Consider the following 70,040-nt stretch of genomic DNA (forward strand, 5'->3'; position numbering starts at 1 on the left):
AAAATGTTGGAAATAATAGTTTGCTTTGATTTAGGTCTAAGCTGGCACCCAGAAATGAGCTGTTGAAAAATGTAGGGAACAAGCAGATCAAGGAAGATTGCACACACACACAAACTGTTATTGGTAATGTTAAATTGAATGTATATGTGTGTACACACATACCAAGTCCTTTTGTAAGAATCTGTGAGGCCACGTCCTTGGCTCACATGGAATGTAACATCTCCAATAGGTATACTTTTTCCACTTTGGGTAGGAACAGGAATATATAGTCTTATGTGTCTTAAGGACTCTCCTGACTATAAGAAATTAGGGTGGATGGGTTAGGTAAGGCTCTGAAGGAGATGGGGGTGTCCAACCTTTTGGCATCTCTGAGCCACACATTGAACACACAAACACTAACAAAAACTGATGAGCAAAAAAAAGGTTTTAAGTAAGTTTATGATTTTGCTTTGGGCTGCGTTCATGGTCATCCTGGGCTGCATGCAGCCTGCAGGCTGTGGGTTGGACAATCTTGGTAACTAGCTGATTGGTTATGTGGTAAAAGTGATTCTCACCTACAACAAACTAAATGTATAGTGATATAATTAATAAAAAAGTATATTGGGAGTCCTGGCTGGTGTGGCTCAGTGGATTGAGCGCCAGCCTGTGAACTGAAAGGTCGCAGGTTCGATTCCCAGTCAGGGCACAAGCTTGTGTTGTTGGCCAGGTCCCCAGTTGGAGGTGTGTGAGAGGCAACTGATTGATGTATCTCTCATACACTGATGTTTCTCTCCCTCCCTTCTTCTCTCTCTAAAAGAAAATAAATAAAATCTTTTTTTTTTTAAAGTAGATGGTGAAACAATTGTCTTTACCCAAAAAATATGCAGAGACACTGACATACACTGGATCCCCACTTTGTGACTATAAATTGGTTGTCCTGTAGTTTACAAATTTAGCCTAATGGAATAAAATACTAAGCATTTTTAAAATACGGTTTTACTTCTAAAGTATGATGATATAGCAGAGCTCTTTTATAAGATGCTAAATGTCTTTAGGAGTCATGGAGGAATCAATTGATATTCTATTTAGATCTTGGAACATAATCTGGGGCTTCAGTAACCTAACTTCATATCTAATGCATGCCACCTCTCAGTTACAAACTCCAGGTTCCCCGTTTAGTCTTTCCTATGGCCTCTGATCTAATTTACCACTATCTCTTCCTTCTCTCTCTCCTTCTCTCACTGACTTATGAATGAACATATGAACATTTTCCATGAGGTTAGTATTTTTGAAGCAAATATATTATTTATAAATGAACCAGGTGGCCCTAGAAGTGGTTGGGGAACCAGTTGTCCTGTACGGAGCACACAGTTGGCCCAAGTACAAGATAAATAGCATTTCTTGGTAAACCTGAACAAAGCAGAGCTTAGATTCCAAAGATCCATTGTAGGGAGCTGCTGCTGTAACTTCAGGTATACAGGACATACATACACAGCAACTAGTTAAAGAGAGTGGTTGTTGTCCTAGACCTTGCACAATGCGCCAGTCTCGGGCTACCAGCAAGCATTCTTTTCTTCTCTCATCCTGCATTTCTGTTTCTTCCCATGCCCTCAAATAAAGCAACGAGACCTAATATTTGTCTCATGGTTATTTACTGTTCTTTAGAATCAACACCACTGAGCAGTCACTGAGAACCGGACGCCCCATTCTGAGACACTGAAGTCTTAGTGGGGCCGCACGTTAATAATGCCAGACAGTGGAAATGGGAATTCCTAGAACATGTGTTGCTTCTAGACTTCACCTCTGAATTAGCCAGGAATATTTATTGTTGATAAAAATCATGGTGACTATATTCCAAACTAGAACTTGGGGCCTGGGTATAATGAAGAGTTTTTGTTCTATCCCCCAATAGGAAAGACAGTCTAAATAGACCTTGGATATCAGAATATTGCCATTTCTGGGATATTTTTATGGTTTAAGGAAATGAAGCATGAACTATTTAAAACAGGATTACTCCAGGAAATGTATGTGACAAGTATAAAAAGTGCAGCAGGTGTTAAGCTGCAGAGTTGAGAATAGCTGCCATACTGTGATGCTCTCACTACAGCAGGAGCCGCCGTCTGTTTTACTGAAACCCCCACTCACCTTTCCTCACCCGAGACCTGCATTAGAGAAGTTTTGTGGCTGGCGGTACATGAAGCGGACAGATCTTGGGCGAGTCACCTGCCCGCCTGCCTCCCTCCCCATCTCCCCCCCTCTCCCCGCCCTTGCCTGGTTCTCCTTTTTATATAGGGGGAATAATAAGCAACTGATTATCCTCTGCTTCAAAGGGACACTGTGAGAGTGGGTGAGGCTGTGTGCACCTCACGCCTGGGAGAGAAGCTCTCGGCTCCGAAGTTGCTCTTGGCATTGTAGACCAACTGGCCTCAAACAAAAGCAGCAATGTTCCTCTAGGCGAGGCCCATGCCTGCGAAGTGCCATTCCTGCAGAACTGAAATCCTTTTGGCTTTGTCCCTGAAGTGCAAATGAGTTATTTATTAGTAAGAACACTCTTGCAAAAGGGTAAACTTTAACCAGCCCACAAATTAGGGTGGCTTTAGAGGAAAGGGTAGAGTAACAGTAACTCCCAAGTCACCAGCACTAGTAAAAGGGTTTAAAAAAAAAATAGTGTTAGTATACAGTACTGGTTGTACTTTGACTATTTCTTCAGCTTTTCATAGAAAAAAATTTTCATTCAGTGGATACAAACTGAATTATGGAACATATATTTCAAATGAGGGAACATTCCTTTGGACTAGAAAAACTGATTAGAAATACTTGTCAGTGGCATATTTTGTATATGAAATCACTTATTTTTGTGTCTTCGGTCTTTCAAATTTAGTACCAGAAAGGAAGCCACAAAACTATCTGTTAGAGCCATTATCAGGGGCAGAACTCAGGGGATCAACTGAAATGCTGGACTGATGTCAGGTGATCTCCTGTTTCCTCTTGATACCGGGGCCTCACTAGAACATTCTGTGTAGAGCGTCCCCATCAGGAGACCCCGTGATAGACAGCATCTTGGCAACCATTGCCAAGGGTTAAGCTACAAGATGGATGCCTCCCTCCTCCCCCACAAATTCTCTTCAGTCTTTGGGGAAGAAAGACCCAATTTCAACAGATAGTGAGGAGGCCTTTTTTAAAAAAGAAAAGTTTGATTTATGTGAGTTGAGTAACAGTCAGACTATAAATACTGAAATTCTGGTCAGGAGCCTGTTATCTTGTAACCCCCTCTTCCATCTGATTTTTAAGAACATCCTGTATGCTTATTGGGTAGATAAGATAACTCTCAGAAGTCGAAAAGTCCCCCTTGTCATATAATCTTGCTTTAGGAGATAAAACTGGTCATTTGGCTCTGGTGATGTTTTCACTTTTCTCAACCCAATTACTCTCAGTGAGTTCTGTTAATGTGCATGACACATGCTTCCCCTTCATTAGGCATTTTAGATAAGTGTCAGCATTTAAGGTCATGAGAACTGGATTCCAGTTCCCTCTGAAGAGTATGGTATTCAAAGAAAGTTTAGCTGAAAACGAGGATGGCCTTCTTCGCCCAGGGCTTAGCTTTCACAAGATTTTTGAAGAGTCAGAATGGCACCTGGAGCACAGGTTCTCACACAGGCAGGTTCTCCAGCAAAAGCATTCAATGGGGAAGGACCGGCCCGCGGAGTGCGGAGTCCTGCTTCTCCGTGTCTCTTTCCTACTCATTTTCAGGCCAAGTCCTGGGGAAGGTCCATCAGACTTTCAAAAGAGTCTTTGATTTGCGGTGTGTGTTTGTTTTCTGTTTTCAATACAAAATTCTTAATGGAGAAATCACATCATTTTCTAATTAGTGCGATAAAAGAGAGTAAAGAGCTAATAATTAAATGCGATTGTTAAATGCATTGGAAAGCAAGGTGTTACGGTTTGCCTCTGATACACCCTGGCTGCCCATAGAAGACTGTTTTAAACCAGCAGCTCCCAAAATGTGATCCCCGGACCAACAGCTGGGAACTTTTTCAAAATGTAGTATCTTCTGCCCCACCCCAGACCTACCGAATCAGAAGCCCTGGGGGTAAGATCCCACTGTTTGGGTTTAACAAGGCTTCCAGTTGGTACCAGCACACACTAAAGTTGGAGATCCACTGCTAGTTCAGTTCATGCCAAGGGATCAGCTGGACCAAACCCTCACCCTTTTCATAATATTGGAAAAGGTAACTTGATGTCATTGAGACAGACCCGTTATTGCCACCTGTCTGTTTGGCACAATAGCACCAACAAAATCCTATGGCGGGATCCTTCTTTGCCTTTCCTGGAAATAATTTCCTTCACTCTCGGATGCTTCATCTCAGTGCAGGAATCACCAGAGATAACGCTGACCTTTTTCTCCTTGATGAGCCAGTCCTACTGTCCTTACCTTCTCTGACATACCTGCTTTTTATTCTGCAACTTAGGATAAGAATCCTGCCTGCTGTTGAACTTCTTAAAAATTCAGGCCTTGGTTTTGAGTTTTATTTTGTGTTTCTTCTCATTCTCTTTCTGGGAAAACAAAAAACAAACAAAAAAAACTAGACCCTGAAAATGTCTTTGACAAACAACAGATGTTCATGTTAAGACGAGAGCAAAGAGAACATGCCTGTAACCTCCTTTAACAATCGACATCTCACCCTGGATCATTTGTTTTGGCTAACTTGTACTTCTTCCAACATTGTCTTAATAACAGTAGCTTCTGTTTTTGAGTGCTTATGTTTAAGGAACTGAGGAATCGTCTTGAACATTTACCATGCCCTCAACCATTGAATCCTTACACAATTCCACGAGATACAGATAATATCACGATGCCTGATTACAGAAGAAGTTCAGGTCTAGAGACAGCGAAGCAATGTGCCTCAGATCCCATAGCCTGCCTGCCGCAACACTACAACCTTTTGATTGACACTGATCAATTACATTTTGGCTTCCTCGCTTGCTTCCCAGAATATCCAGCGTCTAGCAGAAGCATGCGGGAACAGTGAATTGACCAAAAATAGATGAAAAGAAGGATATGATGGAAAAAAACACAACGCTCTAGAAGAAAGTCGTGGACCTGGTTTTGAGCTCTGGTTCTCCGCTACCCAGCCAGGCCCTTGGCAAGACACTGAGCCTCCCTGAGTCTCAGTTTCTCAGATTGTTTACCACATCAGTAGCGTCCACTGCTCAGAGGTGTGGGATCAGAAGTGAAACTGCCTAGCAAGAGGACTCACAGTGGCTGTTCCCCCCGGGGGGATGAGAAGTTACTAAGGCCTCAATAGCATAAGCAAGAAGTAGCTCAGCTGCTGAGACACAGGGCCTTTCATTCTCGTTGCTGAGGGAAGTGGCATTTCTCTGGCTGAGGGTGGGATGATGGTGCAACCCAGGTAACTAAGGGGTTGGGAAGAGGGTTGGGAACAACCCAGCCAGCTTGTCTCAGTGCTCCTGGCTGTCTCTCCTCCCCGCCGCGCCAAGCGGCTCGCTTCAGGCACTATCTGTTTATTTATACTTGTCTCATGAAATAGCTGGCAAACACCAGGCCTCTTCCGCACATTTTGATATTTGCAGATCTAGCCAGACAGGGGTCTTGAGCATCAGGAAGGGCACAGACCATGAGCTGCCTCAGAACAGCAAGCCATCATTCTCTTGGCTGCGCAGATCTCACCGAGTAGGGGTGGGGGGAGTAGTGCTTGGTGGCAACGGATAGATAACTAGCGTCCTCGGAAACACTTGGGAACATATGGGAGCTCTGCCTAGGAAATAGAACGATAATAATGTGGATTGGGGAGGGGGCTGGGAGGAGGGGGGTGTGAACGCCCACTCAGCCCTCCCTTAGGCTGTAGTGGATTCCTGTGGAGGAGGGAGGGGTGGTGACGGGAGGCCTGGAAATGACATCCACACCTCCGAGGAGCGACTCCAACTGCCAGGCTAGGGCAGGACTATGGTGGCTCAGTTTTGAGAGTTTTGAGGGAGTGGGACAACTGACGGTGAGAGGAAAGTGAACACGAAACCTGAAGTAGGACGATAAGCTAGTTCTTCTAAGAAGTGGCTCCCCGCTAGGGGCGGTCCTTCTAATTCAACAAGATTTCAAAGCTAGTCCACATGTGCTAGGGCACCACATGTTTCTTCTTTGAGCGTGGCCTATGTTTGTGCACAGGAGAGAAACAGGCAGAGTATCAAGTGTTTGTGTGCTTTGGAGGCTGGGAGGCTGGAAGGGGGCTTCTCATCTCTCCGGAGCCCCTCTCGTCAATGCAGCCAAAGAACGGGTTCACTCTCTGGGGTCTCCCATTTCCCCAGGCTAATTACATGCCTCTTTATGAAAGGAAATAGTTTCTCAGCTGAGCTGGGAAACCCAAGTCCCTGGTGCCCCCCGGTCGTGGGTATCATGGGAGGGATTGGAAAGGATGCAGCTGCTCGAGCTCCTCTCTTCCCTGCCCTTCCCAGTAACGCCCACCCGCGCCGGGGAGAGGGCGTGTCCCCCCTGCCAGCAGAGGCCTGCAGACCGGCCCCTGGGCTTGGCTGTGATGTGGATGCTCGGAGGAAGCCCAAGGAAAGGATGAGATGAGGTGGTGGGTGCAGGCAGAATGTCACAAAGGCCCCCGGGGAAGTTCAGTTGTTTATTCACAGCCCCTCAGCTGCTGCCTGGGAGTGAGAGGGCGTGTGGCTGTCCCCACCCCTGCTGTGTACAGCTGCTGGGGACAGAGCCGGCTGCTTCAAACTTGGCTGGATGGGGGGGCAGGCTGGAGGGAGGATGGGACACAGTAGGGAGGCGGGGGACCTTGGCTAAGGTCCTGGGACAGGGCTCCAAAATCTTCCTCTCCCCATAGGGCCTTCCTCAGTCAGCACAGTCCCTGGGAGGTGGGTTTAAAAAACAGTCCCAAGAGGGACTCTAGGTGAGGAGGACGTGGAGGGAGCATTTACGGGAACAGGAAACAGCTGGACTGTTGCTTCCCTAGAAAATGTACTCATGAAGCAAATTCATGATAATGTGAGGGTTACGGGTACCTTTCCTCTTTCCACTATTGTAGAGAGAGAAAGGATACCCCCCCGCCCCCCCCCACCCCCCACGCACACACACAAGGTTCAGCAATCTCTTAAATACCTACAATGACCTGGGAGCTGGCTAGCTGGGAGGCAATGGGGCCTCTTCTCTGTTTTCTCTGACCCTTGGTCTCAGGGCTACTCCAAGGTTCTGAGTGCTTCCCTCACTCCCAATTCTCCTTTAAAAAAATGCCAAAGTTCCCCTGCCCGGGTGGCTCAGTTAGGTGGAGCATTGTCCTGTGCACCAAAGAGTTGTGGGTTCACTTCCAGCCAGGACACATACCTAAGTTGAGGGTTCGATCCCTGGTTGCGGCATGTACCTACCGGAGACAACTGATTGATGTTTCTCCGTTACAGTGATGTTTTTCTCATTTCTGTTTCTCTCTTCCTCTCTCTCTGGAATCAGTAAACATGTCTTCAGATGAGGATTAAAAAATAATAATTTTTTTAAAGATTCCATTTATTTATTTTTAGAGAGAGGAGAAGGGAGGGAGAAAGAGGGAGAGAGAAACATGGATATGTGAGAGTTACATTGATAAGTTGCCTCTCGCATGCTCCCAACTAGGGACCTGGCCTGCAACCCAGGCATATTCCCTGACTGGGAATCAAACCCATGACCTTACCATTTGCAGGCCAGTCCTCAACCCACTGAGCCACACCAGCCAGGACAAAAAAATAGTAATTTTTTTTTTAAATGCCAAAGTTGCCCTGGTTGATGTGGCTCAGTGGATTAAGTGTTGACCTGTGAATCAAAGAGCTGCTTGTTCAATTCCCAGTCAGGGCACATGCCTGGGTTGTGGGCCAAGTTCCCAGTAGGGGACACGCAAGAGGCAACCACACATTGATGTTTCTCTCCTTCTCTTTCTCCCTCTCTTCCTCTCTCTAAGAAGAAATAAAATCTTTTTTTTAAAAATGCCAAAGTTGAGGAGATTGGGATTGGGAAATCAGGAAGAGAAGGGATAGTTAATTTGAATTTAAGGTCCTTCACTGCCCATTCAGCAGTTTCTACCCTGAGAATTTTTACTCTGCCCCGACGACATTCAGCCTGGGGTTAGATAAAGAGACAGAAAAGAAACAGGGGGCACAGTAGAGACTATAAGTCCCTGAATGACTGGAGACCTATTAAGCCTTTCTTTTTATAATTGAGTTTTTTAATTGAGATCATTATAAATTCACATGCAGTTAAAATAATAATAATAACACAGAGACATACCTTGTATACTTTGCCCAGTTTTCCCCTATAGTAGCATTTTACAAAGCCTGGTACAATAGCACAACCAGGATCTTGACTCTGATTCAACCCCTCAACCTTGTTCAGGTTTCCCAGTTCACTTTGTGTGCATGCTCGTGCACACGTCCATGTGTGTGTGTGTATTTAGGTCTGTACAATGTTGTCACCTGTGTATGTCTGCACTGTCACGATCCCGATTCTGAACAGTTCCAACACTGTGGGGAACAGGGACCCCTCATGCTGCCCTTTACAACCACACCCTCCTTACCCACCCCTCTTCCTTGGCAACCACTCTTCTGTGCTCCGCTTCTAAAGTGTTACTTCAAAATCGCTACGTAGAAGAAATCACATAGCATACCACTCTTTGAGATTGGCTTTTCTCTCAGCATAATAACATCCAAGTTGTTCTGTGCCTTGGTAGTTCTTTCCTTTTTGTTGGTGAGTAGTTATTCATGGTATGTTAGGACCAGAGTTTGTTTGACTTCACCTGTCAAAGGACACTTAGGTTGTTTCCACTTTGGGGCAACTACAAATAAGGCTATAGACATCATGTCCAGGTTTTATGTGAACGTCGGGTGGTCTTTGTATCCAGCGACAGCATTGTGCAGTGACAGCATTGTGCAGAGGGCCCTCAGGCCATGTTCCTTGGTAGTGACTGAGGACATTCTGCTCTGGCACTTCTGTCCAGGTGGAGGTGAGGGGAGAGAATAGGATGATGGTGGACAATGGCGGGCACCTTCAACCACAAACCAAAAATCAAGGCAGAGTCTGAAGAAAGGATTGATCAGCAGACACATGGTCGTCATCGTTAGAATTAAGCATTTAGGCGGATAGGAGAGCAAGACTGTATGTAGAGACAAGAGGTAGGGTTCAACACACGTGTAAAAGGGAATGAGAAAAATTGACAAGTAGCGTTACAGTGTGAAGTGATACATGAGGGAGACAGAGGTATGCCGGGGGCGTTGGAAGCTGGCCTGGTTCAAATCCTGCTTCCACCACTTGTTAGCTGTGTGTTCTGGATAAGACACTTAAATCTCTCTGAGACTCCACTTCCTGATCTGTAAAATGAAGATAAATATCTCTCTTAGAAGAGTCATAAGGAATAAATAATACAATATATGAAGTTCTTCACTTGCAGTAGCCTCAGCCCCTGAAATGTCAGCTTCCTTCCTCCCTTCCCTCTCTGTTGGAGAGGGCCTCATCAGGAGAGGCCTCGGGAGTCTGGTTTAAAGGAAGCCCTTAACTGGCCTAAGAGTAACAGGAGGCATTTGAGCAAAGGTGGCGAGGCCGGACTCAGCAGTGGGCTGGATGAGCTGCAGGCTGCCTCTCTGCCGCACAGGTGTCGCATCGAGGCACAGCAGGACGGGGCCAATGGGGTCAGCCCCTAGGAGTCACCAGTTCCGCTACCACTTGGCTTTTCTACGTTCAAGGTGAGCTTCTCACCTGGCTTGAGGAAAGGCCTGAGATGGACAGTGAGCCCCCCTCTTTGGAATGGTTACTGGGGGTTGCTGGATAAGATGCCTTCCCGCCAAGCACACACAAACTGTCCACAAATTTACCCTTCCCTTCAGATTCCAAACCCCAGGTAGCTAAGGTCCTCGGTGCCTCCAGCGCGCCTTCCGGAAACTGCCTGGCCCCAGCACTGCCCTCCTCCCGGCCTCACCTTTGATTTGACAAAGATGCTGAACCTTTTGATCCCATCAGGGGACTTTCCCCTGCCATAGGCCACTAGAAAAGGAAAGGTAGAACCCTCCTTTCCTTGTTCCCACTCTTGTTTCTTTTGAATAAGAATTACCTCCCTCTTGGGTCTCTCCTCTGGAAAAGAGGGAGATTACAGGCTCTTGACACCCTGTTCCCTGTTCTCACTTACTCATCCTACCTCTGGCACCTCTGGCTGAGGCCAGAGCTGTGACTGGGCAGAGCCCGGGGCCTTTGGAGCCAATAGTTGAGAACACAGCGGGCAACAGGCCACCACCCTCCCAAATGACGTGGACTTCTCATCTTGCCAGTTCTCTCTTCTGTGGCCCTTTGGGTCGCCAAGGACTTGCTTACTCTAGTGTGGGAGTAGCAATAGGGGAAATAAGAGAAGGAAGACAGAGACAGATGTCCCCTTGGGTGCGACCAACAAGAAGGAGCCCTCCCCCACCCATCCCGGGCCCTCATGCCACAATACTGGTCACAAAAAATGTCCTATTCTGCTCCAGACTTTTGTGTCCCTCATCACTTTTTTCACTGGATTTATTGGTATTCCTCTCTGCCAAATATATACCTCCCAAAGTAATCTTTAAAAACATAGTTAGATCATGCCCCTGTTCGGCTTGACTTCTTCTAGGGTCTTCCTGTTGTACAAGAATGAAATTTGCGCAATCTGGTTTCTGCTTACTTGTCCAACCCCATCTTACTGTGGCTTTCTTTCCATACATGGAACTCACTTTTCTTACTAGCTGGTTCTGCCTCAGGGCATTTGCATTTGCTGTTCCCTTCTAGTGCTTTCTGCTCAGACCTTCCTAGAATGAGCTTTTTAATTTTCATGATCCACCTCAAATGTCACCTCCTCAGAGCGTCCTTTCTTCCCTCATTTCCTCTCCAGCCCCTCCCACAAGCCCTCTAATTCATCATCTTGTTTTTCTTCATAGCCTTCTGAAATTAGTTAGTTATGAGCGCAGTGTCTCTAGTAAAATGTGTATGTACTTCAAGATATAGGGACCTTGCCTGTTCCCTCTTGCCAGGGTATTCCCAGCACCTGGAAGGGGCTTGCCCAATATTTGCAGGATGCTAATAAATCCCCGTGAGGTTGCAGTGGGGCAGAAAAATCCCGTAATGAGGGCAGAATGCTGGCCGCAGAGACTAGAAAACCAAGTATATATTGGAGGGGGGAACTAAAAAAATAGAGACAGGAATTTATTTATAAAAAATTGTGTATTTATTCTTACATGTTTAAACTTCATTCACCTTCAAACTACTCTCCATTTGATGCAATACGCCTATAGAGACGTTGTTTTCTGCTGCTCAAAAGTCTTAGAGCTTGTTGATTTTGCTGCCTTTTAGTTCTTCTGCCAGTTTTTGTTTCACTTCTTCCACATTGGCAAAACATTTCCCTTTGAGGACTTTTTTCATTGGGGAAACAAAAAACAAAAGTCTCCCAGGGGCGAGATCGGGTGAATAGAGAGGGCGGGGCATGGGGGTCATGCCATTTTTGGTCAAGAACTGCTGAACACTCAGCCTGGTGTGGGCAGGGGTGCTGGTCAATCACCCCTCATGAAATGGGCAAATGCATTGAAAGAGTCTTAAAAAAAAATTTACTGAAGCTGAACACAGTCCTCACAACACCGCCAGCTGATTCCTAGAACATTTACCGGGTAGGCTGGGAAAAGCCTGTACCACAAGGGGCCCCCTCCAGAAGATAACTCCGGATTTTTTGTGGTCCCCCCTCGTAGGTTTGGACTTCGCCTTAGCCAGATGTTAATTGTGCAGCTCCAGAAAAATGACTTTACCTCTTTACATTTATTCTCCTTAGATGTCAAATAGAAGTCCTTCTGGTTGGCTTCATGAGCTTGTGGGGAGAATGGGAGAGTTATGCAAAAGCACAAAATAGATATAGAATAAGCACTAGTTTAAAAAATAAAACCAGCCCTTATTGGTGTGGCTCAGTGGATTGAGCGCCAGCCCGTGAAACAAAGGGTCACCAGTTCAATTCCCAGTCAGGGCATGTGTCTGGGTTGTGAGCCAGGTCCCCAGTGGAGGGCACATGAGAAGCAACCATACACTGATGTTTCTCTCCCTCTCTTTCTCCCTCCCTTCCCCTCTCTCTAAAAATAAATAAATAAAATCATTAAAAAAAAGTAAATCCACAAAGTTATCCAAAGGTAGTAAAATAGAACCTGGATTCCATTACACACCAATCTCATCTCCGCTCCTTTAATCAACCTTATCGTTCTTTTTATTTAAAGAGGCCAACACACAAGGCAACTCTGTTAGAAGGATACACAGGAAACTGCCACCCGGGCGCCAAATCCAGGCCACCCCTGGTTTTTACATGGCCAGTGAACAACGAGGATCTTCACATTTTTTTAAAAAAGATTTTATTTATTTTTAGACAGAAGGGAAGGGAAGAAAGAGGAGAGAAACATCAATGTGTGTTTGCCTCTCGTGCTCCCCCTACTGGGGACCTGGCCTGCAACCCAGGCATGTGCCCTGACTGGGAATTGAACCGGCAACCCTCTGGTTCGCAGATTGGCACTCAATCCTCTGAGCCACACCAGCCAGGGGGGGATCTTCACATTTTGAAGTGGTTGAAAAAAAATCTAAAGAAGAAGACTATTTCATGACATGTGAACATTGTATGAAAGTTGAATTTCAGGGTCCATCAATAAAGTTTTATTGGAACACTGCTATGCCCATTCATTTGTGTACTGTGTCTGTGCCAGCTTTTGTGCTATTAGGGCAGAGTTGAGCGGGTGTCTCAGAGACTATGTGGCCTCTGAAATCTTTACTATTTAGCTCTTTACAGAAAAAGTGTGCAGATTCCTGGCTGATTCTAAAAAGTGGATGGACTTATGTAAGAGGCTGCTTGGTGGCAAGGAAGGTGTGGCATCTGGGACTGGTCCTTTTCTGCCTCACGCTTTGGGAGGCCCTGTTTCACTCTGGGCCATAGACACAGTGTCAGCCTCCTGGAACCCACAGAGGAACCGAGGGGACCTGCACCCCCATGAAGCCTTTTGGCGAAGGGGCCCCAAAGTGGTGCCCAAAAGAGCCCCCTGCCCAGTTGCAGCTCATCTAAACACCCTTTTCCCTTAGTTTTTTCTAGAAAGGGGAGGGTAGGATGGTTAAAGTGGCTTAACCTCCCCGGGACATCGGCTCTCCAAGACAAAGTCCACCTCCCCAGTGGAGGGGCCCCAGGCACCCTCTCTCCTCTCAGAGGCCACTCCCCGCCCACATCGCAGGCCCCTATAGCAGCTAGCCTGCCAGAGCCCTGGGAGGGAGCTTGCAGAAAAAAACAGGCGAGCTAGCTGCTTCGAGGAAGTGGGACGTCTGATCCTAATGACAGGCCTGTCTCTCTGGGGAGCTTATAATCACCTTGTCAGGCTCCCCCTTCGGGGAGCAGAGATGCCGCCCAACGGAGCCCAGAGATCCCCGGAGGCTGCTGCGTGGCCTTGGCGGTGGGTATGCCTGTGCAGTCTCCGGTTGGGCTGTGGAGGGAAGGTTCAAGAGTCAAAATGCAAATACAAAGCCTGGGTGCTGAGGGTGAACTGGGAGCCGGGAGCAGAAGGGGCCAGGGGCCCAGGCTCTCAGGGGGAGGGCGCAGTGCACAGGTGCGCTGTTTCAGTGCTCCTTTTCCTCTCCTAGTCTTTCCTCCCCTGCCGCTGGGAAGTCTGCAGGCCCACAAGGGCTCTGCTCCCTCTAAGGAAGAAGAGGCCCCGTTTACCAAAGCCTCCTTAGACACCAGACACTGTCCTGTTTTCTGGGTGCTCAGGTCTTGGCACCCACCAGCCTCTCTCCTCTTTGGTCACCTCCCTTAGAAGTAGATGTGGCCCTGGCTGATGTGGCTCAGTTGATTGAGTGCCAGCCTGCGAACCGAAAAGTCGCTGGTTCAGTTCCCAGTCAGGGTACAAGCCTGGGTTGTGGGCCAGGTCCCCAGTGGAGGGCACGTGAGAGGCAACCACACATTGATGTTTCTCTCCCTCTCTTTCTTTCTCCCTCCCTTCCCTTCTCTCTAAAAAGTAAATAAATAAAATTTTTGAAAAAAAGTAGATGTGGTCAGAGAACTAGAGGTTGAGGACTAGAGGTTAAGGCCAGGCTCCAACACTTAGAGACTGTGTGGCCCTATCTAGTCACTTCCTATGTCTCTAAGTTTATATTTTCCTCATTTAATAATACTTGTCTCCCCAGGTCATTGGGAAGACTAAATGGCACACTGTACCTGAAACCACTTTGGAACCATAAGCCCAGGAAGGAATGTTCATGGGAATGAGCTATGATCTTTGTGCCCAAACCATCTCAATAGACAGTGAGCCTACCCATTATATTCACTATGAGACAGGCCCCTGGAGACTGAGTGAGTCTGAGATAACCTAAGTATAGCATGGCCCGCGCAGAATGAGAGGGCTGGAGGCCTCTATCACTAAGACATTTTATAAAATCTAGGAGATGAGCCCTGACTGGTGTGGCTCGGTTGGTTGGGGGTCATCCTGCAAAGCGAAAGGTCTCCAGTTCGATTCTGGCCAGAACACATGCCTGGGTTGTGGGTTTGGTCCCCAGTCAGGGTGTCAGGGTGCATATGAGCAACTGATCCATGTTTTCCCCCTTTTCTTTCTCCCTCTGTTTCCCTTTCTCTGAAAATAAATAAAATATTTTTTAAGAATTTAAAATCTAGAAGATGTGAGGGAAGGAAGACTCTGAGATGTTATCACAAAGGCTCTCACCATGGGCCCCCCTCACCCCTGCGTGTGGTCTGATGTCAGCGTCTCTCTGATAGGGACCAGCTTTCCTGTGTCAGCCCAGCAGTTAGACCGAAGCAGTGGCGCGCCTCCCACGAAAGCCAGTGCGGCACCGCCTCCTGGTTCCTGGCCCTTCTCTGCTGCTCATCTGCCCAGGGCTGGAGGGTGAAGGACAGGTCTTGAATGTGTGGATTTCAGAGGTCAACTACCTCTTCCTTCTTTTATTCTTGGAAGGTGTCAATAAAGTTCTAGTGACCTCCATATGACACCCGGGGAGCTTGGCATAAAGGGAATGGACTTAGGTTCTAATTCATCTCTGCCACTCAGTAGCCAGTAACCTTTGGTAAGTAAGTCTGACACCTTTCCTGACCACTGCTCAGCATGGCAAAGAGCAAATGGGGAGTATCTGTGCAAGTGCTTTGCAAATGATGCTATTTACCTGCAGGCCACAGCTACGTTTATGGGAAGGATACTCAGACATAGACTGGCAGGATGTTGGGACAGAACCAGGTAACGGCTCTGAGCAGGGGTTGGGAGGCAGGCACGGAAGGAAAGGAACCAGGACAGTACTAATTTACAGCTCTGTGTCAGGCTCTCAATTAAGCACTCTCCAGTTCTTACACTACCAAGCGGGACCCTGCGGGATGGGAACTATAATATAACCCCCACTGTATGGAGGGCGATCTAGGCTCAGCAATGTTATTTGCCCCAAGTTTACTGCTGGCAAGGGCAGAGTAGGTCAGCAAGCCCAAGTCTGTCTAACTTCAGTCTGCGACCTTGCACACTACCAAGTCTCTAGAGAGCCTATCCTGAGTGAGGGCACAGGGTTAAGATGGGGGTAGGAGAAGAAGAGTGGACTGAGTAGGGGGAGAGACAAGAAGTATTTCTCAGTGCCTGGTCCACCGAAGGTGCCAGGGCCACCGTCAGCCCTTAACAGCACTTTTTTTACAAATTAGAAAAAGGTAGGTGCAGCCGAGAGCCTTGCCTAGTTGTGTTTGTGAGGTGAATGATACATGCACAACACGGCAGCCCTGGGAGGTACTCTGAAATTAATTGAAGAAAGGAAAAACAAAGTCCAGGACACAGTGGAGCTGAGCAATAAAGAGTAACTAGGGATGGGGAGAAAGAAGAAAAAATGTGGAAAAAGTATGTAAATGGTAAGCATGTTGAAGGCGGCTGTCACTGGCAGGAGGGAAGACAGAGGGAGAACATCGCCTGACTGCTCCAAGTCCAGACCACATGCCTCTATATGTCCACTCCATGCACTGTTTTTTCTTTTTTGTTTTGTTTATTTTTCAGAGAGAGAGAAACATTGATTTGTTGTTACACTTATTTATGTGTTCCCTGGTTGATGCTTGTATGTGCTGCTCTGACCAGGGATCGAACCCTCAATCTTGCCATATCGGAATGATGCTCTAACCAACTGAGCTGCCTGGCCAGGGCTTGCATCCCCCAGTAAGCACACCTGGGTGATTGTTTGCTCACTGCTATTTCGCCTGCTGGAGAGTCGGCTCTGATCAGGGGCAGGGATAGATGTTTTAGCATTCTCTCTCTTCACTTCTCATTGAATGAAAGAGGCGTCTTTTAGCCAACATAACTGGATGATGCTCAGTCACTAACACGTGCAACTGTACATGGTAGTACTGAGAAGGACCCTGAAATTAATTAATTAGAAAAAATAAATCAGGTCCTGGCCAGGTAGCTCAATTTGGTTAGAGCGTCGTCCTGGTATGCCAAGGGTGCGGGTTTGATCTCCGGTCAGACACGAACAAGAATCAGCCAATGAATGCATAAATAAGTGGAACAACAAATTGATGTTTCTCTCTCTCTCTCTCTCTCTCTCTCTTCCCGCCTTCCTCTCTAAAAAATCAAGAAATAGAAATTTTTTTAAATTTTAAGAAGAGGAAAAACAGCTCTTCCCAGAAGCGACCAGAGGTCACCTCTGAAGATGGTTCGCTATTCACTTGACCCAGAAAACCCCACAAAATCATGCAAATCACGAGGTTCAAACCTTCGGGTTCACTTCAAGAACACCTGTGACACTGCCCAGGCCATCAAAGGTATGCATATTCGAAAAGCCACCAAGTATCTGAAAGATGTCACTTTGAAGAAGCAGTGTGTCCCATTCCGTCGATACAACGGTGGAGTTGGTAGGTGTGCCCAGGCCAAACAGTGGGGCTGGACACAGGGTCGGTGGCCCAAAAAGAGTGCTGAGTTTTTGCTCCACATGCTTAAAAACGCAGAGAGTAATGCTGAACTTAAGGGTTTAGATGTAGATTCTCTGGTCATTGAGCACATCCTGGTGAACAAAGCTCCCAAGATGCGACGTAGAACCTACAGAGCTCATGGGCGGATCAACCCATACATGAGCTCTCCCTGCCACATTGAGATGATCCTCACTGAAAAAGAACAAATTGTTCCTAAACCAGAAGAGGAAGTTGCACAGAAGAAAAAGATATCCCAGAAGAAACTGAAGAAACAAAAACTTATGGCTCGGGAGTAAAGTCCGCATAAAATAAATAAAATAAATACTAGTAAAAGTAAAAAAAAAAAAAAAAAATTTTAAGAGGAAAAACAAAATAAAATCTAGTCTATAGATCCTGTGGCTTGTTCCCTCTCCATTTCCTGGCCTGGTAACCCAGCAGGAGGTGGCGGCGGTCTTCACCAAATCCTGTGTTTCTCTGGAGCTCCAGAGTCTGGGGCCGGTGGCCCTGCCCAGATGCCTGGACCCAGCCCTGCCCGGTCTTTCCCGCAGGCCTAGGGATGGATTGTGCAAAAGTGGTGATATCCTGAGGCAAGAGGTTAGTTCACAATCTAATTACTACTTACTCACTTCTTATTATCCTAAGCATTGCATCAGGATCGTGAGAATGGCTTCGTAGCCACTGAAATTCGTATCAACTCCCCTCACCCCACCGCATCCCAGGACACACTCATATGTCCAGGTACCGGAGTAAATCCTGCCCAAAACTCACTCCATCCACAGCCTATTCCCCACAACTCCTGACACATTCAGACCATCCCTTCCAGAATGGGAAAATCTCCCCGGCCTGCAGGATCCCCCACATCGGATCCCAAGATGGGGCCTGCCACAGGTTATCCCACCCAGCCCTTATCCCTGGGCTGTATTGCACTAGACTTGGAGAGCTTGGCGGAGGGAGCACTGTGGAAGGGAGGTTAGAAATTTTACATCTTATCTCAGATGCCCAACGAAGTCCCTCCTCTAGTCTGACTCCCATTCCTTCTTGCTGCAACTCTAGTGTTTTCCCTCTTGTTTGGCCCTCCTTGTCTCTGGTTGAGTAAATAGTGTGAGAACACTTGTTGGTGGGAATAACAGACTCATGCTCCTCTTATTCCTGCCTCACAGCCTAGAGTAAGCCCTGGAGAAAAAATGGGAACAAGACCTTGGGTCCTTTTCCTTTGTGCCCTCCCTCCCCTCTCTTGACCCGTCTATTTTTTCCCACTCTGAAGACTGTCGAGTCATAGCCACCAACCAAATCCCTTTTGAGCTCCGCGGCCTCCTGAGCTGGGCTCTGTCTGGGCCTGCTGCTGCTGGAGCTACACACCACCAAGATGCGGTGCTGGTTTAGGGAGAGCCGAGCCCTGGCTTCTGCTGCCACACAGGGACCGCGGGGCTCTGATCTTCCCCACAGGCCTGGTGGTGGATGGTCAGAGGCGGGGGCTCAGGCTCTCCTCATCTGCTTCAGCTCTGCCATCTTGGACATATTACTTGACCCCCACTCCCTCGTCTGTTAAAGGCAATGGCACCTGCCTACTTTTGAGGTACTTGTGAGAAGCAAACTTGATGATGTCTGTGAAAGTGCTTCGTAGGCCACTAAGTACAGCCCAGAAACAAGGAACTGTCATTCACTGTCGCCAGCTTGCTGGCCTCAAAACTCCGTTCAGAGCTTCCCAGCTCTGCCCAGCTTCCCTGGGTCTGTCCACTGGCCCTCATTTACGGCCTCTGGAGTTGGTTCGCAGCCTTGAGATTTCGCACTTGCTGACATACTGCTGAATAATATTTTTACACCACTTTCTATTTCCCAGAGAAGACTGTAACTTCCATAAGGGCAGAGGATGTGCCTTGTATGTTCTTCTGCATCTCATTTAGGACTCTGTACATAGGACAGAATGAACAAACATGCACTGAGATTCTCCTCTAAGTACATTATTCAAGCAGTAGTCTGCATTCTTTCCAACAAGCTTTCTGCAAAAAAATTGAGACTCAGAAGTTAAATGCCTTACTTGCCAGCATAAAGTTACTATATATCCTTCCTTGAATCTTAATTGTTACTTAATAAATGCTTGTTGAATGAGAACTGAACGACTGGATGCACAGCAAGTGACATGGGGTCTGTCTGAGCCCACACTTTTTCGACTATAGCACACAGCCTCCCATTGACTAGCTGGTGAAAGATCTCCGTGGGGGTGTGGAGCTGGGGAGCCCTGTCGCCTCTGGCTGTCCCTCCCCATTTTCCAACCCACCCAGAGTAGCCCCTCAGGCATCTGAGCTCCAGAGTAGATTTCCAGGTATTCACAGCGACACAATCACCTCCTTGCTCCAGGCGTTTCACAGCCCAGCCCAGTTAACTAAGTGTCTTTACCATTTAGAGACTTGGAGGGAGATTGTCTGGTTCACTCCCGAAACCTTAAAGGAAAGGAGACAGCATTACTATTTTTGCCTCTGCCTCACTGCCCGGAACAAGTCCCATCAAGTATCTAACCCCAGTCCCAATCCGTCCTGTTAATTCGGTTTCTAAAACTGAGCACCTCCCACCCTTGGCTTTGAACTAGGCTTCCTTGACTTGGAGCATTCTGCTCATGCCCCCCAAACAGGGGAGGCTAACAGACAGTTCTGGCCTTTACATGGAGAGTGGAGTGGGTCCCATTGGCTCTCAGAGCTGGAAAGGACTGTTGTGCTCATCCAGGCTCACCCCTCACCTGGAACCTGAGAGCCCTGCAAAGCTGCCCATCCCTCATGCTTCACCTGTTTAACGCTGCTTCAAACCTGTCCTTTAGTGAGCTCACCTATGATCTGACTCCCCGGGACTCTCTTCTCTGGTCTAGGTTGGCCCTCTGAAGCCATTCCCATTCTCCCTTGACTGTGATGTTGCCCATTGAAAAGCCAACATCTTGCCCAGACCAGCGTGGTTCAGCGGGTTGGGTCATCGTCCTGCAAAGCAAAAGGTCACCAGTTCAACTCTTGGTCAGGACACATGCCTCAGCTGCAGGCTCCATCCCTGGTGCGTTCAAGAGGCAACTGATTGATGTTTCTCTCTCACATCGATGTTTCTTTCCCTCTTTCCCTTCCTTCCCCTCTCTCTAAAAATAAATAAAATATATTTTTTAAAAAAAGCCAACATCTTTTCATGAGTAGCGACCCCAGCTCTCTGCTCAGCCAGATCCCTCTACTTTGGAAGAAGTTGTTTTTTTTTTATTTTGTTTTTAAATTTTATTTTTGCAGTTTATTTTTGTATGTGTGCTGACTGGGGATTGAACCCACAACCTTGGCGTATCAGGATGATGCTCTGACCAACTGAGGTACCAGCCAGAAGGCTCTGCTTTGGGGGGAAGTTTTGATCTCTCCTGATTCCCCACCAACCTGGGTGGGGACCCAGGAGGAGGACTCAGAAGGAAGTTTAAGTCCAGAGGAAAGTTCTGTCGAAGGATTTCTATTTTTCCCAGTGACAGGGAAGTTTCCTGAAGGATATACCCTTGAAGGTGTCTGTTGTTTTAGAAACTCCCACAAACTTCTCTGTATGGGTCACCACTCAGACTGGACTATCCCCAGGTGCAGGATGGGGGCCTATATTCACCAGCAATTTTTTAAAAGATTTTATTTATTTATTGGTAGAGAGAGGGGAAGGGAGGGAGACAAACATCAATGTGAGACATTTATTGGTTGCCTTTCCCACGTGCACCGACTAGGGACTAAACCCACAATTCAGGCATGTGCCCTGACTGGGAATCGAACTGGCACCCTCTCACTTTGTCAGACGATGCCCAGCCACCTGAGCCACACGGGTCGGGGCTCATCAGCAATTCTAAGGTTCAGCCTCCTAGAAATGACAGGGGAAGCACTGGTGACCTCAGGAGCTAGCGGCCATGGGCTTCCCAAGCTTGCATTTGAAAGGGAAGGTGCGGCTGTACCGTCCTTCTTTCAGTGGGTTCAGTTCTCTTCTGTGCCCATGGAGCGTCGGGTGATGGCAGAAATATAGCCAGGTGTACATGTATAGCCCTCCAGGTCCTCTTTCACCTTCTCAATCCTGCCCCATCTTATTTCCGCACCCAAACCGTTCCAAACCTCTCTGCTAAGGAGGCCTCGAGGTGGTGGGGTTCTCCCGCTCAGGCCCTGCTCTCCCCGCCCCAGCCCTCTGAACAGAAATGGGCGCAGCGGTCCACACTAGGGGCAGCCCAGTGTGGGCTGTCATTCCTCTTTGTGCCTTTGTTTTCCTTTATTCTTTTCTTTTAAAAATAATATTTATTGATTCTTTTCTACTTACAAAAGCAATTTATAATCCATATAGAAAGGCCCCCCCTCCACCTGATGTTAACATAACCAAAATACAATGATCAAAACCAAGAAATTAATATTGGTGGAGGACTATTTACTAAACTACAGACCTTATTCAGTTTCCACCAGTTTTCCACTCATGTCTTTTTTCTCTTCCAAGATCCAGTCCCAGAGACCACGTTGCATTAGTGTATGCCTACCTTAAAAAAAAAATGTATCTCCTACTGTGAGTACCATTTTGTAGCAGGCTGTTTTCACCGCTAATGTATCACAAACATTTTCCCAGTCAATTAAAATTCTTCTGTCATCACCACTTTTAAATGGCAGCATAATGTTCTATTATATGGATTTGCCATAATTTGCTTAGCCAATAGCTTATTATTCTACATCTAAATTGTTTCTAATTTTTCCCTATTATGAACGATGAGATAAACATTATGTACATAACTTTGACATATATATCTGATTATTTTGCCACAAGTGAAACCCCAGAAATGGAATTATTTTGTCCAGGGGACCCATCCCTCCTCCATTCAAGTCTATAGCTCAGGTCTGGCCCTGCTGGCGTCCTTTATACTTAAAAGACTGTTCGCCCCTGACCCTAAGGTAGGCAGGGGAAGCAGCCCCCAAAGGGGACCAGAGCCTTTGTATGGGGGAGATGGCAAGAGAGGGGAACATAAAGGAAACTCCAGGTTCTTCACGGCTTTGCAGGCTTCTTCCAGGCGAACCAGCCCCAGCTAGGTATCTCACTCTATAGGAAGAGAACAATGCTTGCTCTGAGCCCAAGTATAATGGGAAGGGGCTGTGGGGGGAGGGTAGAACAGAAGCTGCTAATGCATTTTTGCCAGCGTCTTTGGTTTCTCCAATATTCAGCCAGACTATTAGCAGGTCCCCAAGGATGGCCTTGCTCCTCACATCATCCCCCATTTCCTATAAATGGGAAGTGGCTAGGGAGTAGGGAGTGTGTGTGTGTTGTGTGTGTGTATGTGTGGTGAGGGAGGGAGAGAAGAGGAAGGGAAAATGCCATGGTGGCACCATTGACTTAGTGGGGAACTGAGACCCACAGAAGCAGTTGCCCAGAATGACCCAGTTTTGTGAGGAGCAGCAAGGGTGTTAGGACTTTTTCCAGGGCTCTGAAGTCCTTGGTCAGCTAAATGAGGGATTGCTGCCTCTGCCTTGTTTCTGAAGCCCAGAGACTGTGTTTATCTGGGGCGGGAAATAGGGGTTGGACTGAGGGATTGCCTCGGTTTATCTGAAAATGGTACCCATCTCTTGAATGTCATAAGGAATAAATGAGTAAATACATAAAAAGCATTTAGAGCCATACCTGGCACAGTCAGCAATAGTTAACAATTATTATTATTACATGAGGAGGCTTAGCCAGCAGAAAAAAGGGAAGCAGTTTCACAGCACCCTGTGCAGGGCGGGGCCTGGAGGATGCATCCACCTGGCTTGGTAGAGAAGGGTCACCTGCGCTGGGGCAGTGTGACCTGGCCCTTACCCCGGTGGCCAGCCCACTGGGTGGGGTCCAGGATTTCACACCTTGCTTACAAGGAGTAAGACATGCAGGCCTCTGGCAAAAAATCAGGGAGGAGTGAGGGGGACTTCACTGCTCTGAGGCAGGATGACTCCCTCCTGCTTCCTGCATTCTCTCCCCAGGCCTGGAAAATACCATGTCTGCTCTCTCCTGGCTCTGTAATTTTCCAGCTGACCTGGAATTACCCCTCACTTTTGCCCTCTTTTCTGGGGCAGTGGGGACACCAGCTCAGGGACCCAAGACTCCACCCTGATCTCTCTTTTGGCCACAAATGGGTACACCAAAGGCTTTGGAAAGCCACTGGGAACGTGGAAGTTCCCCTGCTGCATGGGTAAGTGCTTCCCAGGTTTCAAGCTAAACTTGTTTAGTGACTCGAAAGGTAGATCCTTGATTCTCCTCTTCTCCGCTCTCTTCTGCCGCCAGTCTGTGCCCCCCAGGCCACCAGGGCTCCATTGTTCCCACCTCTTCTCTGTTTCCCTCTCTTCTTTGCCTCCCAGGTGGAGGTGCCCTGAGAGATTACCTGGCCAATCCTTTTTACAGAGGCCCAGAGTAAGGAAGGGACCTCCTCCTCATCACACCTGGTTGGCGGCAGGGCCAGCCCTGGGACCCAGGGCCCCCAGGGCCCAGTCAGGACCACAGCCCATGAGGTCCTCCCTTGAAAGGAGTCTCCCTGTGATTTTGTAGTATTCAAGTCAACAATCCACAGCGACTGGATTTATTCATCCTGATAAAACTCAGGGAAGAAGCCTGGGCCTCCAGCTCTCTGCCTCCCACCTGCACTGTCTCACTCCCGTCGAAGGCATTCTGGAAACAGGTATCTGTTGGGACCTTCCTTGTTCAACGGCTGACAAAGAGAACATTTTACTGGCAAGTATCAACCCCTCGCCCCCATATGCACCCTAAGAAGAAGGAAAAAATGGAACTTCTGGAAGAGGGATTGAGTTAACTATAAGGAATTTCTTTCTGCCTCAGAGAACAGCAAAGAGTAGGAAGAGTAACTCGAGGAGAATGTGACATCTCCTTTCAAGGGCTAGTCCTGGGTGAGTGGGGTGCCGTTCTGCCTGGGGACAGGGGCAGGGCCAGAGAGCACGTGCGGGTCAGGGTCACAGACTGGCTCCCGAGATGGTGCCCCGCGGAGCCGGGTCGCTTTTACCTAACTGTTTGGGTGGCGAGCGGCGAGGGGGCGGTGCGCTGCCTTAGGTAATGATAGGGCAGTCTCGGAGCCACGCGGGGGCTGCCCGTCGCGGTCGCGGCTACAAAGACAGCTTGGAGACCTCGCGCTCTCGTCGCTGGGGGACCACCCCCACCCCACGGGACCCCCTCCGGCCCGCCTCGCCCCGCCCCCTCCTGGCAGCCCCAGCGCGCATGCTCTCTTCCCCAGCCGAGTAACCTGGAGATTTAAAAGCCGCCGGCTGGCGCGCGTGGGGGCAGAAGGAGGCCAGCTCCACCACGCTGGCCCTGGTGACAGCCGCTCTTCTCAGCCAGGTAGGAGCGCACCCCCTCCTCTTCCAGGCGACAGGGTCCCGGCGCGGGGAGGGGACGGGGGCGGCCCGGCCCCGCGATGTCGTGAGCTTCGCGCCCCGCGGGCTGGGACCGCCCGGTGGCCGTCTGGGCGCCGCGGCCCCTCGAGTCCCAGTGGAGATGGCCGGGCGTCCCGGCTGCAGAGTGTGGGGCGCGCTCCCGGATCCCCGCGGGGCTGTTCTTTCTTGGAGGGAGGCGGGCTGGGCTGGAGGCGCCGGGGCCCGGCTGTCCCGGTCAGGCAGCGGGGTTAGGCAGCGGCGGTGGACCGGCGCTAGCTCCTGTTGCACCTCCCGCCTCAGAGTTTTCTTTGGAAAGTTGCATGTATTTTCTTCCCTTGTCTCGGCTTCACCGGAAAGGGGCACGATGAGTCACCGCGGCGCCCACAGTCCCGGACTTGGGAGCCTGGAAAGGGGCCGGCGGCCCGGACGCCGCGGGAAAGGTGACTGAACCCTTTGGGACGTTTGTTTTGGGGCCAGGCTCTGGGCAGGGAGCTGAGACTGGAGCGTGTGTGTGCGTGCGTGTGTGTGCGTGCGTGTGTGTGTGTGTGTGTACGCGCGCGCGCGTGCGCGCGTGGGGTCCTCTGCCCCTTTCTCAGTCTCGGTTACCCCTCGGGGAAGGAGGGATCGGAGAAGCTGAGCGCTCTCATCTGCCTGCCAGGGTTCAGGTAGAGATGGTGAGGATTCTGAGATCAGCAAACAGGTGTGATGGGGTGGTACCTCAGGGACCTGCAGGCTTTCTCCAGAATGAGGGTCAGCCCTTCCCATAGCCTCCTGGAGCCCTCTGAGTTGCTCTTGCCCTTGACTTCTGACTCAGCCTCCATCTTCCTGACGGACACTCCTGATCTGCTCAGCTTTTCCTTCTACCCAGCGCCACTCCCCTGTGCTTCCTCTTTTCTCAAGAGGCCAGAGTTGGGGGTAGGGAGAGGTTTGGCAGGGTGGCTACCTGGTGAGGACTTGCCCTTCAGCTGTTACACACACCTGGTCCCAGTGGAGCAGGGACTAAGAATAGCCCTGCTTCTGTCTTGCTGCTCTGGAGTTTGCAGCTGGGCACAGCCAGTGGACCAGGGCCCAGAGTGACCCTTGCTGGACTCCTGGAAGCATTGCTTAGGGGTGGGGGTGAGGCCCTGGGGGGGCTTCAGGCTGCTTCTCCTGATGCACTTGGCGGGTCTCCCTTCCAAGACAGCCTTGGTGTGGATTCACCTGCCCCGCGGGAGGGGCAGGACAGGCTGGCTGATAGGGGTGGGGAAGACCGGGGCCAGGAGGTGCAGGCTGGATGGGAAGCCTGAGGAAACCCATAGAGCAACTTCTAGGGAGAGACTGGGACAATATGTAAGGTCACAGGCCGTTTAGTTGGGTGGGTCCCATTCCCTCATTCCTCCCTTATCTCCTCCCCCCAGCCCTGTCATGGATCCAGGACTCTGTTATTCTAAAAGTTCTCAGAAAAATGGAACTTGAGTCAGCAGGATGAGTCTGAAGATAAAAATACAGCTGTGGATGCATGTGCAGCTGTGGACATACAGGCCCCAATTTAGTGGGGGGAGGGGAGAGTTTTCCTATGTACTCACAGAGTGTGTAGTGAACTCCCCTGCCTCTCAGGGCTCTGTGAGTTACCGTGAAAGAGGAGGAAAGGAAGAGGAGGAGCTGCGCAAGGATGCTTGGCGGCCCACTGCGGGCCGCTGGGCCACAGGCGGCGAAGGGATTCCCCGTTCTCAGCCTGTCCAGGCCTCTGGGGAGGAAAGGCAGACAGGCAGGGATAGCTGAGGACTCCAAAAGTGAAATTAAGCACTATTATCTGGACCATTATTGTCTAATAGCACAACATTATGGATAAAAACCCAGACTGTCAGAAAGACAGGGTTTATATCTTGGCTGCTCTACTAGCTGTGGAATGTTGGGCACGTTACTTAACCCTTCTAAGCTTCACTTTCCCTGGCTGCAAAATGGGGATTGTAATAATAATAATAATAACGATAACATCTACTGTATAGTCTTATTATTTATTAAATAATAACTATTACAAATGTAAATATAAATAATAGCTCTACATAACATGTAAAATATAAACAATTGTAGCTTTATTAAATCATGCATATACAGCACTGGATGGACTCTGTGCCTGATAAGAAATAAGTGCTCAGTAAGTGTTAGCTAGTATTACCCACATCCATTATATCTGTCACCCGTGACTGGATGGATAGTGGCGCCCAGCCTGGGACTCCATTCTTGGGTTCTGCTATTAGACCTGGTTTCTTTGGGAGCAAGGCCTCCTGGACTTTGGGGAGTCAGTATGACTAGGCAAGAGGCTGAACGCTAGCACCTAGTTGCATGGGTTTGAATCCTGTTGCCTCTTTTGAAAGTTACTTCACCTCTCTGTGCTTCCACTTCTCTTAGAATGAGGATAACAGTACCTACCTAGTATAGGTAAAGCTCTGAGCACAGCAGCTGTAAGTAAAAGGAGCTCCATAAATGTCAGCTGCTGTTACTTGGTGACAATGGAGACAATCATTGTGGTTTACACTTAGAGATCAGAGTTTCTTAGCAAAGGAATTAGGCCATATATAACTATATGTAAGCTGTGAACAACAAATGTAGTTGAACTCGTGGTCCCGTGCAGAGAACACACCAGGACGGGATGTCCTGGTCTCTCCTGGCAGTATACATGACTTATTTTTTAATTTGTCCAGTAACCCTTGCCCCTCACCTCCTCCAGTTAGTGGTGACAGAGATGAATCATGAGGTGATAGGGCTGACCATATATCCTGAAAGGTTAAGAGGCTTCTATGCAGAAAGATTATTTGTTGTAATTTTTAGGGTAACTGTATGATAGAGGGGGATGCTCTGAATGTGGGTTCAGCTCTGTCCTCTCTCCCCAGTGGGACCCTCTGCACTGCTTTCTGGTGTCCAGAGGAGAAACCCGGCCTAGCTTTTCTTTGAACAGTTAGTGGCCCTGTGTGCTTCACAGCGAGGGTAGAGGCTGGACCAGTTGGTGCCAGGCCCAGTGTCTCGAACGCTGCTGCCACTTGACTCCCAGCAGTAGAGTTGGAGTGTGGAGCTTTGTCCAGTGTATTAAGTGTCCCCGTTTGGGGGCAGGGGCTGGTGACAGGGCCATCACGGGATGGTCCTGATATCTGGCCAGAACTTCCTGTTTAATCCTTTTTTCTACTGCATGGTTTGTTTCTTCCTCCACGAGGAGAAGCACCACTGACCCCGAGTGACTTGTGGGGCCTCTTGCGTCTGACATTGGAGATGGGCCTGTCTCACCTGTTGGCCTGGGCTTCTGTGTCTGTAAAACGGAGATGATATTGTTCACCCTGCAAGGTCACGGTGAGGATTAAATGAGACAGGCGTATTTAGCAAAGTGCCTGCCCAGGCCAGGTGCTCAATACATGTTTATTTCCTTCCCCTTCCTTGTTAATTCTGGAGACCAGACTATCTGGGAAGCTGGGCTGAGGCAGCAAGAGGGCCCCATAGCCCCACAGTCCTTCTTTGACAAAATTTAGGCCAGACCGAATGCCTGGCCAGACAGGATGCCCTTAGGAGCGGCCGGCCTGAGACAGCAGTCCCTCTTCCCCCAGCGCTCTCTGTTGTGCCCCCTGCCCCAGCCGCTGTAGTCTCAAGTGTCCTTTGAGCTTACAAAGAGTGTCCAAGCTGGTAGCACGTGGCCCATTCCTAGGGATGTGACAATGTAGCTTCCTACTCCCAGCTTTGGTTACTAGAGAGAGCCGATCACCTGAAAACCTTGCATTTGGCCCTGCCACGAATGCCAGGCACGCTGGTCAAATCACAGACAGGAATCCTGATTCAGCCTCACCTGTGAGGCCTTCTGTTCCAGCACCATCTCCTCAGGGCCTGGGCGGGGGCTGTGCTCCGTGCCTTCTGGGAGCTGAAGGGCCAGGGGTGGGTGGCAGGGAAGGACCGCGAGCCAGGCCGGGAGGACTGTGAGCTATCCATGTCCAGCCTGAGGGGCTGCCAGGTGAGCATGGGAGAGAATGGGGAAAAGGGTGGGCCCCTGACAGCCTGGGTTCCAGGCAGCCCTGAAGGAACTGTGGGACCTGAGCTGGGCAGGGCTCAGGGGAGAGGCAGCGGAGGAGAGGGGACTGGAGCACGGTGACCACTTTGGAAGCAGTTGCAGGCTCAGTGCTGACGAATGTCCCCATCTTGGACCCAGATCTGAGATCAAAACTCATCCCATGATGTTGGGTCTGGCATCCTTTCTACCACGGCTCCCTGGGGGAGGGGTCAGTGGAGAGGTGGGTGTGTGCGGAAGGCCCAGGTGTCAGTGGCTCTGTTTTGCAGGTATCTGCCCTTTTCTGCGTAGTTCCCACCTGCTCCTCTTTCAAGGCTCAGCAACAGGGCTGAGGAAGTCCTAGAAGAACTGAGCATGCCTCACTGGAGGGACTGTGTCCTTGCACCTGTAACACCTCACTGCATTCTGACTGCCTTTTGTCTCTTCTGCTAACAGGGACTGCAGCACCTTCACAGTGGGCTGTCGCGTAATTGGGGCTCAGTAAGTGTTGGTTGGATGGTGGGTGAGTGTTAGTGCTCTTTAATGTTCCTTTGGGGAAGGTTAGGTTGCACAAACTGAGTCATGCTTCCTCCAGGGTAGGCAAACTAGGGTTCTCTAATAGTAGTAGCAGCAGCAGTAGTAGTAGTAGTAGTAGTAGTAGTAGTAGTAATAGTAATAATAGTCTCTTTTGGAGCCTGCTTGTACCTTACTCACCACTGAGTGGTTATTTATTTATTTATTTTATTGTTGTTCTATTACAGTTGTTCTAGTCCCCTGCCCCCTAACCCACCAACTTTTTTTGCTCTCCCCTGCCCCTCCCACCCCCTGCTCACAGAGTCAGTCCCCACCCTGTTGTCCACATCTGTGGGTCCTTTGTACGTGTTCTTTAACTAGCCCTTCCCTTTCTTTCCTCCTTTATCCCCCTCTCTCCTCCCCTCTGGTCCCTGTCAGTTTGTTTCTTTTTTCCATGCTTCTGGTTCTGTTTTGCTTGCTTGTTTGTTTTGTTCATTAGATTCCTGTTATAGGTGAGATCATATGATATTTGTCTTTCACTGCCTGGCTTATTTCACTTAGCATAATGCTCTCTAGTTCCATCCGTGCTGTTGCAAAACGTAGGGGTTCCTTCATTCTTTCTGCTGTGTAGTATTCCATTGTGTAAATGTACCACAGTTTTTTGATTGTGTGGCAATTTTTGAGAACACATTTATGCAGGACTGAGTCCAGCCCAAAGCCTCTGATGAAAAATAGGGCTGGTTCCAGACCCTAGAATATCAGGGTTGAAAGGCCCTTATAGACCATCAAATTGAAGATACTAGGGGTGGGATGTGGCAGAGGTGGGACCACGCCCTGGTCTGACTCCCTGCTCTGCTCATCTGTGGGTCTGCCCAGACCCTCCATCCCCTGGCTTCTTTGCTGTGTGCCTCATCTCCGGGGAGACCAGGCTGCAGGTAGCGGAGCAAGGGTCCTCTCTGCACAGATGGGAAGAGTTGCCTGGACTGGCTGATTGGCAAAGTTCAAGTTCACTAGGAGGGAGATCCATTCAGGTTTCACTTTGCAGGGGCTGTGGGAAGAGAAGGGAACAGGGGGAGGGGACTTCTCAGTGGCTAGGAGAGTGTGCCCAACTCCCCATTCTCCCACATCCTCTTTCCCCACCCTGGACTTAGGGATTTCTTGGGACCACTGCCCCACCTTGTAAGGAAGCATTTATTATGGCCCAGGTAGAGAAAGAATTTTATTACTAATTTCAGCCAGGAACAGAGCCCAACTCCAGGAGGGCATAGGGAAGAGGGCGGTTCTGCCCCCAGATGTCTTGGTTACTTGGCTTGGTTTCAGGTGACCACTGACCCTTGGCACTTTGTTGTACTAGAGCTGTGTGAAGGCAGGTGGAGGAGGGGTTTTGGCAGGGACAACAGAGGATGGGGGGATCTTCTCCCCCTGGTTCTCCTTGTCACTCATTGGTGAGGGCTGTGAACCCCTCCCCCTGCCTGCTATGCCCTGTGCCTTGTCAGCGAGCACTCAGTGGGCACCTGCGCATGGAGAGCACCCTCCCCGGGCAAGGTGGTGGTGGTGGGTATGAGATGACGTAGCTGTAGACCTGTAAAGAAACTGAGGCGGCACCAAGGTGAGTTCTCATTTTACAGTTGTGGAAACTGAGTCCCAGAGAGGTGAAACGGCTTGTCCAAGCTACACCGCTATAAAAGTTGCCGAAACTGGACTTCACTGTCCTGGCTCCGACTTCAGAGCACTTTCCAGAATTTTCGAATGGTTTGAATTTTACATTCAAGCCTTTTTATTTGTGCAGCTTTGGGCATGTTAATAGATTTCTCAATTTTCATTCTTGTGAAATAGGAATATTAAATAGTATCTACTTTGTAGGATTGTACAAAGGATATGTATGAATTAGAAAAAGAAGCTATGTCAGGTACCCAGCACGTGCCAGACACCTCCTGGACGGTTAGGAGGCATCAGCCACTGTGACGATTCCCCCTGTGGGTGGGGACCGCCCTGACTTTTAACCCTGGGACGGTTACCCTTCCCGCAGGTCTGCTGCAGGCGGGCCTGCTGCAGTGACCTCCGCTCACCTGTGGGGGCCCACACCTGGGGACGCATTTACATTCTTGGCATTCCTCTTGCCTCTGGGGGCCAAGCATGAATGGGGGAGACTCCAGGCTGAGAGAAGAGTGGAAAGGAGAATAAAGGAGTAGCTAGATGCCCTCTGACCTCTGCTGCTCCTGTTTGGGAACCAGAAGGCCCTCTCCAGGGTCTTTTCACTGAGGAAGCCAGGACAGCCGAAGAAGAGGCTGCCAGGAACTTCCTTGTATACTTTCTGTCAAACACACTACATGGTTGTGAAGTTGGTGGTATTGATCCAAGTTTTCTTGCCTGTCAAATGGCTCTGCTCGTTGTACCCTCCTCATCGGGCAGCTGGAAGATTAAAACGCTTGGAAGAGTGCCTGGCATGTAGTGCCTCGGTGTTCACTGCTATTAGTAATTGCAGATGAGAAAATCGAGACTCGGGGAGGTCAATTAACAAGGTCACACAGTCTTAATAAGTGGTGGGGTTGGCATGCAAACCCAGGTCAGGCTGATTGCAAAACTTAGGTCACCCTTCAGAATCTGCCAAGCTCAGAGGCCTCTGGTCCCTGGGGGTGGGAGAGAGCTCCAGGCTGAAGAGTAATGATGGTTGTCTTGGCTAGGACGGTACTTGGTCAAGGTGACTCAGTGGGACCTTGGGTCACAGCTGTTCTCAGAAAGGAAGTCTGATTGGGAGGCCCATGGCCTGGAGTCAGATGTGTGTCCGTGTGGACTGTCACCATGGGATTGCCAGGTGACCCTTGGGAGGGGTGCTTCCCCTTCGCTTAGGCTGGCCTGGACTGACCGGCCAAGGTGAGGGTCAGGCCTGTCACTGGATCGGAGAAGGGAGGGGAGATCAGAGTGAGCTCCAGGGACACTGTCCTTCCTCCTCCCTTCCCCCACCCTCCTCTGGCATTTGTTTCCTTTCAGAAGCTGGGCTGGGGCTCTCAGACAGGGCAACAAAAGCAACTTTCCTCCAAGCCACTGCCACCTGTTGGGTTTTCACACATTGGGGGTGAGTGCGGGGAGGGAACGTTGCCCTTTTCCCAGTGTCTTCGATGTGCCCCCTCTGGCCCCCCAGGGCCTGGGATTCTCTTTGCTGCCTAACATGACAGGGCTCAGGAGCGGGAGGGGGCAGGGGCCCCGCAGCAGCTGGAAGGGGAATTGAGTGGGAAGGGGCCGGTGCTGGCAGCCGGGAGAGAGTTTGATGGATTACTCTGCGGGCCTAGAGGTTTCTCCCTAATCCCCCTTTGTGTCCCGGCCTGCAGCCCCCTCACTCTCTCTGACAAGCTGCTAAGCAGAAGGCTTCCAGTCTGAGTGAAGAAAAGGCAGCGCAGCAGGCGGACTCTAAATCCCTGGCCTCTGGGCCCTGGGGGGGCAGGAGCTAGGGAGCAAGTCCAGGAGGGGGTGGATCTTCCTCCTTCTGCCTGGCCCTTGTTCTTTCTTATAAGTTCCTTAAAGTGCAGAGGTTGCATCCTGAGTGGTGTTTTCGGGTGTCTGTGGGAGCCCTGCAAAGTCATGGGCCTTGGCTATTTGTGCAAATCACTGCCTTTTTGTAGGGTGGGATCAGGAGACGCAGACCCTTGCTTCTTTGGAAGTATTTGAACCCAGAGAATCAAAGATTAAATATGGCTTGCTGAGCCTAGCGCAGTCTAATCCCATGCCCCTTCACCCCAGAGCCCAGGTAGGAGTTCCCACTGCGGAGCTTCCCTGACAAGCAGGTCTGTAACCACAGCCAGCTCATTGCACCTCAAGGATGCTCACTTTCAGGTTTCCTGGCTGGGCAGCTGGCCTCTTCCTGGGGTGTCCCGAGGCTCCCTGTGGAGCTGTCATGAGGGTGGAACTCATTTTAGGAACGCGGTGTGCTGGGTTTCACTAGGTGAGGCCGAGGGCACAGGTTCTCAGGGACTGAGGCAAGGGGTTGGCAGGCAGGGAGGCTGGGCCGGTGAACCCTCAGCCCTCTCCCCACCCCCAACCCAGAGGGCCTGGAGAGCTCAACTTGGAGCCAGAGTCTGGGGTCCGGTCCTGTGTGGAAGAATGGGGGTCCTTCCTACCTCGAAGTCTTGCAGCCTCCACCGAAGGTTGCTCCCCACCCTCAGCCCTGGCCTGGGGTGGGACAGCCTAGTGTAGGGTCGTATGCTGGGGGGATTGCCCTGGAGTGACTCCACCCCCTCCACCTCTGCGTCTTTCCCCCTCTGGCTGGCCTACCCTGTCCCCAGCTCCCTGCTCTGTGGGGAGGGAGAGGGGTGCAGGAGCTTCGAGAAAGCCGCACTATCTTTGTAAGCAGGGAGGGAGGAGGGCACGGTCGGTCGCTGGCTGCCAGCTCCTCGGGTCAGGGTGGGGGCTGCTGCTGTTTGATGTGCCTGGGTGGGGTGTGGGGACGCTGGGCCGAATAAAGAGGCCATAGAATTGCTGCCTGACGCTGGCCCATGGCAGTGGGGCTGCCCCAGACCGGGCTCCCTCTGGCCTCTGTCTGTCAGCCGAGGGACTCTGCTCCCCCCAGCTCCACTTCAGCCCTGCGGTGGCAGGAGCCCCTTTGAAAGCCCTCAAAGGCCCCTTTATATGTCCCTCTGACCCTCCCTTCCCATAGGGAGCTACGGGAGTGGGCTTGGGAGTGGGCTGTGGGCTCAGTTGCCTTTCCTCCCGCCTCCTCCACTCTGTCATCAGAATTTTGGAGAAAGTTCAGGCCAAGTTTGTTGCTCTTGCTCAGTTTCATTTCCCCACACTCCCTGCTGAGGCCTAACCTGCAGCGGGCTGCTAACGACCCCACTGCCTGCTCCTGGGCGTGCCCTGTGTCGGAGCCCATGCGGTGTTAGGTCTCCCGGTATCCGGAGCTGGACAGGCAGAATGCAGGGTCACGGATCCTGCCAAGGCCCTTGGCTCTCTGGGCTGGGGCTCTGCTCCCCCAGGGGGAGGAAGGATGGGCTGGGGTGGAGCTCCAGGAAGGCTCTCAGAGGCCTTGGGTTTCCTCCAGCTTTCTTGCTGTCCTGTCATCAGGGGGTCCAGACGGGTGGCGGGGGGGCAGATATTTGCAACTTGAGAGGGTCTTGTCCCAGAGGGCCACAGTTCCTTTCCCGGAGGTCAGGTCAGACTCCCCCTTTGGTACCTGACTCCCCCTCTGCACCCCACCCCTCCCTACCAGGTGTGTGTGAGTCTGGCTCTTTGGGTTGATCCTCTGTTTGCCAGGCAGGCAGAGTGCTCAGGGGCAGCGGGCAGGAAGGTTTGAGCCAGAAGCATCTCTGAGCCGGGAGGGTATAGGAGAGAATCGGCTCCTGTCTCCTTGCCTGTCTCTCTGCCTGTCTTCCTGAGGCAGACAGGGGAGCTCCCCAAACAGGGGACTCAGCAGTGACCTGTCACCTTTAAGTGTTAGCCAGAGATGTACCCTGGGGCCACTCGAAGGAGTATTGCTGGGAAAGTGGTGGGAACCCCTTCTTGTCGTCCCTCCCCCCCACCCCACCCCCCGTGTCTCTGGCCTGGGGGCCAGAGGGCCTGGGCTTCTCTTCTCTCTTCATGCCCCCTGGAGGGATGGCAGGTGACTGGAGTTAGTGCTGTGGGTGCCCTCAGTCACCTCCTCCACCCTGAGCGTCCTGGAGTGGGGATGACGAGGGGCAGACTAGGGCACTGGAGAAGATGTAAGGAGAAAGGGGGCTTTGGAAGGGAGAGTGTTCCTATGGGCTTGGAATTCCTCAAGCACTTCCAGGCTGGAAAGAGGGAGGTGTGAGGGCGGTGAGCGAGCCCTGGACCCCAGGATGCAGTAGGGGTCCAAAGCAGGAGGACGGGCTCGGCAACCCAAGAGCAGAGTGCGCCAGCCAGCGAGCGGGGCTTGGAGCCAGCCCACTTCCTAACCGGCTCCTCCCAGTGAATGCCTCACCTTGCCCCGCCCCCCCCCTCCCGGTTTCTAGGTAGAGAGCCTCTGGGAGGTGGGGAGAGGTGCTGAGGAGGGAGGCAGCTCCTGGGCTATCTGGGTTATAGGTGGATGAGGGGAAATTCCTCTCTCCACCCCTTTTTATCTTTGTCCCTTATGAGCTAAGGAGCTGGATTAAGGGAAGGGGTGAGGCAGGGAGGCAGGTGGGGTGATTAACAGTGGCTGGAGAGCTGCAATTTATTTTAAACAATGGGGAGGAACCAGGGCTTGGTGGCAGCCCTGGGCATGGGGGCAGGTTGTGGGTGAGGTTGGGTCTAAACGCTTCTGTCTGCTCAGGGAGGACCTGGTCCTTAAAAGCCCAGAGCACGTGAGTGTCCAGGGTCTGCCCAGGCTGAGGGCAGTGGAATGGGCTCAAAGCCTTTTAACCCAGAACCCCTCCCTCCAAGCTGGAAGGCGCCCCTGGTCTCTGTACCATCCACTGCTTCCCTTCTGGGGGTGCTATGGCAATGCATCCAATGGGGAGGGTCTGGACTCAAGCTGAACCCACAACTGCCCTGCAAAGACTAATATCTGGTACCACTACCCCCTTTTGGGTCAGTGTTTTACACTCCCCCCGTGCCACCCAGTCCATGTCCTTTCCCGAAGTTGGTGGTCTGGGTCTGAGCGGAACTTTGGGGAGGATGCTGCTGGTAGCTCAGCTTTATGTGAAGCCCCTCCCTTCCTGATCTCCCAGCTGCGAAGCCCCAGAAGGCAGTGATGGGATGGAGACCTCTTCCCTAGGATTGACGGCCCTCTGATCTGTCCGTGGCACTGCGCGGAGAGCACCTACAACCTGTTTTGTAACACACAAGGCCCTGTGGGGTTAAGTGTCACTTGAAAAGATAAATGAGGTTGGAGCGCCAAATTATGAGATGCTGAGATTGCGAGAGGGAGTGAGTGGCGGTTGGGGCGCTGCAGGTAGGGGAGGAGACCCGGGCCTGGCCCTCTGCCGCTGTGGACCTCACGCAGGAGTAGTCCTCTTCAACAGCATTGGTCGGACTGAATCAGACAGGCCTGGGGAGGCACGGGAAGGCGCTCCCGACTCCAGCCACCAGCGGCCTGAAGCTCTGTGCACCCACCTCCTTTGAAATGCATGACAGGTTAGGGGACTCCTGCCTTTTCACACCAAGATGCCCCCTCCCTACCTCCTCTTCCGGCTGATGACTGACATGGTCTTTTGTGGTTACTCCTGAACAGGGCAGACTGCAGCAGGTGCTGCTGTGACGCATGCCCCGGAGGCCAGCTGGTGGTGGGGGGCACAGGGTGGGTGCTTCCCAGTGGGATGTCTGCCCAGGAGGCAGGCCTAGAAGGCAGGGCTGTGAGGACTTCTCTGCTGAGAATGGAGCTGTTTGGGGAGCACGGGCTGCTGGGGAAGTGGCGGGGGGCACAGGGGCGTGACGGTTGCCGGCAGTTGGTGTGGTTTCATGCCCCTGTGAGATTGGGACCTGGGAACATCCTGGCCCAGCTGTGGCCCCACTTTCCCATGACACTCAGGCAGTGCACGTGGGGATGTTTCTTAACTGGGAACGGGGGGTATGGGCAGAAACCAGGGGAGAGGCTTTCAGGCCCAGGCTCTTTCAGGGAAGTGCTCTTTTGGTGGGTCAGTGACAGGTTCAAATCCCGCCCAGCAAACCACAGTCTCGCACCCTTTCCTCTTGTCCTTGTCCTTGGGGATGGGAGTTATGGCGCAACATGGCTTGCAGCCAGGCGGTGCAGAATAGGAAGCCCTGCCCTTAACAAAGGGGGATGGGGCTGCGCAGCTTCGGGCAATGGAGAGAGAAGCAAGTAGACCTGGTCTGGTGGAGGGTCCCCGGGGGCACCTTGAAGACCCGGCCTGGGGACCTGGGAATTCAGTCGGTTTGATTTCTTTTTCCTCCCCCACTCACAGAGGAGGGCAATTGCTAAGGTATTCCAAGACAGAGTAATCAACATCTCTTTGGCTGTGGAGTGTGCTGAGGTTTAAAATTCATATTTACCTTATTAATTATGTCAGCCTTAGGCTAATATTAACATACATTTCCTGACTGGGCAGTAGGGGGTGGCGCCTGGGTGGCAGGGCCGCCCCATCAGCCTGGGAGCAAACAGGATTCAGAGCATTCAGAGCAAATCCTGGAGACCTGGTTCCCAGGACTTAACACTTGGTGTGTTTGTCCCTGCCCTTTTAGGCGCCGAGTGACATGTCCCCACCGAGGCACTCCACGGAAGCAGGCATATAGCATGGGCTGAGAAGCCGGGCCGGCACGGAGGGCTGGCAGAAATGGGCTCCCGGCCGAGTCCTGGGCAGCCAGCGGCGGCAAGGAGGAGAGGCCCGGGCACCTGGAGCAGGGCTGGGATGAGGCAATTCTGGAGAGAGTGACCGGCTCGCAGCCCTGCCCGCCTGGCCACCATGGTCCAGAGGCTCTGGGCAAGCCGCCTGCTGCGGCATCAGAAAGCCCAGCTGCTGCTGGTCAACTTGCTGACCTTCGGCCTGGAGGTGTGCCTGGCCGCAGGCATCACCTACGTGCCCCCTCTGCTGCTGGAAGTGGGGGTAGAAGAGAAGTTCATGACCATGGTGCTGGGTGAGTCACCTCGTCCCCCTGCCCTCCTGTTCCAGTTACATGCCACCCGGAAATAGGGCAGCAGGGCCTCTGCCCAAAGAGCCACCTGGAGGGGGAGGTGACTGACTGCTGGGTTGGTGTGGCTGGGGACGGGCGTGACCTGGGCTGAGGGGGTCCCAAGAGGAAGAAAAGAGTACGGGGACGTGCCCTGGTCACCACTATACCCCTGTATAGTGACTGATTCATAGGAGACACTATAGAAATGGCCCTTCCCCTCTGGATAGCCCTTTATAATCTGCACCTTTTATCTCATGCTTGCAGCAAGCCTCTGAGGTGACCGAGGTCCGCGGAGCAGATGAGGGGGGTCTGTGCGGAGTTAGTTGCCCTAGCCGGGCTGGACTCTGAGCCAGGGCTCTTCCTTAGCCCTGGGTCAGGGGTTGAGCTCTCGACTGCAGATAAATTCTGCGACAGCCACAAAAGTGGTCGCCATCATGTGACTCCCAGGAAGAAGGGGCTGCATCAGAATGACAGGCCGTGGGGTCAGGCTGCCGGGGGAAGCCCCGCCTCCCGCCCTCCCTAGCTCTAGCCTGAACACAAGTGTCACTTATCTGTTGCTCTGTGCCTCAGGTTCCCCATCTGAAATTGGGGCATTAGGGATCCAAGCTGTGAGGAGTAAAGTAGAGTCCCGGTGAAGTACTCAGCACAGCACCCAGTACAGGATTGGTCCTCCCTGTGACAGTACCTCCACGGTCATTCCCATCCTTCTCAGGGAGGATGGTCCCCTCACCGCTGCCCCATGAGGGCCCCAGCCTCTGGCTCACACTACTTGCCCTTCTTGCAGGCATCGGTCCAGTGCTGGGCCTGGTCTCGGTCCCGCTCCTAGGCTCAGCCAGCGACCACTGGCGTGGGCGCTATGGCCGCCGGAGGCCCTTCATCTGGGCCTTGTCCCTGGGCGTCCTGCTGAGCCTCTTCCTCATCCCGAGGGCCGGCTGGCTGGCGGGGCTGCTGTGCCCCGACACCCGGCCCCTGGAGTTGGCGCTGCTGATCCTGGGAGTGGGGCTGCTGGACTTCTGTGGCCAGGTGTGCTTCACCCCACTGGAGGCCCTGCTCTCCGACCTCTTCAGGGACCCAGACCACTGTCGCCAGGCCTTCTCCGTCTATGCCTTCATGATCAGCCTCGGGGGCTGCCTGGGCTACCTCCTGCCTGCCATTGACTGGGACGCCAGCGCCTTGGCCCCGTACCTGGGCACCCAGGAAGAGTGCCTCTTCGGCCTGCTCACTCTCATTTTCCTCACTTGCGTGGCAGCCACGCTGCTGGTGGCTGAGGAGGCAGCCCTGGGCCCGGCCGAGCCAGAGGAAGGGCCGTCGGTCCCCTCCAGGCTGCCCCACTGCTGCCCATGCCGCGCTCGCCTGGCTTTCTGGAACCTGGGCTCCCTGTTTCCCCGGCTGCACCAGCTCTGCTGCCGCATGCCGCACACCCTGCGCCGACTCTTTGTGGCCGAGCTTTGCAGCTGGATGGCATTCATGACCTTCACGCTGTTTTACACGGACTTCGTGGGTGAGGGGCTGTACCAGGGTGTGCCCAGGGCGGAGCCGGGCACCGAGGCCCGGAGACACTATGATGAAGGTAAGGCTCAGTGGCTGGGGGCTGTGGTAGGGCTTCCCTGGTCGGGGGTATGGGGATGCCCAACACCTGTGCTCACCCTCGGACCATCTTTCTCTGCACTTAGCCAGCAGCTCTGGCCATGTTCCCTGAGGTCAGTGAACGACCTAGACCCCTGGTGTTACAGGTTGGGTAGGGAGGGTGCTGGGGGGCGGGGCAGATCTACAGCAAGTCTTGAGAGGCAGGTGACCGTGCCTTGGCCCCCAATTCTGAGCAACAGCCCCAGGTTGCATTGGCCCCCCCGTCTGACCGCCTCTTTCCCGCCTCCCTGTCCAGGAGTCAGGATGGGCAGCCTGGGGCTGTTCCTGCAGTGTGCCATCTCCCTGCTCTTCTCTCTGGTCATGGACCGGCTGGTGCAGCGATTCGGCACCCGGGCAGTCTATCTGGCGAGTGTGGTGGCTTTCCCTGTGGCTGCTGGTGCCACGTGCCTGTCCCGCAGTGTGGCTGTCGTGACCGCCTCGGCCGCCCTCACCGGGTTCACCTTCTCCGCCCTGCAGATCCTGCCCTACACACTAGCTTCCCTCTACCACCGCGAGAAGCAGGTACTCACGCCGATGCTGCGGCACAGACGCTGGGGACTGGGGAGGCGGGGTGGGGCCGACTGGCCCAGAACCGGCGTCAGGCGAGAGATGCTGGAGAAAGCAATCTTTGATCAGAAAGGAAGCCAGTGTAGCTCCAGGACCAGAGAAGTGGCCCCAGGAAGGAGGGTACAGGTTAGACTCTGGGAATGACTTCCTGATGTCAGGATCACAGAGCACTTGAGTGGATGATTGCAGGAAATGCGAGACCCTTCTCCGGGAGTTCTGAGAATCAGTCCAACAGAAGCCCTCAGACTGGGCTGGGCTGTTCTGTGCAGAGGCAGGGGCTGGATCTGCTGACCTCTGGGGCCCAGCTCCGGCGGGGGGTGAGCGGCAATGGCCCGGTGGGGGCAACACCGCCCCTTACTCAGCGAGAGGCTGGGAGAGGCACTGCGACTGACCTGTGTCCTAGATGTCTCCTCAGAATTTGCCTTCCTCTTTCTAAGTCTCCTTTCCTGCCTCCCTCCTTTGCCTCCTTGTTTTTCCCCCGCCCCCAGGGCAGACTCTGAGCCTGACACTCCTGACACCTTTCGCCCTGGCGGGTGCTTTGTAAGTCAGGCAGCCTCACACTAACCAGCCCTTCCCTTCTATGGGAAGCCTCCTGACCTGGGCTGCATGGTCACCTTTGTCCCCTCCCCTGGCCTCACTGAGCTATAGCCCTGGGTGCAGAGCTCTGCCCAGATGGGCAAGAAGTTAGGGTGTCCCCAGGGAGGAGGTGCAGCTCTGGCCCCAGAGCTTCCAGACCGCAGAGAAGACGAGTCTCTGCCATTTTAGGACATGAGTGGGGTAGCAGAGAAGCACTGCGCTGAATCGGCAGCTGCGGGGTGGGAGGGACGGCAGGAGGGCCGGGGTTTTGGTGAAGGGGGCCTGGTTTCTGAGAGCTGTGCCCGCACACTGGTAACTTGGGTCAGGCTCCACTCTTCCACTGTGCTGGCTCGGGGCTCAGGGGCTGATGTCCAGAGGCCAGGCTTGCCACGTGCCCTTGAGCCAGAGAACACGCTGGGGCTGGTCCCTGCCGTGGACTGAGGAGCGCGCCGATCTGCGCCACTCCAGCCTCGCTGGTCTTTCCTGGGCTGGCAGGCATGGAGGAGAGGTCCTGGGAGGTCCCATTCCAGCAGCCAGAGATGGCACGCCCGGCCCTGGGCACCGCCTGTGCCTGCCTTTGCCCCCTTGCAGAAGTCGTGGGCTTCCCTGGGGTCAGGTTCGAGCTCTGCCATGGTTTCCTAATGCAGCCAACTCCAACTCTTGCCTGTTAAGCACCAGTGGGCATGGGGACAGTCTGATAAGTGGTAGCCTCATCCTTAAATAGGAGGCTCAGGCTGCTGGGGGCAGGGCAGGGCCGGGCCAGGTCTCTCTGCTCTAAGGTGACAGTGAGAAGGTGGGGGAAAGGACTTCTACATGCACAGCCAGGGCAGGGATTTGGGGAGGATGGTGATTTCCTCTTGCTTCTCTCTTTCTGAGGCTGTGTCTGCTGGACCCTCCTTGCCTCCAGGCGGGGACCCCAGTAGGACAGCCACTCCAGCCAGGGCCTGGGGGCGGGGGGCAGTGAGGGCAGGGCTTCACCCTGAAGACAGTGGCTAGGGTTTCCCCATGTCCAAGTGGTGGGGGAAGGAAAGAAAAGGGTTGGGAGAGCCCGCGTGGGGTGTGGGCCGCCCGGGGCCCCAGCCTTGGATTTCACCCCTCCGTCCTTACACGCCTCTTCCCTGTCTTCGTTCTGCCTGGCTTTCCCTTCCCAACCTGCAGTGCCGCATTTGTCCGCCATCCACCCGTTCCGGGAGAGGCTCTAGGGGACCTAGGCTTCTGGTTTCAGATCTGTCCCGTCCCTGTCTCCCCTCTCCTTCTCCCTGGCCCAAGGAGGGTCCTGACTAGGCCCAGCCAAGCAGGGTCTGCTCAGTTTTTTGACCTGCTGCCCCATTTTCTTTAAGGCCCATGGCCTGGTTCTCATAGCTGGGATTCCCCTGCCCGGGTGCACACCTGTCCTTGTCCCCTTTTCTTTCCTCTGTCTCCACAGGTATTCCTGCCCAAGCACCGAGGAGACGCTGGAGGTGGCACCAGTGAGGACAGCCTGATGACCAGCTTCCCGCCAGGCCCCAAGGCCAGGTCCCCCTTCCCCAATGGACACATGGGTGCTGGAGGCAGCAGCCTGCTCCCACCTGCACCTGCGCTCTGCGGGGCCTCCGCCTGCGACGTCTCCATGCGTGTGGTGGTGGGCGAGCCGCCTGAGGCCAGGGTTGTTCCAGGCAGGGGCATCTGCCTGGACCTCGCCATCCTGGATAGTGCCTTCCTGCTGTCCCAGGTGGCCCCATCCCTGTTCATGGGCTCTATTGTCCAGCTCAGCCAGTCTGTCACTGCCTATATGGTGTCAGCCGCAGGCCTGGGTCTGGTTGCCATTTACTTTGCTACACGGGTAGTATTTGACAAGAGTGACCTGACCAGATACTCAGTGTAGAGTACTTCCTATCCCCTGAGGGAGGGCCTGCCTCACTGGGTCCCAGCTCCCGGCGTTCCAGGCTCCATAGGGCTACTGGGCTGGCCTCCCAGATTCTATTGCCGCCTAAGTGGTGTGGCTCTCTGCTGCCACCCCGTGGTGATAAGGTGCATAGCTGCACAGTTAGAGCACTGGGGCCTCCCTCCCATTTGTTTAGGGCTGTGGTTGACTCCAAAAGGGCTTATTAAGTCTGGACTTACACAGAGAGAGAAGGGCAGGGCATTTGATTAGCACCATGCACTGGAATTCAGGACTCTGGCAGAATTACCCAAGCTCAGGGTTAACAGCTAGTGTCTCGATCAAGACATACCAACGGAAGGTATTTTGGGAGCTGAGTAAACTCAGCCACCAGTTCTCCCCTCTCCAAGCCCCCATATCCTGTAGGTTCCCCTAATGTTGCCCTAGTGTGAAACTCTCTACAGGATTTAAAAATATGAAAGTTACCAGGGCGGGGTTGGGGCACGGGCAGGTTCCTGAGCAGAAAGGGGGCGCTGCCTGGCCCCGCAGCACTTCCTTTCCACTGAGTCCCCAGCCCTGTTTCATCAGGACATGGCTTGTTGGCCCCTGTATCTCCATCATAGGGACACAGGCCTTTAAATATTAATTTATTTATTTAACTAAATAAGAGGGCATCGATTCCCAGCTTTGCCATGTCTGGTTTAGGAGGTGACCTCCCCAGTGACTGGATCCTATGAAATGGCTGGTTATTGGGCTAAGGATTGTCAGAATCTCATGTCCTGGGGGAGATTGGTCTGGCCCCAAAACTGCCTAACCCAGGAGCTTGGAAGCTCTGCTCACCCCAGCTGATATACCAACTCCTCTTACCCTAGGCTGCGTAAAGGTGGAAAGTTGGGCTTCAGGTCTCAGCAGCCTCCCGAGCCTCCCCTCCTCTCTTGGCCCAGCCTGCCCCTGCCCCACGCCCATATGCTCCCTCTAGGACTGTGCTGATGAAGGAGCCGCCCACCCCCACCTTTCCCTGGCTTCACAGTCTGTCTTCGGGGCTGTTTCAGGACCAGAAGCAGCCAGTGTGGCCCCTGAACCTTTGTCTGTCTCGGCGCCCAGGGCATATCTGTGCTTGGGGACTCTCACGCAGAAACTCAGGAGCACCCCCTGCCTAGGCTAAGGAGGTCATATCTCTGGGGGGTTTTAAGTGCCGTTTGCAATAATGTCATGTTTTATTTATTTAGCGGAGTAAATATTTTATACTGTATGTGAGCAATCAGAGTATAATGTTTATGGTGATGAAATTAAAGGCTTCTTATATGTTTAATTGGCCTGTAGTTATCTTTTTCTGCCGTGTAAGGATCAGATTTCTCAAAAATGATCCCCAGCTCCCTGTTCATGTTTTGGCAGCTTCAGTTCCCAGCACCACCAGTAGGTGGAGCCACAGACCAATACGCTGCTGTCCTTTGGTGATGGGCTTGTGGCTGTGCAACCCCCTGGACTGGGGGCTTCCTTTGGGAATGTCCGGGAGAGGAAGGGAGTGGAAGAGTAGGGAGTGCAGGGAAGTGAGGGCATTTTCGTTCTCAAAGGGCTCATCGTATGTCCAAGGAGATGGAGCAAGAACTACAGCAGTACAGACTCCCTGAAGTGCAGGTGAGGATTTTGACCCCCCTGTGCCTTGGTTCCTGCCTTTTCTCATCTCCTTGACCCTTCCTGCCAGGCTTAGGTCAAATTCAGAGGCTTCTCCGCCTTGTGACCTCCCTCAGCCCTTCAAACTTGATGGGTCTTCCTGTCCTTTAAATTCAGGTAGTTAATAGCAAGAACTAGCTTTACTTATTTTTCAAATGTTCTGTATGTTTTTAAAATGGTTTTATCTATTTATTTTTCTTTAGAGAGAGGGGAAGGGAGGAAGAAAGAAAGGGAAAGAAACACTGATGTGTGAGAGAAATATTGGTTGGTTGCCTCTCCCACGTGCCCCTGCCGGGACCAGGCCCGCAGTCCAGGCATGTGCCCTGATGGGGATGAACCGGCGACCTTTCACCTTGCAGAATCACGCTCAACCAGCTGAGCCACACTGGTCCTGGCTCTTATTTTATTTAACTTTTTATTATGGAAATTTTCAAACATATGTGAGTAATGAACCTGGTGTAATGAACCTAACTTCAACAATCAGTAACATCCTGCCGTTTCTGTTCCTTACCCCTCATCCCTTGCCTTTTTTTTCCTGAGGTATTTTTAAAGCAAGTAGCAGACATAATTCATTTAACTTATAATACTTCAGTGCATATCTTTAAGAAATAGGACTTTTTAAACAACTCTGTCACGAGATGATGTACATATCCAACCAACGTAATTCCTTACTGTTAATTATCCAGTCCATGTACACATTTTCCCAATTGCCTCGAGAATATCATTTACAGTTGGCTTATTCAAACTAAAATAAACTAAGATAAATTGCCTTTAGTAGTATGTCTTTAACAGTTCCTCTCTTTTTTTAATACCATTTGTTTGTGAAAAAACACTCATTTCTTCTACAGAATTACCCACTTTCTATATCTGGCCGACTGTTGTCACTATTGAGATGGTCTTTCCCCTTTTCCCACCATAAGGTGGTAATGAGCTCTAGAGGCTAGATTAGGCTCAGATTTGATTGTGCCACCGTAAGGACACAGGCTCTTAAATATATAACTTACTTAGCAGTGCATTCATATACTGCTCCTACATAACTTTAAAGCGAATTTCAGACATCATATTTAATTTCTAAATATTTCAGAATGTACTTCTAAAAGGTAAGGACTTATTTTTAAAACCACATAGCCATATTACTATCATCAGATAAAAAAAAATTCCTTAGCATAATCAAATATCCAGTCAGTGTTCACATTTCTGTCTCATAAATTATTTTATATAGTTTTTGTTCAAATTAGAATCTAAATATGAGATAGGACCCCAAAAACCCAGAATTTATTTATTAAAAATTGTGTATTTATTCTTACATGTTTAAACTTCATATCAAAGTACTCTCCATTTGGTGCAATAAACCTACAGAGGTGTTTTTTTTTCACTGCTCAAACAGTGTGTGAACTTGCTGATTTTGATGCCTTTTAGTGCTTCTGCCATTTTTCTTGTTTCACCTCTTCCATCCTCAACAGCAAAATGTTTCCCTTTGAGGAGTTTTGTCATCAGGGGAAACAAAAAAAAATTGCTTGGGGCAAGATCGGGTGAATAGGGAGGGTGAAGAGTGGGGGGTCATGCCATTTTTGGTCAAAAACTACTAACACTCAGCCTGGTGCGGACAGGTGCTCTGGCAAATCACCCATTGTGAAATGGGCAAATGTGTGGAGTCCTTAAAAAAAATTCACTGAAGCTGAACGCAGCCTTTCACACCACCGCCAGCTGGTGCACTGATGCAGATGGATTCTTAGTACTCTCACCTAACTGCAAGGGACCCCCTCCAGAAGATAGTTCTGGGTTTCTTTGGGTCCTGCTCATAAGTTCCATATGTTGCGGTTGATTGATGTGTCTCTTAAATTCTTATAATCCATAGGCATCTCCTCAACTTTTACTTTTTCCCTTGTAACTTATTTGTTAAAAAACTGGATTGTTTGTCCTGTAGATTATGGTTATATTTCACATGTTTTTATTGCCTCTGTATTTTCTGTTACATTGGTAATTAAAGTCAGAGACCAGATTAGATTTTGGGTTTTTTTGTCTGTTTTCACACTACTTAATAGATTTGTGTATGTCCGTAAAAAGGAGCATGTATTAGCTGGTTGTCTTTTTTTGATGTTAGTAGTCATTGATGTCTTTACTTAGATCCATTATTTTATAGGCATTGGGAAATGATGATACTCTTTTCTTTTTCCAACTAATTAATCAGTTTCCTAGCACCCTCTAATGATGACAGAGAGGTTTTCCCTTAGTGGCATTATGTATTCAAGAATTTACACATATTTGATGTGTTTCAGTCCTTTGCCATTGTTCTTCACAAATTGTTCCCATTTTTGGCCAATGGGAGCCCCTTCAAGTTGATTTTCTGAATCCTTTGACACAATCCAAATAGTTTTTGAAAGTTTCTTTGCTTTCTGGCCTGACTGGATGTCCAGGCTCGTCTTGTACATTTCCTGCCACAGACCTGGAATGAACTGTTTGCTTTAAGGGTCTCTGATTGCTTTGTTTTGTAAAAGGTATTTAGAGGCAATAGTGTCTGCATCAAGAGTGCTTGTTACTGGATTGGATATTGGTTCTAGCCTTTTTAAGTGGACAAAGCTAGGGAAAAAATTTAATGCAAATACATTATAAGTTTGTATTGATACTTCCAACTCAAATTCAGGACTGTACACACATGTGCATGCGTGCATGCAGTATTTTCCTTCTCTAATTTCTCCCACACTGAAACAGGCCTGGCCCAGAGGCTGTGGGTGTGTGTGTGTGTGTGTGTGTGTGAGAGAGAGAGAGAGAGAGAGAAGCAAAAAGAACCCATCAATATCAGGCTGCCTGTGCCACCAGAACACAGAGGCTGGCCCACCAGTGTGTTCATTCTTTCCCTCTTGGACCAGAAACCTCCTCCTCACTGCGCCAGCTGCTACAGAGCACACAAAGGAGACTGCACATCCTTAGGGAACAAGAGCCTGGGGTGCACGTGCCTTTTGCAGCACAATTGTGTAATATCTGGGCCAGATAAACCAATTCACATGCAACTGGGGCCTTGTGTTGGTAGTGCCTCAATTTTAAAATATGTTTCTCACAGAAACATCAACTTGCTAACAAGTACAGAAAGAGAGGAGTGAAGCAGGAAGAAAGAAGCCTCTGGGAAGGGGGAGGAAGCTGCAAGTAACCTCAAAGACACGAAGACTACGTTTACTGAGTCCTCTGCACATGGGGTCCCAGACAAGGGCAACCTGGCTCCTGCCTTTAAGGAACAAGCACATATGAATCAAATGTGCATCAATGATGTATCAGGCATTTGTAAGTGGAAAATGCAGAACATGAACCAAAGATACTAATAGAGTTTAGAGGATGGAAAAATTATTTTTCTGTGACAGAGAGAGAAAGGGTCTCACCCCCATCATGCAGGACCCTGCCCATTTCTGGGGGAGAGGGGGCCACCGGGGCCTGCCCTGTGCTTTGATCCCGGACACTGGAGGAGGTGGGGCTGGGCTGGGGTCAGGTGGGCAGTGCCTCCTCCTTGTACATCCATGGATCTTCCTTTCTGGCCGGAGCGCCCCTTCCTGCAGAGCCCTACAGCGGGGGCGGGAGCGGGGGCGCAGGAAGAGTAGGGCGGGGCACAGCTCCTGGGTAGCTGGGTCTCCGGTTACTTCTCTTGCAGTTGGGGAAAAAGCCCTTCGTTTCCAGGGTCAGATTTGATTACAGCAGCCTGGCAGTTTTGTCACTGCTGGCCTGAGGGTTGTTCAGAACTGGCATTTTCTGACACCCAACACTGTCACTAGATCTCTACACACATTAGGAGGCAGCTTGTCATGGACCCCGGCCTGCCCCTGACTAGCATTTGACTTTCAACAAGTCATTCTCCTGCGTGTGCAGCGAGCGGTCCCTGGATCACGGACACAGGTGCCGCTCCAGAGTCCAGGGCTCCTTGATTCTGCGCTGCTCCGCCCACCCATCAAACAGCAATTTACAGTCCCCGCGGATGCTCCCTCCTTCCCTCCTTTTTGTCAGATAATATTTGTCTGCCTTCCTGGACTCTGGACCGTGGGGCTGTGGCAACGAAAGACGCCATCACTGCAGCTCAGATGGGGCTGTGAGGAGGCCGGCTGGGAGCAGCCCGGCGCCCGCTTCGGGACCAGGTCCTGGAGAGGAAGTGGGCTCCAGGGAGAGCACGGTGTGGCTCTGCCGTGGGCTGCAGGGGCGGGGCGGGCAGCCACCCTGACCCGGAGAGCACCCCACAGTCGGGCCTTTTCTCAGCGACCTTATCACAGTGACACGAGGATAGTGTGTAGGCAGGGAAGCACCCTTCTTCCATCAGTGACATGGCCTGCTAAGATGACGTCGCTTGTCCAAGGGCAACCTGACTCGGGGCTATTTTTCTTCTGCCATCAAAAGGTGGAGGTGAGGGACATTTAGGAAGCCTCCGCACTATTTTCACAGCTTTTCTGTCAGTCTAATATTATGCCAAAGGAAAAGGGTTCTTCTTTTTCAATGTGAAGGACTTTGGACCTGCGTCGTCCCCTTCTGCAAGCCAATCACCCATCCGGCCAATTACCAACCATCCCTGTGGACTGGATGCCTGGTGGGGAAAGGCACCAGGGGGGTGGGGACCTCTGAAACGCAGTCCTGTTCTCTGAGCTCTCACATTTCCCCGAGGGGAAGGAGGACATGTTCAAGTTATTTCTATCAGAACAATGCCATGTGACAAGTGCCAACAGTGCCTGAAAGTACAAAGGGGAATGGCAGGAGAAACTGCTACTAGGAGCATGTTTTTTAAACAGCAACAAAGACTCTTTCCTCCTACAAAATAAGTTCACAGTGGTTTTGACTTAATGAACACTTTCCATATATATGAGCACTTCCATCGATTGGACATACATTTTCTCAGACTTCATGCATTAGTCATAAAGAAAACCACCAAGACTTATTGATTCTACATCTTAACTATCCCTCACATTGATCACCTCATTGCTGACCATCACTGCCATGGTCATGCCATCTGTCTCTTGGACTAATACATTAACCTTATTGATCTCCCTTTCGCCTCAGCTCACCTTGCCTGCTGGCCATTCAGTCCCTGCCTATACTGCAGCCTGAGTCACCTTCCCAAGGCACCGAGCTGATTGCCACATGCCCAGGTGGCCTAGGAACCTTGGGAGACTCACCTGCACGTGGCAACCAAGATCTGTGCAGCTCTTTATCCTCTTTGTCTGCCATTCCCCTGGTCCCTTAGACCCCCAAACCCTGCTTCTGCCACCGGAAGCTTCCTCCCGCTGTCTTGGTTGAGCCTCAGTGCCCTTGCACTTGATGTGTTCTCTTCATGGAATCCCTCCGCATCTTCTCTGCCTGCCAGAATTGTATTTATTCTCCACCTCTCAGCTGCAGCATCTCCTTCTCTAGTTCCCCGATGTTAATCGCATCCTCGTCAGTCTTCCCATAACACACGGCTACCAGGGTACTTGTGTACATTGGGCAAAAATCCATTTGACTGACTCACCTACTAGTTCTTTCCACAAACATCTATGAAGCAACCACACACATCAGGGCTGTGACAGGGTGCAAAGGTAGGAGCAGTCTCTACCCTCTTGGAAGTCCCTGACCACTGAGGGGCTCAGAGATACACAGAAGCAAGTACAGAACGTGTGACAGCGCTGTGGTGAGGGTCACGGGGCCGGAGAGTGCAGGGAGGGGCGCCAGCCCAGTCTGGGGTGACGCCTGCCGGTGGGGAGTGAGAGGGCCTCTGAGGAGAAGGGAGACTAAACGCGGGCCTGAAGCTCCAACAGGAATCCACAGCCTGTTCCCACACCGGGTTCTTCAGCAGCACAAGCTGCATCGTACTGCGTGTAGCTGCCCCTAATCTAGATCTGTGTCTACACAGAGCAGGTGCTCAATAAATTTGTTTGCTTGATTAAATGAATTATTGAGCAAACCTAAGAAATGGGCAAATGAACACCATCTTACTTGTGCACAAACAGACGACCTCAGCTTAACGCTCCTGCTTCTGGCATGGGGTGGCTGTGCCGAAGTGAAGGCTGGGCTTTGCCTTTGCAGACCACGTGGTTTATCATAGCACTTGTTTTGGCTTTGACATTCAGTTTAGTAGTACTGTGTAAGTGGTGAGTAAATTTCACATTTTTTAAATGAATTTGTGGTTTTTGTTTGTGTCCTGTAGAAGGAAGCATTTCATTGAATTTATTAATATCTGTGAATTTTATGGGTGACATTTTCCTTAGAATATTTTTTAATTGTTCTCGATGTAAAAAAAGGCCAAAAATTAAAGTTGTGAAGTGGGAGTGGAAAGAAATTGTGGGGGTGGTGGGCGGGAAGTAGGGAGAAAAGGTAGAGTCAGATGGTCCTGCCTTTAGTATGTCCAGGTGTTCAAAGAACTTTCCCATCTGACATCTCTCTTGTTCACAATCAGGGCGAGACCTTTTGAGTAACTGCCATCTACTTCTAACAGTGTGATGGTTAGTTTTATGTGTCACCTTGACTGGGCCACAGGTGAACAGGTGTTTGGTCAAACATTATTCTGGGTGTGTCTGTGAGGGTGTTTTTGGATGAGGTTAACATTTAAGGGTAGACTGAGTAAAGCAAAGGTAGGTAGGCCTCGTTCAATCAGTCGAAGGCCCAAACAGAACAAAAAAGCTGACCTTCCACTTAGTAAGAGAGAATCCCTCCTTCCTTACTGCCTTTGAATCGGAGCATCAGCTTCTTCCTGCCTTTGGACTCAGACTGAGGCATCCGTTCTTCCTGGGCCTGGAGCCTGCTGGCCTTCTCCCCGGAGCTACGCCGTGGTTTTCAGGCCTTCAGACTTGGACTGGAACTACACCGCTGGTCCTCCTGAGTCTTCAGCTCGACGACTCACCCTGCTGATCTTGGGTCTTGTCTCCCTAACTGTGTGAGCCAATTTCTTATAATAAAACGTTTTCTCTATATAGAAAAACCAATAGAAAACCATCCTACTAACTGATGACTAATTAGTCATGACTAATACATGAGGTTTTATTAACATGAGATAAATCATTGACTCATAGATGGGAGAGCTGGAGCTCAAACACCCCCTCAGTTTACAGACAATGAAACTGAAGCCCAAGAGGAAGGTTCTTTCCACAGAACATCCCACCAACCATGTTCACTTAGCTGGGGACCCTAAATAGAAAAGAGACTTAAAATGCAAATATCCCTGGGAAAATAATTTCCTGACATGCATTCATGAAAGCATATGAATGACTGGATAAAACACCTTTTTTAAAGAGCAGTTTTTGATGGGGGAAGATGGGGGTATGGGGCGAAAAAACAAACATATTTCCCACTCTCTTGGAAGTCCCTGCTCAGTGAGAATTTCAGAGATGGGCAGAAGCAAACTACACACAGTTGGCATAGTTTGGTTCTTGAAAAGGAAAGGAGGCATTCGGACACTGGAGATGGTTCGGGAGGGGCAGGGGTGCCCACAGACCTCGCCTCCTGAGGACTCTGCTGAGAGCCGGCCAGGGCTCCTGTCATCTGTGTCGTGCTGGGAAGCTGAGACTACGCACGCCTGGGGCAGGGGGCGAACGGCTGGGGCTGGTGAGCTCCCAGAAATATTCTGAAAGCACAGACTTCTAGCTACCGCTTTCATGTTTTTAAACAGGACCTTTTTAGTGCACGCCGTCTGTCTTCCTGGTTGCTTCGGGAAGTGTTGTGGCTCGAGTGGGCGGCAGAGTGTTTGGGGCAGCGAGGCAACCAGTAGCCTATTTTCAAAATCTTATGTGTAACTTTTTTTGCTTTTTGCTTGCATGAAGGCTATGGTTGTTTTCTCCTTGGGTCAACAGCTTGAAGGAGCAAACTGTGTTCTCCCCAGTCTAGTCAGTATGATAGTTGTCCAACCTTTTTTTAGAGCAAGGGCAAAGAGCAAAATGGTGAAGACCGTCACGTGAGGAAGGGGTGAAGGAAATGGAGATACGTTTAGCTCGGCATCCTCAGGAGGCTGGAGAACAGCCTTCAGCTATTTAAAGGGCTGTTCTGTGGAGGAAGGGATGCATTGTTCTGTATTCTCTAGAGAGCAGGGGGCTAGAGGAAGGTCAGGAAATACAGATTTGATAGTCGAAGGGTAAGTGGAGGGAGGGAGTTCTCTTGGAACACAGGCTGGACCGGTGCTTGGTGCAGGGTCATGGAGGAGATTCAAGTACTAAGCGATAGTTGGTCTACATTATTTTTAAGTACCTTCTAACCTTGCGATTCTCTAAGGCTGTGGACTATGGTCAGCTGCCACAAGTAAAGACGTGTGAAGAGGTTGAAGTATGACCATTCATCCCACCAAACATGTTGGTCTGTTGTGTACACATACGCTATTTGGCAAGAGAAATTAAGGTTCCCATGCCAAGGACACAAATGGCTAAAATGCAAAAGAGGATGCTATGCAGGCTAAAAATTGGTATGTGCTTTTCTTCTTTTTCTGTTAGATACACTTTTGTTTTGGTAGGATGATGTGGCAGAGTTTGGCTAGAACCGAGGAGCCTGTTTTAAGACAGCTGAGGAGAATGTATCTGCATCAGGGAGACGGTAAGAAACAGAAAGAGGAGACTAGATGAGGAAGGTATGGGGAGCCATTGGCCTCACGTCGTTCGGTGGGGGGCTCTCTGGCCTGGAGCCCTGCTGTGTAGCCAGCATGTCTAGTTATCACATGCTGTGAGCTGAATGTTGGTATCCCCCCACCCCAAATTTGTCTGCTGAAATCCTGGCACTCCCTTAGAGCTGGTAGTAGGAGGTGGGAGGTGCATAGGTCATGAGGGTGAAGCCTTCACGAATGAGATTAGTGCTCCTATAAGAGACCCCACAGAGCCCCCTAGACCCTACAACCTCATGAGGACACAGGAAGAGGCTCCGCCATGAGCCAGGAAGCAGGCTTTCACCAGAACGTGACCGAGCTAGTGCCCTGACCTCAGGCTTCCCAGCCCTCGGAACTGTGAGAGGTAAACTTCTGTTGTTTATAAGCTACTTCTGTGGTATTGTGTTCTGGCAGCCTGCATGGACTGAGACATCAGGGAACATCTGACCACTCCAAGGCACTCTCTCTGCCCAGACACTGCCTCATCATTACAACAATGGTCACGATGTGGCCTTTCATGTTCTCTCCAGGGTGGGTGCAGGGCAGAAGGACCCAGCATTTTCCTCAGTGTTACAATTGTTTACTTGTCAGTCTATCACCCTAACGTGTCTTGTGGCCCTCTCTGTTAGCACAGTGCCAATGCTTTCAAGAACCTCCATGGGACAGGGGAGACAGTCTGGGCTACGGGGAGCTACGTAAAGAAAAGGCTGGCGGCCTGGGGGCACTTGATGTCTCTGAGGGGCTACCATGTGTGAGGTCGGAGATTAGGCTGAAAAGGGGCTGGACTGTGAAAAGTTACTAATCAAAACAGGGAACACTGAAGGGCGATACAACCTTTAAACCTTGCCCTTTACAGGCCTGTCAGGCTGGAGTTTGGACTTTATTCTGGAAGCAGCAGAGAAATCAATCCTCTGGACACTCTAACACAGATGAGTGATATAGTCAAAAGTGTGTCTCAGGAAAAAGCCTCCCTGTGGTGATGTGGAGGGTGAGGCGGAAGCCTGGGTACTGGGAGAGAAGCTAGGAGGCCACTGCGATAGTCCTAGTAAGAGGTGGTCAATGCCCCAGGGACAGGTGTAAGGAGGGGACAGGTGTAAGATACCACAGAGATTAGATACAGCAGACCATGGTGCTCGATCGCCTGTGGAGGGCGAGGAAGAAGAAATCGCCAGGGATGACCGAGATGTCTGGGTAATGCTCTCAAGTGAAAGTTAGAAGGAGGGTTTGGGTAGGAACGGCAGGCATAGGGAGTGAGTCCAAGAGGCTCATTCTGAGATGGAGGGGTGGTGAACACATCCAGGTGCAGAAATCCTGTAGGAAATTGGAAACATGACTCCAACGCTCAGGGGAGAAGTAGGGGTCAGAGATAAAGGTTAGGGGTCATTAGCATTTGGGGTTGAATGAAGCCTTGGAGAGAACTAGGCCCCTCATGGTATGGAGAAGGCCAGTAGCCCGGAGATACAGCCCTTCCCTCAGAGCTGGTGGAAAAGAAGCCCCAACAAGACAAAAACCGGCCAGGAATCTAGGAGGAGAATCATGGACCCCAAGAGAGGACTGTGTTTCAGAGAAGGTGCCAGAAAGGACTATCTAAGCTTGCTTTGGAGGTCAGGGGATGTTTGCTTAAGGAGATGATGTCTGAACTGGTCTTGAGGATGAGAGCAAGACGGATAAGGCCTGAAAAGGGAGGTTGGACCTGGCAATTAGGGTGGCTGTGGCCTTCGCTAGCGGGGGCAATGCGGGGGGACAGCCTCCCCTGAGAGCACACTGAAGAGAGCGTGCGGAGTTAGGAAGCATATGGGGTAAATACCAGCCATTATTTTTTGACGTTTGATACTGAAGGCAAGGAAAGAGAGGCAAAGATGGACTAACGGTTGCAGAGGGAAGTCTCCTTGGGAGGGGTACAACCTGGACAAGCACCCCCTTCTCCAGGTCAGGCCTGCCTGTGCCTTCCAGTTGCGCTCTGCCATGCCCTTCACCTGTCTAGTCATTCCACCAACACTTCCTGAGTGGTGCCTGGGGGAGGGGCTACACTGGGCTGCAAAGGTCAACAAGGCCTCCAGAGGACCCAGTCCAAAGGGTTGGAGAGACAAATAAGAAACTTCGAGTCAGTGTGGTGAGAGCCACAAACAGGGCTAGTCCTGGAGGTCACACTCCCAGTGTAGGATTGGGCAGGACTCCCTAGAGCAAGTCACAGCTGAGCTGAGACCTCAAGTAGGAAGGAGCCAGGAGGGGCAGAGCAGGGGAGAAGGCAAACCGTGGTCCTACAAACACCGCCTCTCCAATTTACCCCGAATCCTAGATACCCTGGAGTGCAGCTGATCTTCTCTGGTGAGAACACGATGTTCCTTCCAACCCTGCTGCCAGCACCTAGTTTTCAGCCTCATTTAACTAACACCCCTTCCTGTACCAGAGTGGCTTTTACCCACTCATCTACTAGAAACTTCTAAAGAGAAGAGGCTGGTCTTAGTCATCTTTGTATCTCAAGTATCTAAAGTAGCCCTCAGCATATGATAGATGCATAAAAATATTTTGTGATGTGAAATGCTCTCAGGCCCAGGAACACTTACCACAGCTAACAAATTTTCACAGGGCCACTGGCAGGGTTAAGGCAGAGAGGTAAAAAGGGAAAGGAAAAGTCGACATAGGGAAAAAACAAGGCTGATAGGGCTGGGATGCGGGGCGAGGAGGAAGCAAAGGCAGATAAAAGGTACACAGTGGAGAGGGTACAATTCCAACCAAACCGCACTGGGACTCTGTGCTCCAAGCAGCCTTGGCCGTGGCTTCTGCCCCATCACAGGGGAACCTCTAGTCCTCCTCCACTTTCGGGCTTTCTTATCGGGATCTGATTACTAGACATACTCAGCTGCATTTTTTTGAGAAGCAGGGAGAAGCTGAGAGAAAGAGGGAGGAAAAAGCCCTACAGACCTAACACTTTTCCCACTAGACAGGTGGGACACAATTCAAATTTCCTTCCCTGAGACTCTGGGGGGGTGGGGGTGGGGCCGGTGGCCGTGTTCGACTTCTGAATCGTCTATACAGTGCTCAAGCTAAGTTCTCAAGCAGAGCAAAGCTAATTTTGTGGTGCAGCTGGATAAATAAAGTAAAGGAGAAAAAAGCTGGCATCACACATTTTTGAATTAGCACCAAGTCTCTCCAACTCCACCTCTTTCAGGAAACACTCCTTATGCAGGGGGAGGTGGTGATTTCACTCGCTGTTCAGAGCTGCATTTCTCCCTTCATTTGCCAGCCTGGCTTCGCCCTCCCATCATCTCTGGGTCCTTAGCTGAATTCTTTGTCTATGCCAATCGGATCAAAAGAGACAACATGGGAGAACTCAAAAATTGATGGAAGTCGTGGATAGTAAGGATGGTCTCTGAAGTTCACTGGTCTGAGGTGGAAAATTCCTAGACAAAAGGAACAGAATCTTTTGGAGTTTATTCTATAGGAAACAGCATAGTATGTACAGCATAGTATATAGTAAACACAATAGTATTATACATTGGTGGTTCTTGAATTAAACTTCCAGCTGGTTCTCATAATATATGCAAGGGAGGGAACAAAGCTTCTGGCCTAAAATTCAGAGCAATATGTATTCTGTAAGGAGTTGGTCAAACTAGACAGTTTCACATAGTTACACATGAGGTGGGTTTCGGAAGCTTTTGTCAGTTTACATCTTTCCCAAAGGGGAGTTAGGAATAAAATGATCAGTTCCCTCCTATCTTCTTGTACGTATTCCATTATCAATTTCATAAGCCCAGAAAAAGTATATTCATGAAAGATCAATAAAATAATTTTAGATTAAAAATATTAATGGAGGATGAAAGAACTAGACTGGTTATATAGATTCCAAAGATTAAAATTATACGAAGTTATTCCTGAGGTTATGACAGGTCATTAGATTAAATGTATTAGGTAGTTACTATGCCTCAGGCATGTAACTGCAGTAACTCATGTCTTGTCATGTCCTCTCTGGGAAAACAATGTATTGTGAAGATGACAGGTAGGGCTGAAAGATGTTGCCATGAGCTTTCCTTATAATCTAGGGGCCATAAGTACCTTGTTCAAGGACCTTCTCATGGGTTTTTCTCTGGGCCTTGAATACCTTCTGACTATGTCTTATTATTGGGCATGAAACTTCTTTACCTGGAATAATAGCTTTGGTGAAAATATTTCTCAGCATCCCTTTGTTGGTTGTCTTTGGTGAATTTTAGGGCCGCAATAGGTAGTGGGGTAAGCAAATGCTGCCAAATTCAATTTTAAAGATTTTTATTTTATTTTTTAATTTATTGATTTTAGAAAGAGAGAGGAAGGGGCAGGGGAGACACTGATTTGGCTGTTCCACTTATTTATGCAATCATTTGTTGATTCTTATATGTGCCCTGACCTGAGATCAAGCCCGCAACCCTGGCGTATCAGGGCGATGCTCTAACCAAATGAGCTAGCAGGCCAGGGCCTGCATTTTATTTTCAAAGATAACTTTTCCTCTATCTAAGATTCAATCCCCACATACACAATAATTATAGTGTCCTTTAACAAGAGCTCAAAGCAAATTTGATTTGAGGTAGTCCTCAGTAGCTAAGGCTAAGATTAGGAATCCATCCATCTGGAGGGAAAATGACCAAATAAGATAATAAAAAAGCACAATCTTGTTGGCTGACCAACATAACCACCATGGAGTTTGCAAAAACAGAACCATCTGTTGTGTGAGGAACAATGGAGAGAGCTTCTGTATTTATAGAATCCTGAGTGGGACAACCACGCACATGAATAAACTTTTTTTCCCCCCGTTCACTAATCTGAACTCTACTTTTCATTTCTTTGCTGTCAACATGCACTGTTAAGAAAAAAAAAAAAAGTCAATTTAAAAGCAGATGGACTTGCTATGACTAATTTAAGAACTCCCCAAGCAGGATCTTTTCCAAAAATACATTGCAATTGACAATACTGTCAGCTCTGTCTAAAGGGGTTGCGAAACAGCTACGGACCCTGAGGCTGAATCAGATGTTCACTACTCGTTTGGGTAGAGCCCAAGAAGAAGAGCTCCACAACCATGAACTGTTCTTGGTATGGGGCTGTAGAACAAAGCCTTCTATAAACAAATGTTTCCAATGGGTGCATCTTAATCAGTCTACTTGAATAATTCTTATTTTCCCTCTTGGTTTCTAAAATGGAAGCTGTTGCAAGGAAAAATTCGTATTAGATGCCACAGATGCTAGGGCATTTCATATATTTCATGTTCCTTTAAAAACACATAGTTCTTTCTTTTTAAATTGATTCTAGAGAGAGAGGAAGGGAGAGAGAAACATCAAGCAACCCAGGCACGTGCCCTAACTGGAATTGAACCATCCCACTGGCGACTTTTTTGGTGCATAGGAGAATGCTCCAACCAACTGAGCCACCTAGCCAGGGCTAAAAACACATATTTCTTACATCCCTTGGTAAAATTATTTCAGAAAAGCTAACGTCACCCTCACTGGTGTGGCTCAGTTGGTTAGGCGTCATCCTGCAAAGCCAAAGGTTGCTGGTTCGATTTCCTGGAGCGCATGTGAGAGGCAACTGATAGATGCTTCTCTCCTCTTTCTTCCTCACTTCCTCTCTTAAAAATAAATAAAATCTTTAAAAGAAAAACTAATGTCTTTTGGTAGCATTGCTTTTACAGGAAAGCTGTGTATTATACTCTTTATTATGGTGGAAAAGATTGGAAATCAAAGGAAGTGATGATTCTCTTCCAAAAGTCTGTAAGTAATGATGGGATCACGTTTCACTCAGTGAATTCAATTAATTTTACCTTGAATTCAATTTTGGGGGTGGGAGAGGAATGACGTCACCATTTACTAGGTGTCTATGTACCAGGTAATGCCCTAAGCTTCTTATGGCCATTATCTCATTTAATCTTCCCAAGAACGCTCATTTATTATCTTCTTTCCACCTGAGGGACTGAGGTTCAGAAAGGTTAAGCAACTCGCTGCAGGTCAGACAGCTAGTAAATGCGTAGGCACAAGAAGTAACTCAAGACACTAGCCTGTCTTTGGTTTCCTGTTAAATAGAACACACAATGTGTTTCTTGGAGGCTTTGCTCAGCAGTTCAGCGAATTGATGACCGTGCATCCATCCCTTCTGTTGCTAAATTATTCAATGAGCCTCTTGAACGAAGTGTGACCTGGTTCCTTAAGAATTATATTTAATGACAACCTATGGGCTAGAAACTCTGCACTTTATCTCCTGTCATCATTACAACAACTCTAAGAAATTGAGTTCTCTCCATTTTATAGATGAACTGTTTGGGGAGATTAAGGAAGTCGCTAAGAGTTAGGGAGGGATAGATAGAGCCGCGACTGGATTCCAGGTCCGACTCCAACGCCAGAACGAGCTCCCCCCACAACACGAGTGTTTCCACTTGTCAGTCCCTAGGGTAGAAAGCCACAGTGCTGATTTAATATTTATCAAGTGTTTGCAGGGTCCCGGGATCTGGCACTTCGATGAGAAAGCTGCGGGGGGCCTCCACTTATCCGTCCACGCTGCAGGGAAGAAGGCTGTGCGGGCAGCACAGAAAAGGGAGAAGCCCTCACACTTAGCTCAGAAGCCAGAGACCTGGTCCTTTGGGAGGACCCTGGACACGCGCCGACTCTTCCCCAGGAATGGGGAGATCAACGAGGGCAGGCCGCCCCAGATCCCGGCATCGGTGGCAGCGCAGGTGTTGAAGGTTCGTGTCGCGCGCCCTACATACAGTAACAGATTAGTAGCAGGGAAAATAGCGGCAAGCGAGGGCCAGTGCGCGCCCTTGCCGCGCCCACGCCCGTAACCCCTGCCCCGCGTTCCGGAGTTGGGGGTAAGCCACGACTCTCAGTTCCCCAACGGCAGCGGCTCCTCCTTTCCCGCCCCCAGAAGTGACGCGACGGCTACGGCGTCCGGGAGGGGCCCCGAGACATCAGGGGGGTTCGAGTAGGGCGGCGACCGCGGGGCGATTGGCAGACCGGCCGCGGCCAGGAACGCTTGAGCGCGCGCCCGCGAGTAGCGGCCAGACTAACGCGTGCGGGGGCGGCAGGGCGGGGCGCGAGGAGCCGCAGCGGAGGAGGCGGCGGTGGCGGCGGGAGATGCGGGTGGCTGCGGGCACCCAGCAGGCTGGGTTTGGCCGCCGCCGCCTTCTCCGGCTCCGCCGCGGTTGTCGCCGTGGCTGCCGCGCCGTCCCCCAGGTCCCGGCGTGAGGAGGTGGCGGGTGGACAGCAGCATCGTGTTCGCGGCGGAGACCCGGAGGGAGCCCCGCGCGCGGCCTCGGTGAGCGGCGCGCCCCGTCGGGGTCTTGCAGCCGCCGCTCCCCGCCCCCCAACAAAACGGGGAGCGGGAGTGGGGGGTTCGCGGCCCTACAGGAAGCAGGCGCGTGGCGGGTGCTGGGCGGGGGGACTTGCGGGTGCGCTCCCCAGGGACCCGCCCCCCGGCGCTATCCCGCCGGGTTCCGCCTCGTCCGGCGGCCGCAGCCCGCCCGCGCAGGTGGACCAGGGAGCGCCCGCCCCTCTCCTTTTTCCCCCTCATTTGGTCCAGCAGGTCCCTCGGGCGAATGGTGGCGGTATTTTTGTTTGTTTTTGCTGGGGGAGGGGAAGGAAGAGGGCTGCGATTTTGACTCTTTGTAGTGACAGGAAGTTGGAAAATGAAAGTACAGTAATTTAGTGCTTACCAAGGCCCGTGAGGCTGCGGCGCTTTCTCCGAACTTTGATCTCTGCGGCACACGGTCACCCGTGTTTCTTCCTGTCCTCAAACTCTATTCATCCGGTGTCAAGTTTCATTTCTTTTCCTACTTTTCGCTAGCAAATCTCCTCCCCCTTGACTTTCCGCTTCACGTGTAGCTGGGCCGGTAGCTTCTCCATTCTTAGGAAGATGAGTTTGAATCTTCTTTGGGGGTGGAGTATTTACTGGCCTTGGTAGAAAATAAGGGGTATTGTTGAGGGAAGTAGTCAAAAGATCGCACATTTTGGCGATTTCTCAGCCTATTGCTATTTGAAGTTTAGGGCATTTAAATAAAGACTCGAGTTTTATTCATTAGAATGGTTCGCCCATCTCTTAGGTTCGTGGGTCAGATCCTCCCCCTTGTGTGTGTTCTTCCACCCACCACCCAACTAACTGCGTGCAAATCTTGGTCCTTCAATATTTAGGACGGTCAGTGGTGTGTTTGTTAAAAAGTAATATGATTCAATCCCTACCCGCACCTTCTCCTCTTTGATTTTATTTAAACATTAAAATTGCATAAGTGGAATTCATTACATTTTTAGGGAAATATTGTCTTCCAGTTAAATTGTAAAGTAGCAGTACACTTTTAATAATCTCAGCATAGGCTCCTGTACAGTTAGACACCTGGTTACTTTTTGACAATGACAATTTTAATTCAAGACTAGTGTTGGTACATTTTATAACTTGGTTTGTTTCACTTAAGCAACATGCTGAATTTGGAGACATTTATTTTGGGGGGGTCTTAGTTACTGCTTCTGAAAAACAGTTGGCCTATGGGTAACCACAGCAACTAAACTGTGTATTACAAACATGTTTAGGGTGGAAAAGTTTTCATTTAATAGAGACTTCCTTTCCCTAACAAGTTATTTCAAGATGCTCCCTCTTTCACTTTAGCACAGGGGTTCGTCTACCATCTTTGAAATGTTAAGTTAGAATCAATTAAGTTTTCACCATTTAACCCCTGAAAAGTCAGTCCTTCATTTGGATCAGCTATTTCCCTCCCTTACTATGCTTCTACTAAAAAAAAAAAAAAAAAAAATTAAACAAACAAACCCACTCTTTTAAAACTGTAATTGTAGGAAACTTGAGACTTTCATGAGAAGGAAAATGAAGGGTTTCTTCTTTTGACTAATAGGTAGAAAAAAAAGTATATTTTTGACTATTTCACCTTTGTAAAATAACTGTCTTGAATATTATATATCTCTTTTATGGCTGAGGAAATCATTGAATTTCATATTAATAACACACTTTTAGGAACTAAAATGGAGATGCCCTGGCTGGTGTGGCTCAGAGGACTGAGTGCCAGCCTGCGAACCAAAGGGTCGCCGGTTCCATTCCCAGTCAGTGCGCATGCCTAGGTTGTGGGCTAGGTCCCTGGTAGGGGGCGTTCGAGAGGCAACCGCACACTGATGTTTCTCTCCCTCTTTTTCTCCCTGCCTTCTCCTCTCTCTAAAAATAAATAAATATTTTTTTTTAAATGGAGAGGTTCAACTTAACCTTATACCCAGATGTCCCCCAAATTTTCAGTCAAAGAATAACCTGATATCAGAATTGACTGAATAAAATATTACTTTAAAGTACCCTCTTAAGATGTCCATTGTATGTCTTCCTTAGTTTTTTGCAAAAAAAATTCTCTTCTGAGGTCTTCAGTCCAAAACCACAATGCCCTTTTTCTTTTACTCTCAACAATTTTCTATCCCAGATACTCTGTAAAGCACTAAGGAAGCGTCAACATTTTCCACAAGTTAGGTTCTGCCTTAAAATAGCAAACAGCTCAATACACGTGCTCTTCTAGTAACCAGCTGGGCACCTTGGAAACACCCATACTTTTGGGAACCTCACCTTTGCTCAGGATGAAACTTGTATGCTCACAGGGGAGTTGTTGATATTATTTCTGTCTTTTTGCATGTATAGCTTAGCTGTTATAAACCTGTAGGGCTCAAGCATTATCTACAGTGATAGGTAATAAGGCTCTAGTTTTGGTTTTGGGAACTTTTCCAAAAACAAATGGAAGTATAGGCACCAAATTTGTAGTAGTCTTTACTTTCTTCTTTCCTGTTCTCTCTTCTCATCTCCCCCTCCCCCTCCCGTCATCATCACCACCATCGATTCGTACTCCTACTCCTGTAAGCAGCTTTGATATGAAGGTGATATCTGAAATTGCGGAGACTGCATTCTTTGGTTAAGCTAAAATCTAGTAGGGAGTAGTTTTAACAGGTTTAGACTAACAAGTAATTGTTTAAATAGGAAACACGTGTAGTTAAAAAGTAACTTGCAATGAACAGGCATCAGAAGAAGAAAGGCCTCTTCGGTAAACTCAGAAAAGCGACAGGGAGCCCCGATCCCGTGCCCCCCAGCTCGGTGGATGTAATAGTGTAAACCACTGTTTTCACCTAGATTAAGTGAGGCCTTGGGAAACTATGATTTCTAGCGGGCGTGGTTATTTAGCATAAAAGTAGCACACGTTAGTTGTAGGTTGTTATCACTTGCTAGCTGATGTGTAATCCTCCTTTACAACAGGCTGGCCGCTGGCTGAGCACTTCTGTCCGTCAAGGGGAATGGTTTCCCTAACGAGCAGGGTGTGTGACCTGTTAGGAGAGAGAATTGGATTCCCGGCCTCAGCTTCTCCACGAGCTCTGTAACTGTGGGAGGCATCTCCCCCTTTCTGTTCTTTATTGTATTTTCCCATTTCTACTTTTGCACGACTGTAGCTCTGTATAACGAGCTTCAAAGTGATAACTCTGAGTATTATTGGAGGCCATTTTGAATGTCTGAGAGAAGTTACAATTCCTTGTCTCTGCCCTTCTTGGAAGCATACATAGGTGACTTCTAAGGATGCCATCCTCTCTGAGTTATACTTTCTTAGAATCGAGCTTCTGAGGCCTAACTTTTATAATATTTATACTGTTAATTTGTTTTTAACATCTTTATTGAGATGTAATTCACATACCGTAAATCCGCCTCCTTAAAATGTAAAATGAAACGGGTTTAGTGTATTCACAGAGTTGTATTACCACCACTACACTCTTAAGTTTAGCATATTTAAATCACCCCTTAGTAGTCACTCCCTGCTCTTCTTCTCACCCATTCTCTGTCCCTCAGCAACCACTGATCTACTTTCTATGCCTAAAAGATTTGCCTGTTCAGGACATTTTATATAAATGGAATCATACAAAATTTGTCCTTTTGCGTATGGTTTCTTTCACTTAGCATAGTGTTTTCAGGGTTCATCCATGTTGTAGAATGTATCAGGATTTCATTCCTTTTTCTGGCTGGATAATACTCTCCTGTACAGTTGTACTGTATCGTACATTTTGCTTGTCCGGTTTTCAGTTGATGGACATTTGGGTTTCTGCTTTTTGGATATTATGTACAATGCTGCTGTGAAGATTTCTGTACAAATGTCTGTGTAGACATATATTTTTCATTTTTGGGGGGTATGGAGCTAGAAGTAGAATTTTCAGGCCATATGTTAACTCTATATTTAGCCCTTTGAGAAACTGTAAAGTGTTTTCCAAGTGGTTATACCATTTTACATTCCCACCTGTGATGTATGAGGGTTTCACCTTCCCCACATCCTAGCTAACACTTGCTGTTGTTTGTCTTTTTAATTTCAGCCATCTGAGTGGGTGTGAAGTGGTATCTGAGATGGTTTTCATTTTCATGTCCCTAATAACTAATGATGTTGAGCACCTTTTCCTGCGCTTATTGGCAATTTGTTTATCTTTCAAGAAATGTCTTTTCAAATTTTTTGCCTATTTTCTGTTTTTCTTTTTATTTGTAAGAGTTCTTTATGATTTTTTGATACAAGTCCCTGTGATTTGAAAATATTTTTTTCCCATTCTGCAAATTGTCTTCTCACTTCATGGTATTGTTTGCAGCACAGAAGTTCTAAATTTTGATGTAGTTTATTTCACCTGTCTTTGAATTTTAATGGATTGATTTAATTGTTTTCAAGTCCTATCCTGATCCACTGAGATCTGAGTTCTAGATTTAAAAAAAAAGGAAGTTTTTGCTTTTGTGTGAGTATAGTTTTGTTACAGCCTTCTTAGGATTGCTTATATGTATTTGACTAGAATTTCTGTTCTAAAGTTCTTCCTGTTAAACAAGATGTTTTGAAGTTTTATGAGGAAAATAACTTTGTGTGAACATTTCCTTTTTGCTCCATTGCCCAAACCAGTGGTTATCACCTGGGATGATTTTTGTTCCCCGGGAGACAATTTTTTAAAAAGACTTTATTTACTTATTTTTAGAGAGAGGGGAAGAAAGAGAGGGAGAGAAACATTGATTTGAGAAACATCAACCAGTTGCCTCTTGTATGAACCCCAACTGGGACCCCAGCTGGGACTGAACCCACAACCCAGGCCTGTGCTCTGACTGGGAAAAGAACTGGTGACCTTTCACCTTGCGGGACAACACCCAAGCAACTGAGCCACAGTGGCGAGGGCATCTGTAGACATTTTTGATTGTCACAGATTGTCACAGGGGGTGCTACTGGCATCTAGTGAGTAGAGGACAATGATGTTGTTAGTGCATAGGACAGCCTCCAGGAACAAAGAATTATCTGACCCAAAATACCAGTAGTTGAGAAACTCTGGCCTAAAAAGGGACATCCTAAAACTTGGGATATTGAAGGATTTTTAATTATCAATGATGTCTTGATAATTAAATAAAGATTGCTAATCAAATAAAAGGTGGGTCAATGCAGATGGAATCCCTGTGGATAGAATGGTGACAGAACTTGTAAATTAAATCAGGGACATTTTGCCGAATTTCTAGGGCTGCTCATTTTTATGTAAATTGTATTTATGATAATGGGAACTATTTGAAGGAGAAATACCGGTGAAGCAAAAGTAGATTATTCTCTGTAACCCCAGGACCACACTGAAATACACACACAGACACATACTGGCAAATAAATCAATGGGGTTGCGCAGGACGGATGCTGAAATGAACAGGACAAAGAGTTTGTAAGATAAATTTAGTAACAGTGATACTCCAGTGATTGGCAATCATCGGGCTGCCCCTATGATTTATGGAACTAGCTTTATCTCCCAGGAAGACTTTCCTTAAGCAGTGCGGCATGCTTGAGAGTTTGGACTCTGGGTTCCATTGCCTGGGTTGAAGTCTCCGCTCCACCATTTACTTGTGTGACTTTAGACAAATTATGTAATTCTTATATGACTCAGGTTTGTTTTGTAGTATATAAAATGAGGCTGTAGCAGTATCTGTTGTGGAGATGAAAAGAAGTAATACATTGAGAGCATTTCAAATAGTGCCTGGCAGAGTGCTGTGGAAGTGTCAGCTGTTAAAATTGTTGTCTCTCTTGTCTGTGTGCCTCTTCAGCTCATTGCTATGGACAGTGCCATCACCCTGTGGCAGTTCCTCCTTCAGCTCCTACAGGAGCCTCAGAACAAGCACGTGATCTGCTGGACCTCCGACAATGGGGAGTTCAAACTTCTGCAAGCAGAAGAGGTGGCCCGGCTCTGGGGAATACGAAAGAACAAGCCTAATATGAATTACGACAAACTCAGCCGAGCCCTCAGATACTATTATGTGAAGGTAATAACACAGCCTCCTCGGAACAAGAAGTGTTCCTTCTCTTCTGTTGAGGTTATAGGTACTAATATCCTGGTTTATTTACTTTTTAATTGAGATATAACTGAAATAAAACATTATATTAGTTTCAGGTATAAAACATAAGGATTCGATATTTGTTTACATTGCAAAATGATCACTGTCCTGGTTTATTTTAATCCAATTTATAACTTAAGCAGTTTGGAATTAGGATGAAAGATGGAAATGTTCCAGTTGTATTTCTGCAAACTTATTCAGTACCCCCCCTCCCGTTACACACATTATTCCAAATTGTAGTTGTCTTTAAAGAAAAAATAAGTATAGGGTTAGAATGGGAGAAAGGAAATTAGAGGTTCTTGAGGATGAATATTCTTGTGTATATCATGATTTACTTCAAAAATTGTCATATATTATGTATTAGCTTTTCTTAATTTTTAGTTTAATCCAGAATATACAAATTAATATCTTACAGCATTCCTGTTAATACAGAGAATTGATTTCTTAGTTAAAAATTTTAAATGTATTATTTTGAATATACTTTGAGCACTGAGGTAAAATAAATGACTCAAATGGGTAGAATTGGAATGAGAAGCTGAGATCTTAATTTCTTTCAGCTTTAAGTGGTTGATTTTTATCAGCTTTGCTGCATGGAGACATGAGGTAAGCAACAAGTGGATTTTTTTATTATTAAAAAAAAATTTTTTTAATCCTCACCTGAGGATATATTCACTGACTTGAGAGAGAAAGGAAAGGGGTGGGGGAGAGAGAGAGAGATCAATTGGGCCTCTCATGCACGTCCCAACCAGGGATCGAACCTGTAACCTTTTGATGTACAGGATGATGCTCCAATCAGCTGGGCCACTAGGCCAAGGCAACAACTGAAATTTTTTTAAAATATTGTTTTATGTATTTATTTTTAGAGAGAAAGAGAGAGAAACATCAATGTGTGATTATCTCTTGCACACCCCCAACTGGGGACCTGGCCTGCAACCCAGGCATGTGCCCTGACTAGGAATCGAAGTAGCAACCTTTTGGTACTCAGTCCACTAAGCCACACCAGCCAGGGTGAATTTTTGAAGGAAAATTACTTCTTAGCAGAAGTAAAGTTTTAAATTCCTTTTTCTTTGGTTTTGTGTGTGTGTGTGTGTTTGTTTTTTGGCTTACTCAGTATGCATATGGCTGTACCTTTGGATTATTTTAGATTTCATGTCAGTGATTTTTGACTTAATACAGATACAGGTTGAGAGTGTTAAGCAATTAAAATCTTTCAGCTAATTATTAACGAGTTAATTCAGTTGTTAATAAGATATTTAAATGTTCTTAGGTTCCACAATAGTAGGAACTGTGTTAAATATAGCTAGATAATTTAGATGATTTTAGATAATTTTGAAGCTTTTAAGTAAACTCATCAAATAAAGAATATCATTAGGTCTGCTTTTGCATGATCTATTATGGGAGGTAAGATGATAAGAATGCTTATTTTATTTATTTACAGAATATCATTAAAAAAGTGAATGGTCAGAAGTTTGTGTACAAGTTTGTCTCTTACCCAGAGATTTTGAACATGGATCCAATGAAGGTGGGCAGGATTGAAGGAGACTGCGAAGCCTTAAGCTTCAGTGAAGTCAGCAGCAGTTCCAGAGATGTGGAGAATGGCGGGAAAGAGAAACCACCTCCGCCTGGTGCCAAGACCTCTAGCCGCAATGACTACATACACTCTGGCTTATATTCTTCATTTACTCTCAACTCTTTGAACTCCTCCAAGAGGAAGCTTCTCAAATCTATAAAGATTGAGAATCCAGCTGAGAAATTGGCAGAGAAAAAATCTCAGGAGTCAACGCCGTCTGTCATTAAGTTTATAACAACACCTTCCAAAAAGGCACTAGTTGAACCTGTTGCGGCCACCATTTCCACCAACTCAAGTGTTTCTCCATCTTCGGAAGAAACTATCCAAGCGTTGGAGACTTTGGCTTCCCCCAAACTGCCTTCCTTGGAAGCACCAGCCTCTGCCTCCAGCATAGCTCCCGCTTTTACCGCCACACCTGTGTCGTCTGGGTCCCCTTCCTTTCAGGAGCCTCCTAGGACGCCTTCGCCACCACCGAGTTCCAACCCAGACATTGACACAGACATCGAGTCCGTGGCTTCTCAGCCAATGGAACTGCCAGAGAACTTGTCACTGGAGCCTAAAGACCAGGACTCAGTGTTGCCAGAAAAGGACAAAACAAATAATTCATCGAGATCCAAGAAGCCCAAGGGGCTAGAGCTGGCCCCCATCCTCGTGATCACGGGCAGCGACCCGAGCCCCCTGGGGGTACTGAGCCCATCTCTCCCCACAGCTTCTCTCACGCCAGCACTTTTTTCACAGGTAGCTCTTTCTTTTAGCGTCACCGTTGTTTGCATTTACTCACTTTTTAAAACAAATCCAGATTTATAACCTTAAGTGTTCAAGTGTTCAGGTTTGTCTCAGAAAAGTTTGTGTATGACCCCATGAAAGTAACCCAATTCCTCAATCCAATTAGGATCGCCAAAATAGAAGGTTTGGAGCATTGTGTTAAAAATTCCTTGTTTTACAAGTAAATACATAATTTGACTTCTAAAGAAAATAAGGTTTCTCTCTGTCTTTTTTTTTCCTCTTATAAAACTGGTTCCTATCTTACTAAAAAAAAATAAACAATGATAATCTCAAGTTAGAAAACAATTGATCCTGAGAATCTTAAGAGAAAGAAATGATTGATACTGAGTAGCAGGTTTCTACAGTTACCTTAGATATTTCTTAACTTGCTTAAATATAACATTTAAATAGGTGGATTATGCACAGATCTCATTATTAAGGAAAAAACATATTTGAGACTGAGGACCCATTATTTTTCCGTACCTGAATTCAGACTGGTTTTTCTATTTGGGAAAGAACCTACAAAAGAGAGGTTAGAAAATATTTTGACCTTTGTCTTAAGTTGTAAAAATAACTTCTGAGTTTTTCCTCATGATACAGTTTCAGACTTGGAGAGGTTTAGAGTGGAGAGTAGGACAGTACTTGGGTTCAGGGCTATTTTTGTATTATTGCAAAGGTAAAAAACACGACCCCGATGTGTCACTTAGGGAATGTTTTTGCTTTGTGTGTTGCAGACGCCCATCTTACTGACTCCGAGCCCCTTGCTCTCCAGCATCCACTTCTGGAGCACCCTCAGCCCCGTTGCCCCCCTCAGTCCAGCCCGACTGCAAGGTGCTAACACGCTTTTCCAGGTAAAGGAGAGAACGGCCTGCCTTTTGTAGGGGGGCGTGGTGAACGCAGAAAGACGCAAAAGGGCGGTGCCGCACTCTTCAGTTTCAGCGTCATACAGCCTCTGTGTAGTAGATACCCTTTAGCTTTGTTTTTGAATTTCTAAGTGTTTAATTTCCTAGCCAGTCAACAGCTCAGATAAATATTTACAGTAGAGTTTCCTTTTCATTGTTGACCATTACAAACATTTGAGTTCGACCAAGAATTGTCCAATACTGTAGTAGATTTTGAGCCCACCCAATTTTTTTTTTTGTCATTTTAAACTGTAGAAATACTCTTTTATTAGGAAAAAGTTGTATATATGCGTATATATTCATGCAAACACATATATACATGTGTGTTTGGGGGTGGAATTTCTACCCATAGGTTTCCCCTTTTGACTGAGGATTTAAAAAAAAAAATAGAGAAAACTCTTGAGAATAGTGTATCAAATACTTTTGTTTCCCCCTCAGAATTTATATTTATCAACCTTTTAAATATATATTTAAAAAATGAACATTGTATTATCTTAACCAAGATCTTAGGAAAGTCTTACAGATTTTAACTATTGTTTTGCCCCCAAACACCTAGATTTTATAACTTGCAGGCTTTCTTATGAGTGATTCATTCACTTATTCAGGAGTGACACCTTGGAAGATTTTCTTACATTTCGGTAATTAAACTTTTTCATTTTTTTCTTTTGGAAATGAAATGCTAAAGAAATAGAAGAAAACTAAAAATCATTCCGCTTCTGCATTTTTTGTCGAAAAGTCCTGAATTATTGACTAGAAAGTGTTGAGAATTTTTCGTATTTCATCTTTCTTTGCCGTTCACCCACGGATGCCTGAGTCACAGTGCAGCCTGAGGCCTGGAGCCGAGGCGTGGCGCACAGCCCGCTTCAGCGAGAGGCCCCTGTGGAAGTGTCTTAGAACGTGTGATGGGGGACCCTTTTCTGGGACGAACACCCGTAACTATTTACACCAGTTACGAATAGAGTTAATAGGTGGGAATATCTCTCTGGACCTCTTTTTAATGGTCTTTGATTTGCTTTATAATTGAATGTACTTGGTGGTGCCTGTTGTTATTTACTGAACTTTCTAAAACCTTTCATTTGAAGTTAAATGTAGTCCTGTGTACCTTAGGGTATGGTAGAAGGTACAGATTTGTGCTTTCCATTCCGTCAAGGGAGGCTGGAGAGTATGAATATTTACCATTCTTTTCTTTAAAGCTTTTTTTATGACATTGTATTCT

At 49.0% G+C, this 70,040-nt stretch overlaps 3 protein-coding genes across 3 annotated transcripts in view; all 3 read left to right on the forward strand.

Annotated features, from left to right (window-relative positions):
• Positions 1-16,630: 16,630 nt before the first annotated feature.
• Positions 16,631-17,272, forward strand: LOC129062404 (60S ribosomal protein L17-like). The gene has a single exon (XM_054563387.1). It carries the CDS (start codon positions 16,661-16,663, stop codon positions 17,213-17,215), a length of 555 nt encoding a protein of 184 aa, XP_054419362.1. The 5' UTR covers positions 16,631-16,660; the 3' UTR covers positions 17,216-17,272.
• A 6,890-nt stretch (positions 17,273-24,162) lies between these two features.
• On the forward strand, positions 24,163-43,541 carry SLC45A3 (solute carrier family 45 member 3). The gene is made up of 5 exons (XM_054563089.1): positions 24,163-24,248; positions 36,933-37,325; positions 38,146-38,931; positions 39,244-39,509; positions 41,557-43,541. Exons 2-5 carry the CDS (start codon positions 37,154-37,156, stop codon positions 41,992-41,994), a joined length of 1,662 nt encoding a protein of 553 aa, XP_054419064.1. The 5' UTR covers positions 24,163-24,248; positions 36,933-37,153; the 3' UTR covers positions 41,995-43,541.
• Positions 43,542-59,225: 15,684 nt separating this feature from the next.
• The window catches only part of ELK4 (ETS transcription factor ELK4), an 18,932-nt gene continuing 8,117 nt past the window's right edge, over positions 59,226-70,040 (forward strand). Inside the window, exons 1-4 of the mRNA XM_054563295.1 lie at positions 59,226-59,506; positions 65,300-65,515; positions 67,026-67,895; positions 68,657-68,773. Of these exons, the coding sequence (XP_054419270.1) occupies positions 65,309-65,515; positions 67,026-67,895; positions 68,657-68,773 (1,194 nt within the window). The 5' untranslated portion in view covers positions 59,226-59,506; positions 65,300-65,308. The remainder of the gene's footprint in view (positions 59,507-65,299; positions 65,516-67,025; positions 67,896-68,656; positions 68,774-70,040) is intronic.

Source organism: Pteronotus mesoamericanus, unplaced genomic scaffold (genome assembly GCF_021234165.1).
Source record: "Pteronotus mesoamericanus isolate MK-2021 breed Mesoamerican mustached bat unplaced genomic scaffold, CSHL_Meso_final scaffold_705, whole genome shotgun sequence".
In the NCBI taxonomy this organism is placed as follows: Eukaryota; Metazoa; Chordata; class Mammalia; order Chiroptera; family Mormoopidae; genus Pteronotus; species Pteronotus mesoamericanus.

Excerpts from the sequence above, each read along its gene's own strand:
- LOC129062404 (XM_054563387.1), top strand. The coding sequence starts at position 16,661 with ATGGTTCGCTATTCACTTGACCCAGAAAACCCCACAAAATCATGCAAA.
- SLC45A3 (XM_054563089.1), top strand. The coding sequence starts at position 37,154 with ATGGTCCAGAGGCTCTGGGCAAGCCGCCTGCTGCGGCATCAGAAAGCC. Across the intron at positions 38,932-39,243 it reads CCGGAGACACTATGATGAAG|GAGTCAGGATGGGCAGCCTG; the intron begins GTAAGGCTCAGT and ends CTCCCTGTCCAG. Across the intron at positions 39,510-41,556 it reads TCTACCACCGCGAGAAGCAG|GTATTCCTGCCCAAGCACCG; the intron begins GTACTCACGCCG and ends CTGTCTCCACAG.